The 72,089-nt window shown below is 31.5% G+C and overlaps 1 protein-coding gene across 1 annotated transcript; it reads right to left on the bottom strand.

Moving 5' to 3' along the window:
• Window positions 1-39,766: 39,766 nt before the first annotated feature.
• LOC127714836 (uncharacterized) lies at window positions 39,767-50,403 on the bottom strand. Its single transcript, XM_052220867.1, has 6 exons — window positions 50,289-50,403; window positions 47,850-48,009; window positions 46,431-46,537; window positions 45,185-45,295; window positions 43,232-43,492; window positions 39,767-40,447 (listed from the first exon to the last, which is right to left on the bottom strand). Exons 1-6 carry the CDS (start codon window positions 50,347-50,349, stop codon window positions 40,026-40,028), a joined length of 1,122 nt encoding a protein of 373 aa, XP_052076827.1. The 5' UTR covers window positions 50,350-50,403; the 3' UTR covers window positions 39,767-40,025.
• Between the last annotated feature and the right edge of the window lie 21,686 nt (window positions 50,404-72,089).

Raw genomic sequence — 72,089 nt, 5'->3', positions numbered from 1 at the left:
AAAATAAATTTATTTTATAAATTATCATAAATACAGAAAAGCACCATGCATTTAGAATAAATTTATTCTATGTTGCATCCTTTACAGAGAGTTGACTGAAAATGTACAGCTAAGTGTAGAATTCAGTATAAATTTATTTTGAAATGTAACAAATAAATACTTATATAAAAGAATTGTCTTCGTTTTTCATCTTTTTTACTCAAATACATGGGTTATAGAATAAATTTATTACATTCTGGTCCAAATTTAGCCCCTAATTGCACTTGTCAGAAAATAGAGGGAAAAAAGAGGAAAATTGGTTTTTTCCTTTTTTATTCTGCTCCCAGTTGTATGCTTATAAAAGATATAAAGTACATTTTTACAAAAAGCAATTTATTTTCAATTAAGTTTATTTATATCATTTCGTTCTAATGTAATTGATAATTTAAATAGCTGTGTCGCACCTGTCACGGGAAATGATTTAACCGGATTTTCCGACGGATTAATTTGCAGTATAACGTTGGCGTGTGACCATATATCTTTCCTATCACGATAATTTAAAATATTTTTAACAACTTTTTATCTGTTTTATCTTAGTACACAGTAGACGCTATTTAATAAATCAGTCAATGATTTAAAACAGAGTGATTGTCTCAAAATTGTTTATTTCGTATATACCTGTATTTTTTTTTTTTTTTTTTTTTAAATAATGAAGTGCAAATTTAAAAAAAGAAGTCAAACACTCTCAACGACAATATCAATAGATAACCATGTCAATGAACCCGGTATTACCCCTTTGGAGTTCTTGTAATTCCAGTAATATTTGTTGGCTATCTTGATTTGGACTTTCTTTTTTGTTTAATTTGAAAGGAAACGTCATTTCTTCTGACCTTTGGATGACGATTAGCCAAGTACAGAATAATGGGAACCCCTTTGTGGGAAGACTTCTCAATATTTTAGTTAGATAGGTTTGCTAATAATATACATGCTCTCCGGGACTGCAATGTGCACACAAACAGTAAAAAAAGACAGCAAAACATAAAGGAGGGTAAATTATTAAAAAAATCGGAACCTTCCATCGAAAAATGTTCTTAATGTCCATATTTTCAAATCTGAAAAATGTATCTACATACAGAGAAGTGATGATTTTAAATATTCAATCAAACAGTTAAGTAAATTTGAAGACTGTTATGCAAATATGAGGAGGGGTAGGTAATACATGTTATATAAAGAGATAGATGAACTCCCCGTTATCAACGCCTTTTTTATTCCGCCAATAGTAATATTTACAAAAAATGATCAACACAAAATGATGTACGAATATTAAACGAATACTACTCCCCTAGTATATCATCAGCTTGGAATTACTGACTTTCCCGTTAACAAATTAAGAAATTAAAAATTTCAACCTTTATGCAAACTTGATATTAAGATGATTCTCCTTTTCTGTTTATCTTTTCAAGCATTCAAATATTAATACAGCCATTGATCTCATATCTTTGGGATTGTGAGTCTGAATGAAAGCAAAACAAAACTTTCTTTCAGTAACTGCGAGTATTCTCATTTTGGTGCTTTGTGTCTATTATTTTCATGTTAGTAGTTTTGTGCCACGTACAGATCTTTTCAGCTAAGCCATATTGCAACTGATTTTTACAGTTTGTACTTATGTTGTGTTACAACACCACTGTACCAAGTTAGGGAGATGTTTGAGCTCTCGCAAAGATATTTAACTTCGTCACATTCTTTATGTGCCTGTCCCAAGTCAGTAGCATGATATTTAGTGGTTGTCGTTTTAAATCAGGCTGTTAGTTTTCTCAATTCAATCGTTTCTACTATTTCATCTCGGGGCCTTTTATGGCAGACTATACGGCTTGATCATTGTTGAAGTCCGTACGGTTGTTTATATTTGCTTACATCCACTGCATTTGAACATTGGCGGATAGTTGTCTCCTTGGCAATCAAACAACATCTCCTTATTTTTATATGTGTTACAGGCATTTCTAAATCTAGGCATTTTGCAAAATGACTGAATTTTTAGGCAATTCATCAAATGCCTAACCGTGACAGGCATTATGATCAAATTCATAACAGTGTTGACGAGACCATTCGTTGGCTCGCTCATTTCTCTAATAAACTTGGTCAGATCAGGTAACCGTTTTTCTGTTACGCAAACTTAATTCGTTGTTTTTACAAGGGACATTTAAACGTACGGGGTCGCCAAAGGGTTCTCAACGCCTGAAAACAAGTAACTCGAAGAAAAAAAATACTACAGGCGTATTAATTAACATTGAATATTTTGACATTCTTCACCGATAATCGATAATCAAATTATTTATCATATCGCACGTTCTTCAAACATTAAAATACATTTTCACTAGCTTCAAAAGTAGAAACGAATGTGTTAGCAATAACCTTTTTCGGACTTCAAAGCGATTTTACAATTGTCGTTTTCTAAAATTTGTATTCATTTTTAGCTCTTCGTAACTTTCAAATTTTATCTTGTCTAAAAGAATTTATTTTTGGAACGAATGCATGGTAAACTTTGAATCTTGGTGCAATTAAATAAAAATTAAAAACAAAAAACAACTTTCGTACGGTCTTTTTCGTTCTTGCAAAATATAGAACAATTGATATAGGACAGTAAAAAGCTACATGTATTTGGACCTAGCTTAATACAATTTGCATTTACTTTATGATATAGGAATCCTTAAATTCAATATCTAATATAATCAATTGTTGAATAAATTCATTTACTGGAAAGCTAAAATTTAAATTAGTTAGTCCAACGTTCTACTGACTGACTCAGCATTCGGACTAGGTCTTGAAAATTATTTAGAACGATACATTATAGTTTGATGAATGGGAAACTGGAATTTTTCTGCTAACCACTTTACTTGATAAAAATCCATGCTTGGTTGCAGAATCATATTCCTGATTTCATGATTACGCACATACCACTCATTTGTTCTGAGTGTACGTTTTATTTTAATTTTATCTAATTTAACTTTTTTTTGGGGGGGGGGGGGGGGGGGGGGACAATATTTTTTAATCTCAGTGTCGTAATTCTTTATGTCCCAAATCCTAAATTGAAATTAATTAGTTTTTTTCACTTTTTTTCTGAATGATTGAGAACCGCTTAAAAAAATATGCATATCCCTTCGAAACATAAATGCATTTAATCAGGTCGGGTACACTATCATTTATTGGCATACTAACGTTCCCGCTATTATAATTTGTTATAATTTGTTATGATTATAATAGTTCCCCCTTTCAAAATCCTGGATCTGCATCTGATTTCCTTATACGGATATGCAATATTTAGCATTCTAATGCTCCCGCCAATGTTTGCATGTATCAATGTTAGTTTACAAATAATGCCTTTTTTTTCTGGGCGATTGAATGAGTTGAAATGCATGACGGACTACTATGAGTTTACAGTTGTTTATAACTGCATGACATACAACACAATTTTAACACATAGCCGAAAAAAATTGATCTGTGTACCTTTTCGTCATTTGTGTATAGATTTATGATACAAAATATGTTATACTATGCTCAAATTCACGAATAAACAATTCATTGCTATATATATGAAAAAAGTTTTTTAAATACTCGAACCATAGCCGCTAATATTATGAATATAAACAAAGAAAGTTCACGAAAAAAAAGCGAAATACCCCAATTACAACCACAAGGATGAATACACAGACTAAATGTATTCGTTCACGAATTAGCAGCCAATTGACAAAGACATAAAAACTCAAAAGACATATAAGTGATGCATCCAGGTTCCAAAAAGGGGAGTCACATGAACCTTTCAGTAATCCAGTAAAATTGGGAAAGCGATTGTAAAATTTCCGTAAAATGGACTGAAAATTGAAAAATAATAGTTTTGTTACTTCTTCTGATTTTTGATTTATTCATTCATTTTTAATTTCTGTTTTACTACCAATAATCTGTACCGGTGTCCCATTTACATAATGCATTATACATTTAGAAAAGTCTTTTTGTTATACAGATATACCTTTAGAAATATACTTAGAGACAATTGAGTGGCGTAATATACTTGAATATCCAAAGCAAACTGACCGTACGAGTCTTCTAAATGACTGAACGATTCAAATGGTGTGCCATACGAAATACTTTTTTTCATTATCCTGAGCTCTTTTCACAAACAAATCTAATCAATTGAATAAACGGTAGGTTATTCGATAATTTTACCAACGTGGTAGTATTTTTTCTTTGTAAGAAATTTTTTTTCTGTGAAAAAAAAAACATAAACTTTGAGTTTTTCTTATAATAAAAATCGAAATGTTTTATATGTTATATCTTTTTCTATTATTTAATGATATTAGCTCTACACTTTTATTGTTATTACAAATGAAACTGTTGGGTGTGATGATAAAAAGAATGTTTAAAACAAATTTCTTTTAAATTTTGTTGAAAGAAAGTTTAATTTTATGAATCGCAATGTGAAACAAGTGATTGTTTACATCCCCACTGGAGGGCCTGTGACAGACTATGTAAGCGTCAATTCATTGTTATCGATAGCCGCCGATGACAAACAAATTAAAGGAAAACAATTCGCTATTATTAAGAACATAAGTATTGGTGTCGTCCACACTGTTACGGGATTGCCTCTATATAAAATGACTGAAAATACCTAGTAATTTTGTAATATGACAAACTTAGAAACAAAATTCAACAAATTGTCAATTCAGTTTCGGGTAATTTGTTAAGGTAACACGATACCGAATGGCATATCTCCCGATTTCTAAAATTTTTGGCACACTTGTACTTTAATATAGGGGTCACCATTCTTGTTTTTTTTGTAATTTTGATAAGTAAATGTCAATTATGGCGCCAAATGTACATAGATATATAGGGAAAATGCCCTTTTTTCGACTTACTTTTCTAGATTTTTCAATGGATGGCTATTTTCTCTTATACGGAGAAAGACTAAAAACTAACATCATATCCAGGATTGTATACCAAATCCATACATGTATAAAAAACGTATGTCACCATCCTTGTTTTTTAGATAAATCGCTTCAAAGATGACCGATACGCTTAGAAATTGACAAAAATATGTGACGTTACGGAATACACAATAACGTTATTTTTTTTTTCAGAGAGATTGAAAAAAAAAAATATGTAACGGGATCTGAATAGTGTTCGTTATTTTATTTTCATCCCCCCTGTCGGAAATTTCCTAATAATTCAATGTAACATTCGACTGAGTTAATTTTTTTTCGTCCTAACTGTGTGCACTTTTAGCTTTCAAAACTGAATCTTCAACTTAACCCTTCCAAACTAGACACTGCTGATTACACCGATGTATCCATGCATGAATGAAATAAAGTGCTTCAAAAATTTGATTTGGTAAACAGTGATGTTGAAGTACAATTTTAATTGATTGATTGATGGTTGCTTAACGTCCAGTGGCAAATATTTCATGGATTTTCAGAACGATACAATACAATTTGAAAAGTTATGTCTAAAAGACACATTTGATGCAGCCGTCAAAAAAGGTTACACATTCTGTTAGTTGTGAAAATTATATAGAAAATCAACATCCTGATAAAATACGTATTCTATAAATATAGTATACTCTGTATGATGTAAACGTTTGGGTTGTGTGCGTAGTTAGTCGGACAAACCTTGCAAACTGTATGTAAAATTTCACTTGAATAGACAAAGTTCAACATTCTGTCATTCGTGGAAAATTATTAAAAAAAGTGATCCTGAGAATATACATGCACCCTCAATATAGGTAAAAAAAAAAAAAGACTTGGTGCAATATATTATCAAAATGTCAAATTCAGCAACCTGTCATAAAAAAATTAAAATCTGACGAGATGCGCTAATTGTATCTGTACTAACACAAAGTACATAATTTAAAAGTTAAAGCTTCAAAACTGTAATCCTAAACAAATCAGCCGTATAAACCCAATATACCAATTAAGGGACGGACTGTCGAAGGACACGGGTAAAACAATATGCTCTCAGCATTTTGTTAAGGGAGCAAAATATATATTAGCATATATGATGATGTTCTATTTTATAAATCATTTGGTGACAAAATATCTTTTTGAATAAGCAGTTCATGGTGGAATGGTAATATGGAGATCTCTAATGTAGCAACGTAAGTAAGCTAACGTCTACGTCATTTGGTCTTTGATGGAAAGTTGTCTTATTGGCAATCATACCACATTTCTTTATTTCATAAGCGATTGGGTTTTCTCCTGAAATACAAGAATTTTAAAGACTAACAAATACGTACTAGGAAACTGAAATATGTTGCTGTTATAGTTAAAATCTGACTTTTGTTGTGAACATGTGATGTTATAATTTGATAGATTTGATACTTGCCATACTAAATATACTTATTAACTTTCCAATTCAAGGGACCAACGAATCTTTACTAAAACTACAAATTAGCAGTAAGAAATACTCGTCCATCCTGCATAAGGCACGTGTTATATAGATGTCTTTGGTTTTGTGTGTCGTTAATTGGCCATTTGCTGTTTTATTGTATATCCCACATTTCCATTTATGCACACAAAGAAAAAACAACCCTTTTAATTTACATTAACACTTGTATACTTGTTGTAAAAAACTCCTTTTAAGACTGCGACTATGTGAGCAATATGTCCATCCCCCAAAAGGCACCTTTGCTAATCGTCTGTGTGTCGTTTTGTCTCCCCACTTTGTGAAAAGGTGCGTTTTTTTATCCGCTGTACCTGAACATCATGTCCAACTCAAAACACCAAAAACACACCCCTCCCCGAAGACAAAGTGAAAATTAAAATGAATTTAAAATAAAATTGATTTTCAGATCTCGTTGGATTTTTGTCCCCCGCACGACGTGTTGTGGTGGACATACGAGTACCGGGCGTCCGTCCTTCCGACCGTCCGTTCGTCTTTCCGATCTTGTTACCTCTCTGACACGTACAATTCTAGCCTGATTTTTATAAAACTTATATATAAGGTTTATATCAGCATTTTCGCTGACAAGTTTGAAAATCAATGCCGATCAATTATTTTTAAAAGAGTCATGCCCCTTGGATATATTAATTAGTATATGGAAAATTGCATTTTTAAGCACTCTCACGTTTACAATTTTTGCCAGATCTTTTAATAATTTATATTAAAGGTTTATATCAGCATTGTCTTGGATAATTTCGAAGGTCAGTGCTGATCAAATATTGTTAAAAGAGTTATGCCCCTTGGAAATAATAATTATATCGAAAATTGCATTGCATTTGCTCTCAAATCTCATTTCTCTATTAACGATATTTATAAAAAAAAATCAAAGAATAAACTTTTTTTTTAAAGTAATAATGCCCATTGACATATACAATATGTACAACGCGGGAGGGGGTTGGGGTTGGGGCATTGGAACTGTTCTTTTAATCAGTTTGTTTTTGCCGTTTGAATGAAATAGGTTAATGAAAATATCTTGTTGTAGCTTGTTTGCGTTCGAAGTGCTTCTCTGGAATTACCTTTATCGAAGCACCGACCATTCATTCATTGTGGGGCCACAGGTTTTTAATTAATCTTTTGATTGTAAATTTCGCGAAAATAATTTATTTCAGAACGGAATTGAAAGAAAAAGATGTAACGGGATCTGCATGATTAAATTTTATTTCGACCTAACCGAGTGCACATTTAGTGTTGACATCCCATATGTTTAAACCTTTGTTAACTCTCTCCTTATTCCGATGTAGCTGTCCTGTTTAGACTGTATTTATAAGATTACAATGCTAGTAGTTTCTTTTAAACAAACTTTCGAAACCATATCGGTTTTTTTCTGTACAGTCCAATTAATTTTAAAGACTGTTTACACTTGAAACATAGGGAAAGTTGTTCGGCCAAATAGCCAATTTCAACTACTCTTCTTTTTTCATTCCATGCCAATAAACCAGTTTCTGTCTGAGTTTGTACGTCTGCTTGCATGGTGCTTTTTTCGCTAAATTCTATCGGTATTCTTTTCCAAATAAATTTCCTTTTTTCTATTTTGCTAGCGACGTTTTCCGGTGACCATTTAAAAATGAAAAAAAAGAATGGGATTCTTAGCGGAATTGCATTACTTGTGGTACATTTCCCCGTATTTTCATACATTATCAAGCGTTTTTATAATGTAGATTTCTACTTTCAAAACAAAATTTCATCGGGAAACGGCGTGCATCCTTAAGAAGAATGTATTGCAAAAAAAAAAAGAAAGAAAAAACCCAACCAAGAATAAAAAGCTCAGTCTGTTATGCATAAGAACATATATAGATTAATCGTACAAATGATTGATATATACTTATCAATAGGAACAGAAATTTAAAAAGTATATATTGAAATTTGAAGAATGAGAAGAAGAATGGGAGGAAGACGCCAAAGCAATCAATGTCAAATATATAACGTATTGCATTGAATCCCTCGACATTCTGCATCTATGCAAAGTTACTATTACAAATGTTAATAAAAATAAAAGGTTAATATACTTTTTAAATTTCATCCAAGTGTGATTTTTTTCTCTCATTTTTGTTCTTTTATTTGAATCGTAAATATGGAAAGTTTTGTGTTTTGTGATTGAATATGATACGTATAGAAAGCGACGCTAAAATGAAGGTATTTTTAATATATAATCATATATACTTGCAAATTTGAAAAAAAGAAACATTTATCTTTCAACTATTTTATACCAGACTGAGGCAAATTGTTTGTTTGATTCGTTCTAAGTTATTATAAAACATCAGGAGTCGGTTTCACAAAAAAATTTACGACTAAGATTGATCGTAAGTCATGACCAATTCAGTATACTTACGATCAATCTTAGTCGTAAGTTTTTTTGTGAAACCGACTCCAGGTTTTACGTTTGACGTCAATTTCAAAGATGTCGACAACAGCAGGAACGATAACTCGTGGCGTAACGTCATTCGGTATCGTGTAACCTTAAATCAAAAGGATAATTACCATTCCGATACATTTGACCAAAAACACAATATCTTGCAAAGAAAAATAACTAATTATATGGTAAAATAGAGTTTATCTTCCAAAACGAGCTTGGAAAGTTTGTATACGTTTTACTGAAACTACGTTTAGTATGTACTCACTCTGTGTTGTAATTTTATGATCATTTTGTCATAATGGCAGATGGACAAATTGTTCTTAGAATAGTATAAATTAGAAACAAATGTTTAGAAAATCTAGATTTAAAACAGAAGTTTGTTATATGAAGCAGAGAAAAAAAGTATGTTTTTATTGACTGATTGTTGTTTGCATCCAGTGGCAAACATTTCACACATATTTAAGACGAGAAGAATTTTATAATAAATCAAAGATGTATGTTCTGCTATAGATTAACTGGCCGAATAAAGGAGATGAATTTTGACTGTTGCTTGAAATGAAGGTATGTTAAATTGAGACAGAAAGGTTGTTTCGAATTTATGCGTTCTGTACAGCCAAACAGATTCCCTCTATATAGCATGAGTTTCGCCAGGCAAATTCGTGTCTAGTTGTGATGCAATGGTATATGTGTATCTTTATCTTCACTGTCCAAAAGAATCATTGGGTCTTTACAATCAGATGAATTAATGCATCAGCAGTTAACCGTTGTAAAATCTTGAAAATCAACCACGATAAGACAAATAAATAATGGTGCCTCAGCATGATAAGTGTTCCCTGCTATGGATGCATCACCCGACATGCGTATAGCTGCTTCAGCGTTTTTAAATACTCTCATGAATGATGTCAGTCAATCTAATCATGGTAATGTGACTTTGAATCTGTTGGGAACACATGAAAAAGAAGATAATCATGTTTCTGCTTTTTACGAAACCAAATATTGGTCGAAAGTTAAGTGTTTTAACGGAAAATGTACTGACAAAGCTGCATGAGTAATGGTCCAATTTTAAACTGATGTGGTTGTAGTGCTAAAACCAGGTTTTACTTCAGACGATGTAATTAAAAAAAACAAAACAAAACAAGGACAAATGTGTAACATATCTTGCTATCTAAAGATTATATAAAATAACAAATAATTGTCGAATTCGGTGCTTTTGGGAATTAAAATAATTCAGGAAAATTTATTTTTAATTATTAAATCTCTTAGAATGCAAGCTTTAAAACTACCATAGATAAAACTGCTCTGTTGTTAGATACTTTCAATTGCTCTGTTTTTGTTAATAATTCATGGTCCGAGTACACAGTTATTTCGTAGTGCATTTCTTTTAGACAATAAATGAAAATTAAAAAAATCCCACCTGCGCTTTCTCAATAATATTTTTACAGTGTGTTGTACTACTTTTGGGACAAATTATATCAAAATTATAGAAAACTTCATCGGCTCTAACTCAAAATATGGACAATTTTATGTTAAGGGGGTCTTCAAATCTTTTGACAGCTTCCGAAGTGCTAATTTTAAACATTTTTCAGCTGGACCAAATCACTACTTTACTTTAAAATTCATGACCCAAATTTTTTTACAGTGTCATTTCACCCCCCTACTTGCTATTTGGGTCATAAAACATGGAGAAATAAATTTTGAAGGGGTATAAAAAAAAATGGCAAGTAACACACTGTCCACACTAGGGACTACATTTATGGACAACGAAAATCAAAGGACGATAACTGTGTACTCGGACCTAATAGGGTAGAAAAAGTTGACCAATCTTAATGAAACTTGGTATGACCAAAGCTTAATAAATTATAAGACTGCCTACAAAGTTTCATGGCAATAGGATATATATTATAGACAATATGACTAATTCTATATTCAACTTTGCGTGTTAAATGTAGACGTTAAAATTGAAAAATTTCAACTATCAACATTTGGGGCTTAAAAAATTTAAATATTGCAAAAAAATACTTTTGAAATGCCTTAATATATAAAATATTATGTATTAAAAGCAATTGAGTACTCATTTGATTTATCAGACTTATCATAATTATTAAAAAGTCAAATTTATATGAGCCTGTGCCTAAAAATGGAGGTTTTCCAATGAAGGGGGGCCTTACATGAAGATGTAATATTTTCCAGCAATTTTAAATTTGTAAAGCTTTTTGGTTATAAATAATCCTAACATATATATTTAATGTACTTTAATTGGAAAGAAAACTCACAAATAACATATCATATTAGTTTAAAAGGGTCTTAGGCCAAGTAAGACTGAAAATAATTTAGGGTCAATTTAGGCCGTAGCACATATTTACATTTAAAAATGCATATTGAAGCTATAGGAAATAAAAATTTGTGTCTTTTCTATCATTTCTATACTCAGGTGACATGATACAATAAATCTGAGCACAAAAAGACTCTTGCATTCAACTTTTTTTGCTGACAGTATGGTCTGATACAAAGATTTTTCACTTTTTAGTGAAAAACATGCATGCAATTTTAGTCGCAACAAGCTTATATTTGAACCACTTGCTATCCTACAGAAGAAAAGAAAGATATTATGTGACATGAAACAGGTACAAAAGACATTGTTAAGTGCTTTTTATACAAATTTAGTGAGGTCTTTATTATGGACTTCAACTTTTATGTTCCAAGCTCATCACATTTAACTTGATCTAAACAGGGCGTTAGACGAGGGTCATATATACAACACATTTTGTACATATTTTCTGAGATAATCTTCTTTTCTGTAGATTCAGAGTTCACAAATGAGTAATACAACTGGATTGAAGCATAGAAACACAAATATTGACACATAAAAACCTGTCAGATAGAAAGTCAGAATGCCACTTATGCATCAAAATTGAAAAAGCTATGAAATGCTTATTTTGACCATAATATGCCCAAATTGGTCATTTTTGCAGAAATTCTATCAAATAAAAGTTTAAATACTTTAGTTTTATGCTATTTGACAAATTGACACCATCAAATCATTCAGGGAAGTTGCCAAAGTACAGATTCTATATTTCCTGATTTCACCTCTTAGGTCCGAGTACACAGTTATTTCGTAGTGCATTTCTTTTAGACAATAAATGAAAATTAAAAAAATCCCACCTGCGCTTTCTCAATAATATTTTTACAGTGTGTTGTACTACTTTTGGGACAAATTATATCAAAATTATAGAAAACTTCATCGGCTCTAACTCAAAATATGGACAATTTTATGTTAAGGGGGTCTTCAAATCTTTTGACAGCTTCCGAAGTGCTAATTTTAAACATTTCTCAGCTGGACCAAATCACTACTTTACTTTAAAATTCATGACCCAAATTTTTTTACAGTGTCATTTCACCCCCCTACTTGCTATTTGAGTCATAAAACATGGAGAAATAAATTTTGAAGGGATATAAAAAAAAATGGCAAGTAACACACTGTCCACACTAGGGACTACATTTGTGGACAACGAAAATCAAAGGACGATAACTGTGTACTCGGACCGAATAGGGTAGAAAAAGTTGACCAATCTTAATGAAACTTGGTATGACCAAAGCTTAATAAATTATAAGACTGCCTACAAAGTTTCATGGCAATAGGATATATATTATAGACAATATGACTAATTCTATATTCAACTTTGCGTGTTAAATGTAGACGTTAAAATTGAAAAATTTCAACTATCAACATTTGGGGCTTAAAAAATTTAAATATTGCAAAAAAATACTTTTGAAATGCCTTAATATATAAAATATTATGTATTAAAAGCAATTGAGTACTCATTTGATTTATCAGACTTATCATAATTATTAAAAAGTCAAATTTATATGAGCCTGTGCCTAAAAATGGAGGTTTTCCAATGAAGGGGGGCCTTACATGAAGATGTAATATTTTCCAGCAATTTTAAATTTGTAAAGCTTTTTGGTTATAAATAATCCTAACATATATATTTAATGTACTTTAATTGGAAAGAAAACTCACAAATAACATATCATATTAGTTTAAAAGGGTCTTAGGCCAAGTAAGACTGAAAATAATTTAGGGTCAATTTAGGCCGTAGCACATATTTACATTTAAAAATGCATATTGAAGCTATAGGAAATAAAAATTTGTGTCTTTTCTATCATTTCTATACTCAGGTGACATGATACAATAAATCTGAGCACAAAAAGACTCTTGCATTCAACTTTTTTTGCTGACAGTATGGTCTGATACAAAGATTTTTCACTTTTTAGTGAAAAACATGCATGCAATTTTAGTCGCAACAAGCTTATATTTGAACCACTTGCTATCCTACAGAAGAAAAGAAAGATATTATGTGACATGAAACAGGTACAAAAGACATTGTTAAGTGCTTTTTATACAAATTTAGTGAGGTCTTTATTATGGACTTCAACTTTTATGTTCCAAGCTCATCACATTTAACTTGATCTAAACAGGGCGTTAGACGAGGGTCATATATACAACACATTTTGTACATATTTTCTGAGATAATCTTCTTTTCTGTAGATTCAGAGTTCACAAATGAGTAATACAACTGGATTGAAGCATAGAAACACAAATATTGACACATAAAAACCTGTCAGATAGAAAGTCAGAATGCCACTTATGCATCAAAATTGAAAAAGCTATGAAATGCTTATTTTGACCATAATATGCCCAAATTGGTCATTTTTGCAGAAATTCTATCAAATAAAAGTTTAAATACTTTAGTTTTATGCTATTTGACAAATTGACACCATCAAATCATTCAGGGAAGTTGCCAAAGTACAGATTCTATATTTCCTGATTTCACCTCTTAGGTCCGAGTACACAGTTATTTCGTAGTGCATTTCTTTTAGACAATAAATGAAAATTAAAAAAATCCCACCTGCGCTTTCTCAATAATATTTTTACAGTGTGTTGTACTACTTTTGGGACAAATTATATCAAAATTATAGAAAACTTCATCGGCTCTAACTCAAAATATGGACAATTTTATGTTAAGGGGGTCTTCAAATCTTTTGACAGCTTCCGAAGTGCTAATTTTAAACATTTCTCAGCTGGACCAAATCACTACTTTACTTTAAAATTCATGACCCAAATTTTTTTACAGTGTCATTTCACCCCCCTACTTGCTATTTGAGTCATAAAACATGGAGAAATAAATTTTGAAGGGATATAAAAAAAAATGGCAAGTAACACACTGTCCACACTAGGGACTACATTTGTGGACAACGAAAATCAAAGGACGATAACTGTGTACTCGGACCTAATAGGGTAGAAAAAGTTGACCAATCTTAATGAAACTTGGTATGACCAAAGCTTAATAAATTATAAGACTGCCTACAAAGTTTCATGGCAATAGGATATATATTATAGACAATATGACTAATTCTATATTCAACTTTGCGTGTTAAATGTAGACGTTAAAATTGAAAAATTTCAACTATCAACATTTGGGGCTTAAAAAATTTAAATATTGCAAAAAAATACTTTTGAAATGCCTTAATATATAAAATATTATGTATTAAAAGCAATTGAGTACTCATTTGATTTATCAGAATTATCATAATTATTAAAAAGTCAAATTTATATGAGCCTGTGCCTAAAAATGGAGGTTTTCCAATGAAGGGGGGCCTTACATGAAGATGTAATATTTTCCAGCAATTTTAAATTTGTAAAGCTTTTTGGTTATAAATAATCCTAACATATATATTTAATGTACTTTAATTGGAAAGAAAACTCACAAATAACATATCATATTAGTTTAAAAGGGTCTTAGGCCAAGTAAGACTGAAAATAATTTAGGGTCAATTTAGGCCGTAGCACATATTTACATTTAAAAATGCATATTGAAGCTATAGGAAATAAAAATTTGTGTCTTTTCTATCATTTCTATACTCAGGTGACATGATACAATAAATCTGAGCACAAAAAGACTCTTGCATTCAACTTTTTTTGCTGACAGTATGGTCTGATACAAAGATTTTTCACTTTTTAGTGAAAAACATGCATGCAATTTTAGTCGCAACAAGCTTATATTTGAACCACTTGCTATCCTACAGAAGAAAAGAAAGATATTATGTGACATGAAACAGGTACAAAAGACATTGTTAAGTGCTTTTTATACAAATTTAGTGAGGTCTTTATTATGGACTTCAACTTTTATGTTCCAAGCTCATCACATTTAACTTGATCTAAACAGGGCGTTAGACGAGGGTCATATATACAACACATTTTGTACATATTGTCTGAGATAATCTTCTTTTCTGTAGATTCAGAGTTCACAAATGAGTAATACAACTGGATTGAAGCATAGAAACACAAATATTGACACATAAAAACCTGTCAGATAGAAAGTCAGAATGCCACTTATGCATCAAAATTGAAAAAGCTATGAAATGCTTATTTTGACCATAATATGCCCAAATTGGTCATTTTTGCAGAAATTCTATCAAATAAAAGTTTAAATACTTTAGTTTTATGCTATTTGACAAATTGACACCATCAAATCATTCAGGGAAGTTGCCAAAGTACAGATTCTATATTTCCTGATTTCACCTCTTAGGTCCGAGTACACAGTTATTTCGTAGTGCATTTCTTTTAGACAATAAATGAAAATTAAAAAAATCCCACCTGCGCTTTCTCAATAATATTTTTACAGTGTGTTGTACTACTTTTGGGACAAATTATATCAAAATTATAGAAAACTTCATCGGCTCTAACTCAAAATATGGACAATTTTATGTTAAGGGGGTCTTCAAATCTTTTGACAGCTTCCGAAGTGCTAATTTTAAACATTTTTCAGCTGGACCAAATCACTACTTTACTTTAAAATTCATGACCCAAATTTTTTTACAGTGTCATTTCACCCCCCTACTTGCTATTTGGGTCATAAAACATGGAGAAATAAATTTTGAAGGGGTATAAAAAAAAATGGCAAGTAACACACTGTCCACACTAGGGACTACATTTATGGACAACGAAAATCAAAGGACGATAACTGTGTACTCGGACCTAATAGGGTAGAAAAAGTTGACCAATCTTAATGAAACTTGGTATGACCAAAGCTTAATAAATTATAAGACTGCCTACAAAGTTTCATGGCAATAGGATATATATTATAGACAATATGACTAATTCTATATTCAACTTTGCGTGTTAAATGTAGACGTTAAAATTGAAAAATTTCAACTATCAACATTTGGGGCTTAAAAAATTTAAATATTGCAAAAAAATACTTTTGAAATGCCTTAATATATAAAATATTATGTATTAAAAGCAATTGAGTACTCATTTGATTTATCAGACTTATCATAATTATTAAAAAGTCAAATTTATATGAGCCTGTGCCTAAAAATGGAGGTTTTCCAATGAAGGGGGGCCTTACATGAAGATGTAATATTTTTCAGCAATTTTAAATTTGTAAAGCTTTTTGGTTATAAATAATCCTAACATATATATTTAATGTACTTTAATTGGAAAGAAAACTCACAAATAACATATCATATTAGTTTAAAAGGGTCTTAGGCCAAGTAAGACTGAAAATAATTTAGGGTCAATTTAGGCCGTAGCACATATTTACATTTAAAAATGCATATTGAAGCTATAGGAAATAAAAATTTGTGTCTTTTCTATCATTTCTATACTCAGGTGACATGATACAATAAATCTGAGCACAAAAAGACTCTTGCATTCAACTTTTTTTGCTGACAGTATGGTCTGATACAAAGATTTTTCACTTTTTAGTGAAAAACATGCATGCAATTTTAGTCGCAACAAGCTTATATTTGAACCACTTGCTATCCTACAGAAGAAAAGAAAGATATTATGTGACATGAAACAGGTACAAAAGACATTGTTAAGTGCTTTTTATACAAATTTAGTGAGGTCTTTATTATGGACTTCAACTTTTATGTTCCAAGCTCATCACATTTAACTTGATCTAAACAGGGCGTTAGACGAGGGTCATATATACAACACATTTTGTACATATTGTCTGAGATAATCTTCTTTTCTGTAGATTCAGAGTTCACAAATGAGTAATACAACTGGATTGAAGCATAGAAACACAAATATTGACACATAAAAACCTGTCAGATAGAAAGTCAGAATGCCACTTATGCATCAAAATTGAAAAAGCTATGAAATGCTTATTTTGACCATAATATGCCCAAATTGGTCATTTTTGCAGAAATTCTATCAAATAAAAGTTTAAATACTTTAGTTTTATGCTATTTGACAAATTGACACCATCAAATCATTCAGGGAAGTTGCCAAAGTACAGATTCTATATTTCCTGATTTCACCTCTTAGGTCCGAGTACACAGTTATTTCGTAGTGCATTTCTTTTAGACAATAAATGAAAATTAAAAAAATCCCACCTGCGCTTTCTCAATAATATTTTTACAGTGTGTTGTACTACTTTTGGGACAAATTATATCAAAATTATAGAAAACTTCATCGGCTCTAACTCAAAATATGGACAATTTTATGTTAAGGGGGTCTTCAAATCTTTTGACAGCTTCCGAAGTGCTAATTTTAAACATTTTTCAGCTGGACCAAATCACTACTTTACTTTAAAATTCATGACCCAAATTTTTTTACAGTGTCATTTCACCCCCCTACTTGCTATTTGGGTCATAAAACATGGAGAAATAAATTTTGAAGGGGTATAAAAAAAAATGGCAAGTAACACACTGTCCACACTAGGGACTACATTTATGGACAACGAAAATCAAAGGACGATAACTGTGTACTCGGACCTAATAGGGTAGAAAAAGTTGACCAATCTTAATGAAACTTGGTATGACCAAAGCTTAATAAATTATAAGACTGCCTACAAAGTTTCATGGCAATAGGATATATATTATAGACAATATGACTAATTCTATATTCAACTTTGCGTGTTAAATGTAGACGTTAAAACTGAAAAATTTCAACTATCAACATTTGGGGCTTAAAAAATTTAAATATTGCAAAAAAATACTTTTGAAATGCCTTAATATATAAAATATTATGTATTAAAAGCAATTGAGTACTCATTTGATTTATCAGACTTATCATAATTATTAAAAAGTCAAATTTATATGAGCCTGTGCCTAAAAATGGAGGTTTTCCAATGAAGGGGGGCCTTACATGAAGATGTAATATTTTCCAGCAATTTTAAATTTGTAAAGCTTTTTGGTTATAAATAATCCTAACATATATATTTAATGTACTTTAATTGGAAAGAAAACTCACAAATAACATATCATATTAGTTTAAAAGGGTCTTAGGCCAAGTAAGACTGAAAATAATTTAGGGTCAATTTAGGCCGTAGCACATATTTACATTTAAAAATGCATATTGAAGCTATAGGAAATAAAAATTTGTGTCTTTTCTATCATTTCTATACTCAGGTGACATGATACAATAAATCTGAGCACAAAAAGACTCTTGCATTCAACTTTTTTTGCTGACAGTATGGTCTGATACAAAGATTTTTCACTTTTTAGTGAAAAACATGCATGCAATTTTAGTCGCAACAAGCTTATATTTGAACCACTTGCTATCCTACAGAAGAAAAGAAAGATATTATGTGACATGAAACAGGTACAAAAGACATTGTTAAGTGCTTTTTATACAAATTTAGTGAGGTCTTTATTATGGACTTCAACTTTTATGTTCCAAGCTCATCACATTTAACTTGATCTAAACAGGGCGTTAGACGAGGGTCATATATACAACACATTTTGTACATATTGTCTGAGATAATCTTCTTTTCTGTAGATTCAGAGTTCACAAATGAGTAATACAACTGGATTGAAGCATAGAAACACAAATATTGACACATAAAAACCTGTCAGATAGAAAGTCAGAATGCCACTTATGCATCAAAATTGAAAAAGCTATGAAATGCTTATTTTGACCATAATATGCCCAAATTGGTCATTTTTGCAGAAATTCTATCAAATAAAAGTTTAAATACTTTAGTTTTATGCTATTTGACAAATTGACACCATCAAATCATTCAGGGAAGTTGCCAAAGTACAGATTCTATATTTCCTGATTTCACCTCTTAGGTCCGAGTACACAGTTATTTCGTAGTGCATTTCTTTTAGACAATAAATGAAAATTAAAAAAATCCCACCTGCGCTTTCTCAATAATATTTTTACAGTGTGTTGTACTACTTTTGGGACAAATTATATCAAAATTATAGAAAACTTCATCGGCTCTAACTCAAAATATGGACAATTTTATGTTAAGGGGGTCTTCAAATCTTTTGACAGCTTCCGAAGTGCTAATTTTAAACATTTTTCAGCTGGACCAAATCACTACTTTACTTTAAAATTCATGACCCAAATTTTTTTACAGTGTCATTTCACCCCCCTACTTGCTATTTGGGTCATAAAACATGGAGAAATAAATTTTGAAGGGGTATAAAAAAAAAATGGCAAGTAACACACTGTCCACACTAGGGACTACATTTATGGACAACGAAAATCAAAGGACGATAACTGTGTACTCGGACCTAATAGGGTAGAAAAAGTTGACCAATCTTAATGAAACTTGGTATGACCAAAGCTTAATAAATTATAAGACTGCCTACAAAGTTTCATGGCAATAGGATATATATTATAGACAATATGACTAATTCTATATTCAACTTTGCGTGTTAAATGTAGACGTTAAAATTGAAAAATTTCAACTATCAACATTTGGGGCTTAAAAAATTTAAATATTGCAAAAAAATACTTTTGAAATGCCTTAATATATAAAATATTATGTATTAAAAGCAATTGAGTACTCATTTGATTTATCAGACTTATCATAATTATTAAAAAGTCAAATTTATATGAGCCTGTGCCTAAAAATGGAGGTTTTCCAATGAAGGGGGGCCTTACATGAAGATGTAATATTTTCCAGCAATTTTAAATTTGTAAAGCTTTTTGGTTATAAATAATCCTAACATATATATTTAATGTACTTTAATTGGAAAGAAAACTCACAAATAACATATCATATTAGTTTAAAAGGGTCTTAGGCCAAGTAAGACTGAAAATAATTTAGGGTCAATTTAGGCCGTAGCACATATTTACATTTAAAAATGCATATTGAAGCTATAGGAAATAAAAATTTGTGTCTTTTCTATCATTTCTATACTCAGGTGACATGATACAATAAATCTGAGCACAAAAAGACTCTTGCATTCAACTTTTTTTGCTGACAGTATGGTCTGATACAAAGATTTTTCACTTTTTAGTGAAAAACATGCATGCAATTTTAGTCGCAACAAGCTTATATTTGAACCACTTGCTATCCTACAGAAGAAAAGAAAGATATTATGTGACATGAAACAGGTACAAAAGACATTGTTAAGTGCTTTTTATACAAATTTAGTGAGGTCTTTATTATGGACTTCAACTTTTATGTTCCAAGCTCATCACATTTAACTTGATCTAAACAGGGCGTTAGACGAGGGTCATATATACAACACATTTTGTACATATTGTCTGAGATAATCTTCTTTTCTGTAGATTCAGAGTTCACAAATGAGTAATACAACTGGATTGAAGCATAGAAACACAAATATTGACACATAAAAACCTGTCAGATAGAAAGTCAGAATGCCACTTATGCATCAAAATTGAAAAAGCTATGAAATGCTTATTTTGACCATAATATGCCCAAATTGGTCATTTTTGCAGAAATTCTATCAAATAAAAGTTTAAATACTTTAGTTTTATGCTATTTGACAAATTGACACCATCAAATCATTCAGGGAAGTTGCCAAAGTACAGATTCTATATTTCCTGATTTCACCTCTTAGGTCCGAGTACACAGTTATTTCGTAGTGCATTTCTTTTAGACAATAAATGAAAATTAAAAAAATCCCACCTGCGCTTTCTCAATAATATTTTTACAGTGTGTTGTACTACTTTTGGGACAAATTATATCAAAATTATAGAAAACTTCATCGGCTCTAACTCAAAATATGGACAATTTTATGTTAAGGGGGTCTTCAAATCTTTTGACAGCTTCCGAAGTGCTAATTTTAAACATTTTTCAGCTGGACCAAATCACTACTTTACTTTAAAATTCATGACCCAAATTTTTTTACAGTGTCATTTCACCCCCCTACTTGCTATTTGGGTCATAAAACATGGAGAAATAAATTTTGAAGGGGTATAAAAAAAAAATGGCAAGTAACACACTGTCCACACTAGGGACTACATTTATGGACAACGAAAATCAAAGGACGATAACTGTGTACTCGGACCTAATAGGGTAGAAAAAGTTGACCAATCTTAATGAAACTTGGTATGACCAAAGCTTAATAAATTATAAGACTGCCTACAAAGTTTCATGGCAATAGGATATATATTATAGACAATATGACTAATTCTATATTCAACTTTGCGTGTTAAATGTAGACGTTAAAATTGAAAAATTTCAACTATCAACATTTGGGGCTTAAAAAATTTAAATATTGCAAAAAAATACTTTTGAAATGCCTTAATATATAAAATATTATGTATTAAAAGCAATTGAGTACTCATTTGATTTATCAGACTTATCATAATTATTAAAAAGTCAAATTTATATGAGCCTGTGCCTAAAAATGGAGGTTTTCCAATGAAGGGGGGCCTTACATGAAGATGTAATATTTTCCAGCAATTTTAAATTTGTAAAGCTTTTTGGTTATAAATAATCCTAACATATATATTTAATGTACTTTAATTGGAAAGAAAACTCACAAATAACATATCATATTAGTTTAAAAGGGTCTTAGGCCAAGTAAGACTGAAAATAATTTAGGGTCAATTTAGGCCGTAGCACATATTTACATTTAAAAATGCATATTGAAGCTATAGGAAATAAAAATTTGTGTCTTTTCTATCATTTCTATACTCAGGTGACATGATACAATAAATCTGAGCACAAAAAGACTCTTGCATTCAATTTTTTTTGCTGACAGTATGGTCTGATACAAAGATTTTTCACTTTTTAGTGAAAAACATGCATGCAATTTTAGTCGCAACAAGCTTATATTTGAACCACTTGCTATCCTACAGAAGAAAAGAAAGATATTATGTGACATGAAACAGGTACAAAAGACATTGTTAAGTGCTTTTTATACAAATTTAGTGAGGTCTTTATTATGGACTTCAACTTTTATGTTCCAAGCTCATCACATTTAACTTGATCTAAACAGGGCGTTAGACGAGGGTCATATATACAACACATTTTGTACATATTTTCTGAGATAATCTTCTTTTCTGTAGATTCAGAGTTCACAAATGAGTAATACAACTGGATTGAAGCATAGAAACACAAATATTGACACATAAAAACCTGTCAGATAGAAAGTCAGAATGCCACTTATGCATCAAAATTGAAAAAGCTATGAAATGCTTATTTTGACCATAATATGCCCAAATTGGTCATTTTTGCAGAAATTCTATCAAATAAAAGTTTAAATACTTTAGTTTTATGCTATTTGACAAATTGACACCATCAAATCATTCAGGGAAGTTGCCAAAGTACAGATTCTATATTTCCTGATTTCACCTCTTAGGTCCGAGTACACAGTTATTTCGTAGTGCATTTCTTTTAGACAATAAATGAAAATTAAAAAAATCCCACCTGCGCTTTCTCAATAATATTTTTACAGTGTGTTGTACTACTTTTGGGACAAATTATATCAAAATTATAGAAAACTTCATCGGCTCTAACTCAAAATATGGACAATTTTATGTTAAGGGTGTCTTCAAATCTTTTGACAGCTTCCGAAGTGCTAATTTTAAACATTTTTCAGCTGGACCAAATCACTACTTTACTTTAAAATTCATGACCCAAATTTTTTTACAGTGTCATTTCACCCCCCTACTTGCTATTTGGGTCATAAAACATGGAGAAATAAATTTTGAAGGGGTATAAAAAAAAAATGGCAAGTAACACACTGTCCACACTAGGGACTACATTTATGGACAACGAAAATCAAAGGACGATAACTGTGTACTCGGACCTAATAGGGTAGAAAAAGTTGACCAATCTTAATGAAACTTGGTATGACCAAAGCTTAATAAATTATAAGACTGCCTACAAAGTTTCATGGCAATAGGATATATATTATAGACAATATGACTAATTCTATATTCAACTTTGCGTGTTAAATGTAGACGTTAAAATTGAAAAATTTCAACTATCAACATTTGGGGCTTAAAAAATTTAAATATTGCAAAAAAATACTTTTGAAATGCCTTAATATATAAAATATTATGTATTAAAAGCAATTGAGTACTCATTTGATTTATCAGACTTATCATAATTATTAAAAAGTCAAATTTATATGAGCCTGTGCCTAAAAATGGAGGTTTTCCAATGAAGGGGGGCCTTACATGAAGATGTAATATTTTCCAGCAATTTTAAATTTGTAAAGCTTTTTGGTTATAAATAATCCTAACATATATATTTAATGTACTTTAATTGGAAAGAAAACTCACAAATAACATATCATATTAGTTTAAAAGGGTCTTAGGCCAAGTAAGACTGAAAATAATTTAGGGTCAATTTAGGCCGTAGCACATATTTACATTTAAAAATGCATATTGAAGCTATAGGAAATAAAAATTTGTGTCTTTTCTATCATTTCTATACTCAGGTGACATGATACAATAAATCTGAGCACAAAAAGACTCTTGCATTCAACTTTTTTTGCTGACAGTATGGTCTGATACAAAGATTTTTCACTTTTTAGTGAAAAACATGCATGCAATTTTAGTCGCAACAAGCTTATATTTGAACCACTTGCTATCCTACAGAAGAAAAGAAAGATATTATGTGACATGAAACAGGTACAAAAGACATTGTTAAGTGCTTTTTATACAAATTTAGTGAGGTCTTTATTATGGACTTCAACTTTTATGTTCCAAGCTCATCACATTTAACTTGATCTAAACAGGGCGTTAGACGAGGGTCATATATACAACACATTTTGTACATATTTTCTGAGATAATCTTCTTTTCTGTAGATTCAGAGTTCACAAATGAGTAATACAACTGGATTGAAGCATAGAAACACAAATATTGACACATAAAAACCTGTCAGATAGAAAGTCAGAATGCCACTTATGCATCAAAATTGAAAAAGCTATGAAATGCTTATTTTGACCATAATATGCCCAAATTGGTCATTTTTGCAGAAATTCTATCAAATAAAAGTTTAAATACTTTAGTTTTATGCTATTTGACAAATTGACACCATCAAATCATTCAGGGAAGTTGCCAAAGTACAGATTCTATATTTCCTGATTTCACCTCTTAGGTCCGAGTACACAGTTATTTCGTAGTGCATTTCTTTTAGACAATAAATGAAAATTAAAAAAATCCCACCTGCGCTTTCTCAATAATATTTTTACAGTGTGTTGTACTACTTTTGGGACAAATTATATCAAAATTATAGAAAACTTCATCGGCTCTAACTCAAAATATGGACAATTTTATGTTAAGGGGGTCTTCAAATCTTTTGACAGCTTCCGAAGTGCTAATTTTAAACATTTTTCAGCTGGACCAAATCACTACTTTACTTTAAAATTCATGACCCAAATTTTTTTACAGTGTCATTTCACCCCCCTACTTGCTATTTGGGTCATAAAACATGGAGAAATAAATTTTGAAGGGGTATAAAAAAAAATGGCAAGTAACACACTGTCCACACTAGGGACTACATTTATGGACAACGAAAATCAAAGGACGATAACTGTGTACTCGGACCTAATAGGGTAGAAAAAGTTGACCAATCTTAATGAAACTTGGTATGACCAAAGCTTAATAAATTATAAGACTGCCTACAAAGTTTCATGGCAATAGGATATATATTATAGACAATATGACTAATTCTATATTCAACTTTGCGTGTTAAATGTAGACGTTAAAATTGAAAAATTTCAACTATCAACATTTGGGGCTTAAAAAATTTAAATATTGCAAAAAAATACTTTTGAAATGCCTTAATATATAAAATATTATGTATTAAAAGCAATTGAGTACTCATTTGATTTATCAGACTTATCATAATTATTAAAAAGTCAAATTTATATGAGCCTGTGCCTAAAAATGGAGGTTTTCCAATGAAGGGGGGCCTTACATGAAGATGTAATATTTTTCAGCAATTTTAAATTTGTAAAGCTTTTTGGTTATAAATAATCCTAACATATATATTTAATGTACTTTAATTGGAAAGAAAACTCACAAATAACATATCATATTAGTTTAAAAGGGTCTTAGGCCAAGTAAGACTGAAAATAATTTAGGGTCAATTTAGGCCGTAGCACATATTTACATTTAAAAATGCATATTGAAGCTATAGGAAATAAAAATTTGTGTCTTTTCTATCATTTCTATACTCAGGTGACATGATACAATAAATCTGAGCACAAAAAGACTCTTGCATTCAACTTTTTTTGCTGACAGTATGGTCTGATACAAAGATTTTTCACTTTTTAGTGAAAAACATGCATGCAATTTTAGTCGCAACAAGCTTATATTTGAACCACTTGCTATCCTACAGAAGAAAAGAAAGATATTATGTGACATGAAACAGGTACAAAAGACATTGTTAAGTGCTTTTTATACAAATTTAGTGAGGTCTTTATTATGGACTTCAACTTTTATGTTCCAAGCTCATCACATTTAACTTGATCTAAACAGGGCGTTAGACGAGGGTCATATATACAACACATTTTGTACATATTGTCTGAGATAATCTTCTTTTCTGTAGATTCAGAGTTCACAAATGAGTAATACAACTGGATTGAAGCATAGAAACACAAATATTGACACATAAAAACCTGTCAGATAGAAAGTCAGAATGCCACTTATGCATCAAAATTGAAAAAGCTATGAAATGCTTATTTTGACCATAATATGCCCAAATTGGTCATTTTTGCAGAAATTCTATCAAATAAAAGTTTAAATACTTTAGTTTTATGCTATTTGACAAATTGACACCATCAAATCATTCAGGGAAGTTGCCAAAGTACAGATTCTATATTTCCTGATTTCACCTCTTAGGTCCGAGTACACAGTTATTTCGTAGTGCATTTCTTTTAGACAATAAATGAAAATTAAAAAAATCCCACCTGCGCTTTCTCAATAATATTTTTACAGTGTGTTGTACTACTTTTGGGACAAATTATATCAAAATTATAGAAAACTTCATCGGCTCTAACTCAAAATATGGACAATTTTATGTTAAGGGGGTCTTCAAATCTTTTGACAGCTTCCGAAGTGCTAATTTTAAACATTTTTCAGCTGGACCAAATCACTACTTTACTTTAAAATTCATGACCCAAATTTTTTTACAGTGTCATTTCACCCCCCTACTTGCTATTTGGGTCATAAAACATGGAGAAATAAATTTTGAAGGGGTATAAAAAAAAATGGCAAGTAACACACTGTCCACACTAGGGACTACATTTATGGACAACGAAAATCAAAGGACGATAACTGTGTACTCGGACCTAATAGGGTAGAAAAAGTTGACCAATCTTAATGAAACTTGGTATGACCAAAGCTTAATAAATTATAAGACTGCCTACAAAGTTTCATGGCAATAGGATATATATTATAGACAATATGACTAATTCTATATTCAACTTTGCGTGTTAAATGTAGACGTTAAAACTGAAAAATTTCAACTATCAACATTTGGGGCTTAAAAAATTTAAATATTGCAAAAAAATACTTTTGAAATGCCTTAATATATAAAATATTATGTATTAAAAGCAATTGAGTACTCATTTGATTTATCAGACTTATCATAATTATTAAAAAGTCAAATTTATATGAGCCTGTGCCTAAAAATGGAGGTTTTCCAATGAAGGGGGGCCTTACATGAAGATGTAATATTTTCCAGCAATTTTAAATTTGTAAAGCTTTTTGGTTATAAATAATCCTAACATATATATTTAATGTACTTTAATTGGAAAGAAAACTCACAAATAACATATCATATTAGTTTAAAAGGGTCTTAGGCCAAGTAAGACTGAAAATAATTTAGGGTCAATTTAGGCCGTAGCACATATTTACATTTAAAAATGCATATTGAAGCTATAGGAAATAAAAATTTGTGTCTTTTCTATCATTTCTATACTCAGGTGACATGATACAATAAATCTGAGCACAAAAAGACTCTTGCATTCAACTTTTTTTGCTGACAGTATGGTCTGATACAAAGATTTTTCACTTTTTAGTGAAAAACATGCATGCAATTTTAGTCGCAACAAGCTTATATTTGAACCACTTGCTATCCTACAGAAGAAAAGAAAGATATTATGTGACATGAAACAGGTACAAAAGACATTGTTAAGTGCTTTTTATACAAATTTAGTGAGGTCTTTATTATGGACTTCAACTTTTATGTTCCAAGCTCATCACATTTAACTTGATCTAAACAGGGCGTTAGACGAGGGTCATATATACAACACATTTTGTACATATTGTCTGAGATAATCTTCTTTTCTGTAGATTCAGAGTTCACAAATGAGTAATACAACTGGATTGAAGCATAGAAACACAAATATTGACACATAAAAACCTGTCAGATAGAAAGTCAGAATGCCACTTATGCATCAAAATTGAAAAAGCTATGAAATGCTTATTTTGACCATAATATGCCCAAATTGGTCATTTTTGCAGAAATTCTATCAAATAAAAGTTTAAATACTTTAGTTTTATGCTATTTGACAAATTGACACCATCAAATCATTCAGGGAAGTTGCCAAAGTACAGATTCTATATTTCCTGATTTCACCTCTTAGGTCCGAGTACACAGTTATTTCGTAGTGCATTTCTTTTAGACAATAAATGAAAATTAAAAAAATCCCACCTGCGCTTTCTCAATAATATTTTTACAGTGTGTTGTACTACTTTTGGGACAAATTATATCAAAATTATAGAAAACTTCATCGGCTCTAACTCAAAATATGGACAATTTTATGTTAAGGGGGTCTTCAAATCTTTTGACAGCTTCCGAAGTGCTAATTTTAAACATTTTTCAGCTGGACCAAATCACTACTTTACTTTAAAATTCATGACCCAAATTTTTTTACAGTGTCATTTCACCCCCCTACTTGCTATTTGGGTCATAAAACATGGAGAAATAAATTTTGAAGGGGTATAAAAAAAAAATGGCAAGTAACACACTGTCCACACTAGGGACTACATTTATGGACAACGAAAATCAAAGGACGATAACTGTGTACTCGGACCTAATAGGGTAGAAAAAGTTGACCAATCTTAATGAAACTTGGTATGACCAAAGCTTAATAAATTATAAGACTGCCTACAAAGTTTCATGGCAATAGGATATATATTATAGACAATATGACTAATTCTATATTCAACTTTGCGTGTTAAATGTAGACGTTAAAATTGAAAAATTTCAACTATCAACATTTGGGGCTTAAAAAATTTAAATATTGCAAAAAAATACTTTTGAAATGCCTTAATATATAAAATATTATGTATTAAAAGCAATTGAGTACTCATTTGATTTATCAGACTTATCATAATTATTAAAAAGTCAAATTTATATGAGCCTGTGCCTAAAAATGGAGGTTTTCCAATGAAGGGGGGCCTTACATGAAGATGTAATATTTTCCAGCAATTTTAAATTTGTAAAGCTTTTTGGTTATAAATAATCCTAACATATATATTTAATGTACTTTAATTGGAAAGAAAACTCACAAATAACATATCATATTAGTTTAAAAGGGTCTTAGGCCAAGTAAGACTGAAAATAATTTAGGGTCAATTTAGGCCGTAGCACATATTTACATTTAAAAATGCATATTGAAGCTATAGGAAATAAAAATTTGTGTCTTTTCTATCATTTCTATACTCAGGTGACATGATACAATAAATCTGAGCACAAAAAGACTCTTGCATTCAACTTTTTTTGCTGACAGTATGGTCTGATACAAAGATTTTTCACTTTTTAGTGAAAAACATGCATGCAATTTTAGTCGCAACAAGCTTATATTTGAACCACTTGCTATCCTACAGAAGAAAAGAAAGATATTATGTGACATGAAACAGGTACAAAAGACATTGTTAAGTGCTTTTTATACAAATTTAGTGAGGTCTTTATTATGGACTTCAACTTTTATGTTCCAAGCTCATCACATTTAACTTGATCTAAACAGGGCGTTAGACGAGGGTCATATATACAACACATTTTGTACATATTTTCTGAGATAATCTTCTTTTCTGTAGATTCAGAGTTCACAAATGAGTAATACAACTGGATTGAAGCATAGAAACACAAATATTGACACATAAAAACCTGTCAGATAGAAAGTCAGAATGCCACTTATGCATCAAAATTGAAAAAGCTATGAAATGCTTATTTTGACCATAATATGCCCAAATTGGTCATTTTTGCAGAAATTCTATCAAATAAAAGTTTAAATACTTTAGTTTTATGCTATTTGACAAATTGACACCATCAAATCATTCAGGGAAGTTGCCAAAGTACAGATTCTATATTTCCTGATTTCACCTCTTAGGTCCGAGTACACAGTTATTTCGTAGTGCATTTCTTTTAGACAATAAATGAAAATTAAAAAAATCCCACCTGCGCTTTCTCAATAATATTTTTACAGTGTGTTGTACTACTTTTGGGACAAATTATATCAAAATTATAGAAAACTTCATCGGCTCTAACTCAAAATATGGACAATTTTATGTTAAGGGGGTCTTCAAATCTTTTGACAGCTTCCGAAGTGCTAATTTTAAACATTTTTCAGCTGGACCAAATCACTACTTTACTTTAAAATTCATGACCCAAATTTTTTTACAGTGTCATTTCACCCCCCTACTTGCTATTTGGGTCATAAAACATGGAGAAATAAATTTTGAAGGGGTATAAAAAAAAAATGGCAAGTAACACACTGTCCACACTAGGGACTACATTTATGGACAACGAAAATCAAAGGACGATAACTGTGTACTCGGACCTAATAGGGTAGAAAAAGTTGACCAATCTTAATGAAACTTGGTATGACCAAAGCTTAATAAATTATAAGACTGCCTACAAAGTTTCATGGCAATAGGATATATATTATAGACAATATGACTAATTCTATATTCAACTTTGCGTGTTAAATGTAGACGTTAAAATTGAAAAATTTCAACTATCAACATTTGGGGCTTAAAAAATTTAAATATTGCAAAAAAATACTTTTGAAATGCCTTAATATATAAAATATTATGTATTAAAAGCAATTGAGTACTCATTTGATTTATCAGACTTATCATAATTATTAAAAAGTCAAATTTATATGAGCCTGTGCCTAAAAATGGAGGTTTTCCAATGAAGGGGGGCCTTACATGAAGATGTAATATTTTCCAGCAATTTTAAATTTGTAAAGCTTTTTGGTTATAAATAATCCTAACATATATATTTAATGTACTTTAATTGGAAAGAAAACTCACAAATAACATATCATATTAGTTTAAAAGGGTCTTAGGCCAAGTAAGACTGAAAATAATTTAGGGTCAATTTAGGCCGTAGCACATATTTACATTTAAAAATGCATATTGAAGCTATAGGAAATAAAAATTTGTGTCTTTTCTATCATTTCTATACTCAGGTGACATGATACAATAAATCTGAGCACAAAAAGACTCTTGCATTCAACTTTTTTTGCTGACAGTATGGTCTGATACAAAGATTTTTCACTTTTTAGTGAAAAACATGCATGCAATTTTAGTCGCAACAAGCTTATATTTGAACCACTTGCTATCCTACAGAAGAAAAGAAAGATATTATGTGACATGAAACAGGTACAAAAGACATTGTTAAGTGCTTTTTATACAAATTTAGTGAGGTCTTTATTATGGACTTCAACTTTTATGTTCCAAGCTCATCACATTTAACTTGATCTAAACAGGGCGTTAGACGAGGGTCATATATACAACACATTTTGTACATATTTTCTGAGATAATCTTCTTTTCTGTAGATTCAGAGTTCACAAATGAGTAATACAACTGGATTGAAGCATAGAAACACAAATATTGACACATAAAAACCTGTCAGATAGAAAGTCAGAATGCCACTTATGCATCAAAATTGAAAAAGCTATGAAATGCTTATTTTGACCATAATATGCCCAAATTGGTCATTTTTGCAGAAATTCTATCAAATAAAAGTTTAAATACTTTAGTTTTATGCTATTTGACAAATTGACACCATCAAATCATTCAGGGAAGTTGCCAAAGTACAGATTCTATATTTCCTGATTTCACCTCTTAGGTCCGAGTACACAGTTATTTCGTAGTGCATTTCTTTTAGACAATAAATGAAAATTAAAAAAATCCCACCTGCGCTTTCTCAATAATATTTTTACAGTGTGTTGTACTACTTTTGGGACAAATTATATCAAAATTATAGAAAACTTCATCGGCTCTAACTCAAAATATGGACAATTTTATGTTAAGGGGGTCTTCAAATCTTTTGACAGCTTCCGAAGTGCTAATTTTAAACATTTTTCAGCTGGACCAAATCACTACTTTACTTTAAAATTCATGACCCAAATTTTTTTACAGTGTCATTTCACCCCCCTACTTGCTATTTGGGTCATAAAACATGGAGAAATAAATTTTGAAGGGGTATAAAAAAAAATGGCAAGTAACACACTGTCCACACTAGGGACTACATTTATGGACAACGAAAATCAAAGGACGATAACTGTGTACTCGGACCTAATAGGGTAGAAAAAGTTGACCAATCTTAATGAAACTTGGTATGACCAAAGCTTAATAAATTATAAGACTGCCTACAAAGTTTCATGGCAATAGGATATATATTATAGACAATATGACTAATTCTATATTCAACTTTGCGTGTTAAATGTAGACGTTAAAATTGAAAAATTTCAACTATCAACATTTGGGGCTTAAAAAATTTAAATATTGCAAAAAAATACTTTTGAAATGCCTTAATATATAAAATATTATGTATTAAAAGCAATTGAGTACTCATTTGATTTATCAGACTTATCATAATTATTAAAAAGTCAAATTTATATGAGCCTGTGCCTAAAAATGGAGGTTTTCCAATGAAGGGGGGCCTTACATGAAGATGTAATATTTTCCAGCAATTTTAAATTTGTAAAGCTTTTTGGTTATAAATAATCCTAACATATATATTTAATGTACTTTAATTGGAAAGAAAACTCACAAATAACATATCATATTAGTTTAAAAGGGTCTTAGGCCAAGTAAGACTGAAAATAATTTAGGGTCAATTTAGGCCGTAGCACATATTTACATTTAAAAATGCATATTGAAGCTATAGGAAATAAAAATTTGTGTCTTTTCTATCATTTCTATACTCAGGTGACATGATACAATAAATCTGAGCACAAAAAGACTCTTGCATTCAACTTTTTTTGCTGACAGTATGGTCTGATACAAAGATTTTTCACTTTTTAGTGAAAAACATGCATGCAATTTTAGTCGCAACAAGCTTATATTTGAACCACTTGCTATCCTACAGAAGAAAAGAAAGATATTATGTGACATGAAACAGGTACAAAAGACATTGTTAAGTGCTTTTTATACAAATTTAGTGAGGTCTTTATTATGGACTTCAACTTTTATGTTCCAAGCTCATCACATTTAACTTGATCTAAACAGGGCGTTAGACGAGGGTCATATATACAACACATTTTGTACATATTTTCTGAGATAATCTTCTTTTCTGTAGATTCAGAGTTCACAAATGAGTAATACAACTGGATTGAAGCATAGAAACACAAATATTGACACATAAAAACCTGTCAGATAGAAAGTCAGAATGCCACTTATGCATCAAAATTGAAAAAGCTATGAAATGCTTATTTTGACCATAATATGCCCAAATTGGTCATTTTTGCAGAAATTCTATCAAATAAAAGTTTAAATACTTTAGTTTTATGCTATTTGACAAATTGACACCATCAAATCATTCAGGGAAGTTGCCAAAGTACAGATTCTATATTTCCTGATTTCACCTCTTAGGTCCGAGTACACAGTTATTTCGTAGTGCATTTCTTTTAGACAATAAATGAAAATTAAAAAAATCCCACCTGCGCTTTCTCAATAATATTTTTACAGTGTGTTGTACTACTTTTGGGACAAATTATATCAAAATTATAGAAAACTTCATCGGCTCTAACTCAAAATATGGACAATTTTATGTTAAGGGGGTCTTCAAATCTTTTGACAGCTTCCGAAGTGCTAATTTTAAACATTTTTCAGCTGGACCAAATCACTACTTTACTTTAAAATTCATGACCCAAATTTTTTTACAGTGTCATTTCACCCCCCTACTTGCTATTTGAGTCATAAAACATGGAGAAATAAATTTTGAAGGGGTATAAAAAAAAATGGCAAGTAACACACTGTCCACACTAGGGACTACATTTGTGGACAACGAAAATCAAAGGACGATAACTGTGTACTCGGACCTCATGCTATAAAATCGTTTTAGGCATTTTGTAAAATGCCTTTCAATTTCTCAAGGCATTTTGTAAAACGTATAAACAGATTTGTAAATATACAAAATGCCTGAATCTTACAGACATTTTAGAAAATACATACTTAAAGTTTTCAGGCATTTTAGAAAATGTCTGACTTTAGAACATGCCTGTAACATATACAAACGTCATGTTTACAAACAATCTACCCGGAAATATGTGTTTACAGCGAAGTGTGTAAAGATGTTAATATCAGTGACAATACACCTACCTCATGAAATTGCAGTAAATCCGAATACATTTTAGCCCCAGTTCTCATGTTATAACAGGAGACCTTAACATCGTTCGTGACCGAGAGTTGAAATCATTCCTCAGTAAAGGACCTAAATATCGTCCCCCGTCAATTATTAATTGGAATGAGTGTCTAAACATCATCCACGACTCATTCCGTACCTACTGCTCTAACTGGATAAAACGAGAAAAAGCTGACAAGAAATCATTATATTCATTTTTTAATTCGGTAATGAACATAGTTGATATACGTATTCAACATTTTAAAGATCATTTTACTCCTAACAACAACCATAATAGCCCAATTTCCCGTATCAAACATAAGCTAAAAGAATTCGCCAAGGAATATATTTTTGTCCCGGCTGATAAGGCTGCTAACAATATCATTATTGTTTGACGTAAATTTTACATTGATGTTCTACAAAAGGAAATCACGAATTCACCAACATTCCAACTGACTCCCTTTTCGGAAAATGACATCTATAACAAACATAAACTTTTAGCTACCTCTTTACAAGCAGAACCAAATACAATGAAAGTTCCGACTATGTACTGGCTTCCGAAGCTGCATAAAACTCCATTCAAATATAGATTTATTTCGTCTTCAAGCCAATGTTCCACTACTAAACTATCTATTCTACTTACTAGTACACTTGGTACAATCAAAAACCTGGTAATAAATTGTTCAAAGAAGACTTTGATAATAGTGGAATTAATTACTTTTGGAGTGTCAAAAATTCGTTGGAAGTACTTGATAAATTGCATGCTTATATTGGTGATTTCGAATCTGTTCAAAGTTTTGATTTTTCTACCCTATATACCACGTTGCCTCATAATCTTATTAAAAAAAAATTCACACACCTGATTAAATGGGCATTTAAAAATCGGAATGCGAATATATATGTTCAAACTCTTTTAGGTCATTTTTTAGTAACAACAAACAAAAGAACTATGTCAATTGCATCTGCTTTGATACTATAACTTTCCTTGAATTTTTACTAGATAACATTTTTGTTCGCTATGGAGATTCCGTATATCGTCAGGTTATCGGAATTCCCATAGGGACTAACTGTGCACCACTTATTGCGGACCTGTTTCTGGATTGTTATGAGTTACAATTTATGACTAAAATGAGCAAAGACCCATCAAAACAATACCTGATTCAAAAATTTAATATCACTTTAAGATATTTAGATGATATATTGGCTCTCAATAATGACGACTTCAGAATGTAGACTAAAGAGATTTCTCCTGCCGAACTGACTTTAAATAAAGCTAATACTAACAATGAACACTGCCCTTTCCTGGATCTTGATATCTTTATCTTAGACGGGAAGCTTAATACCAGAATTTATGATAAAAGAGATGATTTTTCATTTCCTATTGTTAATTATCCATTTTTAGATGGTGACGTTCCCTTGTCGCCATCTTATGGTGTTTATATATCTCAACTTGTTCGATTCGTTCGTGTATGTAACAACGTATTTGGTTTCAACGAAAGCAATCTCTGTATTACTGAAAAATTATTACACCAGGGTTTTCGATATCACAAACTAGTCAAAACATTTACTAAATTTTATCATCGCTACAAGGACATCATTCGTAAATATAAATCAACATGCAGACATCTTATACGTTCAGGTATTTCACATCCAATAATTTATGGTAATATTCTTACAAAGCACAAAAATGTCGGCATTCACCTCAAAAGCTAACCAAACCTTAAAACAGACTTATTCGGAAAGGATATAGTTACGATACTGTTGTCAAGTCATTAAGGATTGCATATTTTGGTATTAATATGGATTCACTCATAGGGTCTTTGCATCGGAAATAAACACATTTATTCTAAAACCAGTTGTTGGCATGATACGGGTTATGTTCTTCTCATATATTTTATGATGGTATGATACTAAACCCCTAACGGGAGGGATTGTACTTGATTTTCATATGATGAATTAAGACATAATATTTCAATCAGTTTGATTGAGGTCTGGAGAACTGATAGTAGTCCATTGTTCATTTATGTATCATTGTCATTTTGCTTAGTTTCTTTTGTTACCTATTCTGACATCGGACTCGGACTTCTTTTAAACTGAGTTTTACTGTGTGTATTGCTATGTGTTTCTTTTTTCTACATTGGCTAGAGGTATAGGGGGAGGGTTGAGATCTCACAAGACATGTTTAACCCCGCCGTATTTTTGCGCCTATCCCAAGTCAGGAGCTTCTGGCCTTTGTTAGTCTAGTATGTTTTTTAATTTTAGTTCATTTATATGTTTTGGAGTTTAGTGTGACGTCCATTTTCACTGAACTAGTACACAATTTTAGTTAGGGGCCAGCTGAGGACCACCTCCGGGTGCGGGATTTTCTCGCTGCATTGAAGACCCATTGGTGGCCTTCGGCTGTTGTCTGCTTATTGGTCGGGTTGTTGTCTCTTTGACATATTTCCCATTTCCATTCTCAATTTTATGTCATAGATAGTTTAAGGTTTGAATGTTTGGGTTTAAAACTGTGGTAGATGAAAATAACACTTTATTCATTAAAAGTCTACCCGCAGCACTTTTCTGGGTTTACTTTCATCAGGAACATTCATACCAACACATTTTACATAGGTCCAATAGAGCTTACAAAAATACCCAAATTCATCTAAGGTTAATTTTGCCTGAAGTAATTCGTACTTTAGTTTTTTGATAATTTATTACTGTGACTTGACTGTGTTGCTGTTTACCTTTACCTATTGTTCAACCAGATTGTAAAATTGATAATACAAAATGGACATTTAAATTTACCAGTTGGTATTGTTAGATCTGACGAATAGGTAAGCACTCATGCATGTAGAGTCTACCTTGATGCTGTCACTTTACCTGTTCAATTGTCACTGTTTTTCAAAACTTATCCATGTGGAATTCAGGCTTCAAGTTTATCTTTGTTAAAAAACATAACATGCCTACAGTTTAAATTAGTATATATGGTATGGTATGTTTTTTTAACTTCATTTTCCCATGTTTTTCTTTAGAGAATCCTAAAACAAGTAAAGGAAATACACATTGTAATAACAGTATTTTTTCATTGAAATGAAGTATTCCTTGAAGTAACTGACCATACAATTGCCAAAGAAACACAACATTTAGAAGAAAAAGGAGAGATCTTTTATTTTACTGTCATTTCAAATTTTAGGAGTGATCAAGCCAAAACAAGAATATATATGTTTTTTTTCTTGCAGGGTATTTAATTAGATGTCATCTAATGCACTACATTTCCTCTTACTGTTTTCATATCCAAATACGATGAGTGCTTGGATTTCTTTTATATTGTTGAAAAGACCTCTGTTATCTCATTGGTTTTTTCTAATGGGAGCAAACTCAAAATATCTATTTTTCACTCTCGTGGAAATATTAATTATTTAATAACTCTCATGATTTTTCAGGATTAACAAACACCAGAACAAATGTGTGCATTCCTTCTTTTAGACAATTGGCATGAGCCTTGTAAAAAGGGTTCAAACATAATGAAATATCAAAAATAATAGTTATGAATTAACTGTTTTATCTATTTATTTATTGACACTGATATATGATATCTCATCCAGTATTCCAGCTTCACTATTTGAAGTAAAACTATTTGAAGTATTTTTTAAATATTTTCCTAATTCTATTAATTTTTTGGAATATTTTCTAACATTTTTCACTAGATCACTAGATTTGTTTCTATATCCACAGTATTCTGTTTAATTTCCCATGATATATATCCCAATTAAACAGGTGCAGAGTTTTTATATTAGATCCAAAATTTTGTATTTTTTTATCATTTCTAATACCACATTCAAAACAATTATCCTCACTTTACAATTTTGTTTGATACATTCATGGGAATCCATTCAAAGTCACATTTCATTTTAGAAGCAAAATTAAATTGCATCTAATAAGTGAATCCAAATGAAATAAATCCCAATATGTTATGCACATTGATATCACTAGATTTCAAACACTGCGAATAATAATCCAAAAATGAAAAATTTGAAGGGATATATGAAGATTGATTGATTGATTGTTGGTTGCTTGGGATATATGAAGAAATGCATAACATATCCATTTGAAAACTGAAACTGAAAACACCTGAACAGCTATTTCTTGTTTCACTGACAACTGGACAATACTATGTATAAGGGTTAAAAATTTAAAGATTCATTTATTTTGTTAAAACAGAATTAATTTTCATACATATTAACATGCAGTTACGAAAATATTTTACTGATTTAGATTTTTGGGTCAAAATTAGATTATTCTTCTATATTGGGGACTTAAAACAATGAAAACCAATGATATTTTCTTCCCTATCAATTTTGTAATAGAATAACCCTAGATGAAGAACAACTTCAGGAAAAAGCATGCTGTAAGATTGGGTTAGGTGAATAAAAAACAGTACAGGAAGCATCAAGATAGACTCAACTCTAACAATACCAACTGGTCAATTTAAATGTTCCAATTGTATTGTCAATTTTACAATCTGGTTGTTACAATATATGTATCGACCAAGTAGGAGCTGATTACGTTGTACCTTGTCTGTTCGAAATGACTAAAATCTATTTAGGCTTTTTAACTTTTTTGATTCGAGCGTCACTGATGAGTCTTTTGAAGACAAAACGCGTGTCTGGCGTACACAAATTAAATCCTGATATCTACGACGAGCTTATTTACAACCACTTGGTCGATGCCACTGCTGACGGAGTTTTCTCCCCGTGGGTATCACAGCCCAGTAGTGAGCACTTCTGTGTTGACATGAATATGGTCATAACTACAAATTTACTATTTAAAAAACTTTGAATTTTTCAAAATACTAAGGATTTTCTACCCCAGAAACAGATTACCGTATCTGTATTTGGAAAAACGGTTATGAATTTTGGGTCCTCAATACTCATCATCTTCGTACTTTATTTGGCCTTCTTAACTTTTTTGATTCGAGCGTCACTGATGAGTCTTTTGAAGACAAAACGCGCGTCTGACGTACAAAATTTTAATCCTGGTATCTATGATGAGTTTATCTATCCACATCCCTAGTGCTACATTAATAATTATTTACACGTTATACTTGGTAAAACGTCGGAATCCTATCGCAGATCTGGTCCCAAACCATTTGCAATAAATTTTCTAGTGTGTTTCTGTAATTTTTACCTTTAACCTAGAATTATTGAACTTAAATGATATTGGAAAGTACCTGTACATTTATTGACAGTCACACATCAAATACCAATAAATATAGCACTAAACACAACAAAATTGGAAATGGAACAACGTAAAACTTCAGTATAAACTACAGTATGCAACTTAAAAAAACCAAAGGCAATTAAGGCGACATAAGGTATCTGATGTTCAAAAATAGGTTACAAAGAGACATATACAGTTAATAAACAAGAACTGAGGGAATTACAAGAACTCCAAAAGGAACGAGACCGGATGCGTCAAATCATGTACAAGATATGTAGTAAAATATGTAAAGGAAAGGATGTTTTTATGACCAAACAGCATTTGTAAAAGGAGGAGGATATATAATACCCATACTAAGGAATTTTATTAAGATTGACTAGGATAAAGAAATGTTGGTGCCTATATTTCTATCCAGCAGTACAATTAATGACAAAGAGGAAATCCGTTTGGCTGTGAGAGGTTTATGCTTATGCATATGCAGCCACTAGCGATATGAATTATGATTTTAAATACGAATGCCACGCTTCCTGCACTTTTTTAAAACCTTTTTAGCATTTCCTTGTAGGGTCTATTGGAAGCCTTGTCGTTCACATGGCACTATGTTTGCCTGTTTCCAACATACTGTTTCCAGTCTAAAGGTCAAATTTTCAAAATGAACGTTATAAATTTGAGAAGTTGATCTGAATATGCCTGAAATACTTTACACTAGATATTGAGCACTACCGATTAAACATTCAATGATATGTAAAACATTTTAAAAAAGAAATATGTCTCCTGTCGTAATTTAAATTGTTAAACTAATATTTATAGAATTGCATCGAAGCTTTTTGTAAGTTATGCTTTATATGTCCACCATGTCCACGTTATTTCTTTTTATAAATCAACATCAAAATATATTTCTTTATTTTATACCGAAATTTATCAACAATATGAAGTGTTTTGTGCAAAAAGTTCTCATAATCATCGTGACTTAAGAAATCATTCTTTATGTGTTTAGATTTTAATTAATGATTATTGCAAAACTGGCTAATCGATACATTAATATTTAAGATGTCGTCCAATGAAAATTCTGTTTCTGATTCATACTACTCAACTTGATATTAAATCGCAAAGATATTTAGTTTTCTGCATTCGAAATTAAAAGCCATGAAGTCATTTTTAGTTTGAATTTTACTCCTATGCAGCAGATTCTGATGTTTGGGTTTTCCTCTTGTTGATATCGAATATTTTTCCCATCTTGCTCTTTTTGTCTTTTGCTTTTTGTCTTTTTTTCTTTGAATTCCAAAAGGTAATTGTCGACTTTACAAACTTAACTAAACTGAGTAAATCAATGAGTATAACAAGTCCAACGACAATACAAATAAAAGCAGTTCCGGCTAATCCCATGGTCTCAGAAGATTTCCGTCTATCAGAAGCGGATGTTCGCTTGCGGATGCTAGACGACAGTTGCGATTTATTTACTTTCAGTTCCTTTTTAATCTTTTGTAATTCTGATTCCAATTCCTTCAGCAAATCTTCCTCGGTTCTATTCGGAATTATCTTAGAACCCCAAAATTCTAGTTTTCTCCGATATTCACATCTACACGGAATCATATTTGCTGAAAATAATGACAACTTATATTTTAGATTTATCCATTTTCCCCTTTATTTCTTATGCATAAATTCTACCACTGCATTAAGTGTGATTCGATATGTATCCACTGGAGACAGTTAAATTTTCCAAATCAAAAACGCGAGGCTCGCCGAGCGATTTAAATATGTATAATTGAACTGTCGATAGTGGATAAATATCTTATTGTAAGAGATTTAGTGGTGGAATTTGTTTCTCTAATGATTTTTAGACGATAAACAGACAATCTTATTCTTTCTTTTCGTATGATCTACAAAAAAGTTGTGGTCTTTCTATGTGACGTTGCGTTGTGTGGACTTGTTTGTCTTTTCGTCGTCTTTCGTTTTTGTTTTGCATGGCATTGTCAGTTTCCTCTGCGCATATTCGTTTGGAATATTCCCTTGGTATGATCTACCTATTTTACAAGTTGTCAAAATAAGGTCTATAAAGTGTCAATGCTATATGCACGTGCCATTTGGTTATATTTTATCATAGGCATAAAGTTTTTTCCATTTATACCTTTAAATTTCGACATTACTCATCATTCTTGTAGCATATTTATGAAGTGTAGTTAAGAAAACACAAACCAGTTATTCGGTTCATCGAGACTTGTCTATTCCATGTCACAACTTGATTTTTCCGTTGACAGAGCTAAATGCGGTATATAAATTAACACTGAAAATTTGCATTTAGATATGTGCAAACCTTATTGATAATCTCCAGTGTTGTATGTAAGACGTGACAATAATGTGTATAGCAGTCACTGGGTCGTAAAAAAAATCATTATAAAAACGTATGATTACAACATGTACAACGAGTCTAAGATACAAATTACAAAAAAAGATAATCATTACAAAAAGATAATATTTAAATATTTTCGATAACAAAATAACAATAATCCTTCATTTAGTATTAGTTGTCTTAGATGAAACAACGAAAAAGCATGCTATTCATCGTTAAACATTTCTGATGTTTTACAATGTTTACATCGTATGGACAAAAACACAAAGGAAATATTGTTGCGCGTCATATAGTGTTAAGAGCCGTCTCAATGTAAATTAAAGTTGGAAGGAAAAGCTTACATCCTTATGGTGAAAACAGAATGTATATACATGTTTCACTTGACTATAGAATGCTGCATCTAGTCAAGCTTGCAGATCTAACATCGTTGCATCGGACAAAAAAAGATGCCTTATTTGGGAATTTGCCCTATTAAACTCTAGGCTATTCAATAGAGAATATCTGCCGTAAAATTGACAATTATTATACATGTATACTACGTCTCAATACACATACATTGATTTGACTTCATGGCAAGAATTTATCAGCCTAAACGACCTACAAAAATCAGCGTATCTGCGAGGTATTCAGTTTTCAATGCATTACCCCCTGATCAAACCGAAGAGGAAACTAAAATAACACTTTATAAATTTGGTTCGTCCGAACTGCTTATATGGATTTACCTTCATTTTGTTATCTTGGGCGACGAACACACTGCATGCGGAGTTGTTATGGCAAAGTATACTTATACAATTTTATGTATACAGTTTAAAAATAAGGAGATGTGGTATGATTGCCAATGAGACAACTATCCACCAAAGTTGAAATAAAGTGGATGTAAGCAATTATAGGCGAAAGTATGGTCTTTAAAAATGAGAAAAACCCATAACGTATGGTCGGCTATAAAAGGCCCGACATAACAAATATGAAACAATTTAATTGAGAAAACTAATGGCCTAATTTATAACAAATCAATTTACGAAAAACAAATATGACAGACATAAACCAAAGACAACCACTAAACTACAGGCTCCTACAGGCTCCTGAATTGGGACAGACACATAACGAATGTTGCGGGGATAAACATGTTTGTGAGCGTTCAACCCTCTTTCTAACCTGGGACAGTTGGTGTTACAGCACAACATATGAACAAACTATAAAAATCAGTTGAAAAAAGGCTTACCTCATCAGATGGATACAAATAGAAATACATCGAACAAAAACACAGAGTGGAAGTAGACGGGTACTTATACATCCCCGCAACAAAAAAGACAAAACAAGAGTCCTCGCAGTTACTGACAGCTAGTTCAAAGCAAATAACAACTAATAAAAAAAAATCATGTATCTAAAACTAAAATATCATCAGTACACATCCAACATCCAATGGATTTAGTGTAAAGACGTCATTAATAGTCAGAGAAAAACATGATCTTGTGCAATGCCAACTATAGGTATCGACAGATTGTAGTACCGTGAAAATACATATGTGTAATATTTAGTATGGTTTAAATGTATTGATAACAAAATCAATATTTATACCAATAAAACAATATTCAAAAATGTAATTACAGTGTTGAATATGTAACCTTTCAGAATAAGTTTATTTAAAGAATTGATAAGTTTACCCGTATCGTATTTAAATTTCGGGCTCGGTTTACAACATCACCGTAAAGATCATGATGTGCTATTCCGTTTAAAAAATGTTTTTACAGGTACAGCCAAACATGTAGCCCTAATATTTGTATCTATGGATGAATTTTGTAAAGGTTTTAAGTAATGTGTGGTAATGAAATCCCTGACTTAAAAATTTATTTGTAATACGGTGTGTTAACCATGAAACTAAAGACTTCAAATATTTGTGTTCTATATCAAACTAATAAAGATGAGTTGTTCCGTTGATGTTATTTTTCTTGAGGTTATTGCATTGTTTCATCGCAATTGATGACTCATTTCAAAATTAATAGATGACCAGTGTAAACTGTATTCTACATACATGCATTTATATAGAGACTCGTTTCATCTGTTTGAGTCAGTCCGGAAATGTATGTCACATGGCATTTATACAATCCCTCGTCTGTCCATTTTACGTGTTCAAAGACCAGACTTGGTGATGTGACGTTCCCTTTTTTTGCGTACTCAGAAACGATTACATTGCTACCATTCGCTGATCTTGTCCAGAATAGTTTTGTGATACCCTGCGTGTATTTGACGTCACAGGTAAGGGTAACACTTTCATCCTCGTCTGCTATAATATCTATTAAGCAGCAAATATACAAAATGTAAGCAATAAAGCACACATCATAAACTGAACAACGTAATTGCAATATTTTGGATTTCAGTGCGCTTTTCATGTGTTTCCGGTACACATTAAATGGGCATAAGCTGTCAAAGAAAGACAAAAGATACAAGATGGACGTTCAAACTCATGTCGAAAATGAACTGAAAAGGCCAAGGCTAAAAAAAGAAAAAGACAAACAGACAAACAATAGTATACAAAACACAACATAGAAAACTAAAGACTGAGCAACACGAACCCCACCAAAAATTGGGGTTGATCTCAGGTGCTCCGGCAGGATAGGCAGATCCTGCTCCACATGTGGCACCCGTCGTGTTGCTCCCGTTAGTACAAACCCTGTAATAAGTCTAATTCGGTAGGTCACATTCGGGAAAAGGGGGACGACATTAGGAACATATCCGCTATCATCTGTAAAACGGATATTCAATAACAGTCAACCAACTCGTGTAGCCTCCGTAAAACATACAAAGGAATGATTGCAATTTCACCACTTGGATCGTTTGGTTTAATAGCTTTCTTCTGAGCAGCAACCCTCTATCAAGGAAATCATGATAGGAAATACAAGCTCTGGAATATCGTATCAACTGGGAGATATATACTGCTGGAATGTTACTTCATAGAAATGGAAAGTTCACAATTGGGAAGGAGAAATCATCTCTTTTGTCGTAAAGTTTTGTTTTCAACCGGCCCTCATTGTCAATTTTTAGATGCAAGTCAGGATATGAGGCAGACTTAACTGTATCTGTTGTATTCTTCATCTCAAGTTAGCTTTCTCAACTTTGGGTCCTCAATGTTCGTCAACTTCTTACTTTGTTTACTTTATTTCTCTTTTGACTGTTTTTTATTAGAGCGTCACTGGTCTTTTGAAGACGAAATGCGATTCTGGTGTAAATGATTTTAATTCTGGTATCTATGATAAATTTATTGCACTATTTAGAAATGTACTCTCAAAAAGATGGATCTTACAAAACATGGTTAATGGATGTTTTATTTAGAGAAAATTTCTGTCATTACAACGTTAATGATTCAATCGAATTGTACAATAAAGGGGTAAATATACTGAATCGTAGTTGGAATATGCATTAATAAATAATGAAGATTTTTATCTTTTTCACTGCAGTTGTAAATTAAACTGTTATGATGAAACCAAGAAAGTAACTTTCAGAAAATTGAATATGTTTTCATTCTCTATATTCACAAGTTATAGGACGATAAACCGCGTTGTGTTGAAGTCTGATATGTTGTGGTATGTCGTATTTTTTAACTGATAAAAGTTCGTTTTCTCGATTGAATAGTTTTATATCTGGTCATTTTGGGACCTTGTTTAGCGAATGGTATGGGTTTTACTCATGGCTACTTGTAGTGGCTTACATTTATTTCAATACGACTCTTTTGAATAATTAATCTATTGGCAATCATACCGCATCTTTTTATTTTTTTAATTTGTAAAAGATTAAGACTGTGTTAACGTCCAAACTTTTTTATATAATATCATTTGTATTGGTACATGTATTGCTTATGCCCTGTATTAGATGCCAGTGTCGACCTATTTTTTCGAAGCATGTTTATGATTTATTCAGCAACGAGAGACCAATTTGTTTTATTTGATCTTAAAGGTGTCATTACAAGGCACAATATTATTTATACTACCTGGTTTCTTCTGACAAGCAGTTGGCCTCTTTCCTGTGCATGGAACATCAGCCCATCCGATCTGACCAGAAATTACACATTCTTCAGGAGATTCTCCATTATTTGGCTCGCCTCAATAAAATAAAAAGTAGTTTTCATTAATTTGTAAGTGTTTACGCATTCTTGAATTTCTTATATGACAATCAAAAAGTAAAATAACAAAAAATACCGAACTCCAAGGAAAATTCAAAACAGAAAGTCCTTTATCCAATGGCAAAATCAAAAGCTCAAACACATCAAACGAATGGAAAACAGCTGCCATATTCCTGGCTTGATACAAGTATTTCTTTATGTAGAGAAATGGTGAATTGCACCTGGTTTTATAGCTAGCTATTTAAAGTAAAATGTAAGTATTCTTCTGGAAACATTTATTCGGTAATTCTGTTGGGTGTTTTTTTTTTTTTTTTCAGAATAAGGCATTGATATAGTGTTTATTTATGTTGAACATACAAGATTATATTATGAAAAAAACTTTTCTTACTTTTTTAAATGATAAAGAAAATTTTGAAATTTACATCATAGCATTTTTCCAACTTTGGTGAGTCCGAAGCGCTTTTCTGGGTTGGCAAACACCAGGTGCGTTTTTTAACATTTATTTGTAAATTATGTATTCCAGCATATTCAGTAAAAATTCCCAAAGAGACGGCAAGATTACATGTGATTCTCACCTACGGAAAGCTCCTAGGCTTAAAGATATACGTTTCGACAATCCTTTAAAACGAATGAAATTGACAATAATTGTGCGAATTGAAAAAACTGCGAATTAACATTATAAGGTAAATCATGTGGAAGATATATAAAAAAAAAATATACGGAAAGCAGAGATCACCTTGATGAAAATTCAATCATCAAAGATTACACTATATTGGAAAACAAGAAAACAATTAAACAATAAAAAATGAAAGTCTGAATAATAGTGTATTACCTTAACACGACACAGTAAAATATGAGTTTAATATACAATAACATGACGGTAAGGTTAAGTTTAACTCATTCAAAAAATAAAAGATTATTTTTAACAAAAAACAGGAAGAGATGTATCTAACTTTCAAAATTTGGATGAGAAGTAAGAAAATTAAGGCGTAGAGAATAGGTAAAATTGTAGTTTTCGGTTACTAAATAGTAGATATAATATCGACATTAAATCTACATTTAAGCAATAGGACATGAAGGACTAGATCTGGTACAGGTAAGACAATAAACATACCTGTGGCCCATATACCGTTTGATTTTAATTTAGTACCATCGTTCCAGGTCCAATCTTCTATAGTTTTATTATGATCTATTATTCCAATCCAAAACCGTAAAGTAGTTCTAAAGAATTGAAAAATTGCAATCATAAAGCTTATTATTAATCTCTGTGCTAGCTGTACATTTTTTTTAGAACTGTCAACAACCTAGTTTAACTTTCTTAATCATTTAAAGCCGTTGTACTGTACGTTATATAAGTTCAAAAGGTACTTGATTCAGTCAGAAAGAAACCATTTGTATGAAGCGCAGATGCGCTTCATACTTAACATGTGCGTACAATCAACGCTCTTACAACTCTATCAAATTACAAAAATTCTTATAATTACATTTGTATGCTACAAAAGTGAAATTATGAGTAATATCAATTTTTTCGTTTGTTTTTTTATGCATTGTTGTGACTTTGTCACGGAAAATACGTGCTGTTATATATGTTGCATTTTATTTGGAAATATAATGTTATTTCGGAATGCCTTTCAATTGTTGTCAGTCAATCAAAAGTACGGGTTCATCTGGAGCATACTGTATGTAATGTAATTATTATTTAGAAAAAATATGATGGCAACAGTAAAAAAACGTATAAAGTTTTAAAAACGACAAGACAGCAAATAACTTTTTATAAATTTAGTGCGTTGGGGACTTTCTGGATTTACCTTAAACAGTAACACTCCAGCTCAAAAAAGTGTAAGCCAAGGGTCTATAAGTGGTTGAATACGTGAAGAGCTATATGACCGCAAGGGACCTAAGGAGAATAACGAAATCCATCTAAAGTCAATCTTGCCAGAGGGATTTGCAATTAAGAGGTTAACAGTAGGTAGAAGATGTCAAAATCAATTAAGTTAAAGGGGAGTCCAATTCAGAAGCCACAAATTAATTAAAATCAACATCAGATGTGTATGTTTTTGACTCCAGCAGAATCAAATACACCTTTTAAAGAGGAGAAACGTGTTATGAAGGGTGAAATTAAAAAAGCAAGAAATACAATCAACAATAGTCGAAAGATCAAAAACACAAACATGAAAAAGAATCCCTCAGTTCGGTTATAAGAAAGAAAGACGGAAATCGACACTGTACGGATTGTTCATTCACCATCAAAACTATAACTGATTTATAGATACATCGTGTCAACGCAGGAAATCTCTCCACTTATTTGGATTTTGGGACATAAGGACGAACCAACTATACGGAAAATATTGTCCGTTTCTGTACAAGTTTTGTTTAATACATTCGTTCAGATTTCATTTGGAAAAGTAATACCCTAACATTATGTAATGATAAGCAATGACGTTTAAATATAGATACGGGTATTACGTTTTTATTGTACAAAACGGTTCCGTGACTTCTTATAGATTAAACATATAAGTATAAGACAACTTACTCGGATAATACACTGTTTTCGTCAGCAGTTTTAGGCATAACCATTTCAGCATTAAGATTCTCACAAAATGTCTTTGAATTTGTAATATTCATCTTTTCTCGTTCCAGCTTATAGCATTTAGAACCATGGAGATTCCAGTCTTTGGAACAGGTTAATATGCCTGATTAATACAACACACTAATATGTATTATGCTTCCGAATGCTTCTCTGTTGTTTGTGTTTGACGTAGAATTGACTGCCCATTGAATTAAGACTTGAGAGCAATACGGTAAAAAGATATATAATAGTAAACTTCGAAATGAGATTTTTGGTTTCATAGAAATGTATATATAATATTAATATTAAAATCAAAATGGCAGATAAAAAAAAGTGACAATGCACAAAAACTCTTTAACAGCTTGCAATTTAATTAATCGTGTTCTACTTGATTAAATACAACTGCACATTCATTTTTCAGGCTAACAAATAAATCCAGAACGGTTTATTTTTTACAATACATAATCATTTGCCTTATGATTTGATAACAACTCATGTTATCTTTTTAATTACTCGTATTAAAATCTTTTTTAATCCAAAAATATACCGAACATGAAAGCTTGAGAAAAAAATACTGTTTTTAGGATTTTTAATTTGTCCTAACAACACTTAGCGGTAGAAACAACACATACATTTAAAAAAAAAAGATTCAAATAAAAACTTATCATGCTGAAGAAATGGCGAAACGAATCCTTTTAAGTAAAACTAGGCGAATTCTAGTGTTCCGGTAGGATAGGCAGTACACAATGTACCTGTTCAACCAGATTTAGCCTTCGTGGTGCTTGTGGCAAGTTAACATCTTTGTAATGGCACATTCAGTAATGTAACAATCGATATAATTGGCGATGAGAGGAATAAGTGTGATACCGACTAATCAAAAAATATCCTTGGTGATCTGGGTCAAAGATAAAGATATACCATAATATACATCAAATTATAATTACGTCCGTAAAACTATCAGAGCTAGGGCAAATCTTGAGTGTTGGATACAAAAGGTCCGCTTCCGACATGATTATAATTAGATTCTTAACTTTAACTTTAACATATTAAGCATTCCCGTCATGATGGAAATTTCATAACAGTTCTACAATAGGTCAAATGTCTCCATTTGCATATATGCTTATATATAAATTAAGTTAAACTTGTATGGTCCTGATGTTTTTCCTTTCCATTAAGTCACCATCAAAATGCTAGAAGTCGAATATCATAACGATCATTTTGAAGCAAAATGGTGTCCACGGTTTTACCGTTTATGCCACAACCAATCCAATCACAACAAATGACGTCAAAGTAGTCGGCAATCATTATTAACAATTCAAGTGGTCTTAAGTTAAATTATGAATCGATCTAAATGTATTGTCTCGTATAAAGGAAAAGGGTTTACGAATTGTCATTAGATCTTTCTTTTCGAATGGATTAAAACTTGGAGCTTAATATAAATAAGGAGATATGGAAGGATTGCAAAGGAAACATAATATACCCAACAGAGTTCAAAAGGAAGCAGATTTAAGCAATTATAGGTCACTGTATGGTCTTTAACAATGAGCACAACGCATACCGTTTTGTCAGCCATAAAAAAGTTCCGACTTGACAAATTGTGAAACAATTCAAAGGCTTCTATTCCAGTGTTGCACAACCAATACGACTTTCCTTGGGTTTGGGTGATTAATCTATTTAATTTGAAATAATGCAATACTGTCCCTTTTATTTAAATTTCGTAAAAAGATGATTTTGTATTATCCAAAAGTCTGGCTGCGCTGCAAACAATGTGTCGTAGAAAAAAACAGCCGATTGCAGTTAAGTGTCTTTTATATAAGTGTTTATTCTTTTTTTATTTCTTTTTGTTTTATTCCAATGCAAAAAAACACCAATATAATAATAATGAATCTAAATTGTCTATCAAAATGAAGAAAGTGCACCATTTTTTTTAAAAATAAATATGTATCTTTCTTCTTTATTATTCCATCTCTTGGATTTAATAAAAATAAATATATATGTGGTGCTTGAGTTGATCATGGTTCCGATGCATCATATTTTACTCCCGTTCCTGTATTGCTTAATGTTTAGTGCTCTAAGTAATTTTAAAGTCCATAAATGCATAGCATCATGGACTACATTGTACATGTATTTCAGAACACGTTGAGTCTTCGATAAAAGTAAAATTAATAATCTAAAACGGTTTAATTTTACAAATGTACAGTGCAAAAGGCTCTCTTTGTCTTTTTGTTTAATGTATTGTTGCGTTGTTGTCTCATCGATCGACATATAACCAGCATATAATCCTATTATAAACATCAATGCTAAAATATTTTCACAGTAATTATTTTCATGTGTAAGTTTTCCAAAATATAACTACATTTGCTCGTTGGAAATTTATAAATTGTCTGCAGAAAATTTACTTACTTGAAAACGATTTACTAAAAGTTCCTAATAAAATAATTCCTAAAAGTTTATAGTTAAACATTGTATCTCCAGATTTCCATCACACACGCAAAATGCTGTACACCTAGACGCATGAAGAACTTAATTAATGAATAAACCATATATATATATAACAAAATTATATTAATTATTTATGATTGTTTTACTGCTTCTCTTTTCAATGCAATTGCAATGTAGGTGTTATAATCGTTAACTAGATACATTACACAAAAGAATTATTGTAATGAAACATTTTTATAAATGTGTCAATCAAATGTGATGACGAAGATTCATGAACAAAAAACTCCCGGAACACTCGTAGTCATATTCATAACTGATGATCTAAAATAGGATGCTACACGCATAGCCTTAAACGCGGACAGCAATGAGGACCCCAAATTGAATTGTTATGTAAACAGTAATTTGAACATAACCGTTTGCTTGCAACAGAAGCAGGATACCAGGAGACTCATGGTATCGGTGGCAATGGCATGTCGATACATTGTATAAGCGTGGATCATTTTTTACCTTTTTTAATATTTTTTAGTTATTTAAGAAATAATTCATGGAAGCCATATATTTGTTGGAAATTTACACATGGCCTGGGCCGTGCTATTCAAATTTTATCCTGAGCGTTAGCGAGGGATAAATTAACGAATATCACGGCCCAGGCTATGTGTAAATTTACAACAAATCTATGGCTTCCATGAATTATTTTGATTCTAATAGGACAAATACAGTCATTTAGAAACTGAAGCAAGGGTGGGAATGCCGTGTGTGCTGCTGTTCTTTTTTACTCCCTGTTAGATAAAGCTTAAACTTTCTAATAAATCTGTAGCTTGCATGAATTATTTCGTAAATAACCGCTAGAAAAAAATGAACTTTATTCTTTTAATTCTCAAACTGAACATTTGCCATATTTAATCTACATGTTTTTTCTCGTAAGCTACGGTCAAATCCAAAGATCTCATTTCGTTACTAAGGAGCCGCCATGTTGACTTGCTGAAATCAGTAAATATGCGAATATTGCATTAGAATAGAAAATAACACAACACCTACTTCAAAGAATCAGTTTAATGTAATAGTATACGAATTTCAATGGTTAACGTAACGGAAAAACCTTCAGCTTTAGCGTTTTCATTTGTATGACGTCATGTTTTGAAATAACTTAAATGCGCCAAAAGCATTCATGAACTTTTGCGGAATTTTATTTTATTTTGATTTGTAGATTTCTCCGATCTCTTGTTCATTAATTATGTTTGTTGTGCATTCGAATAAGGATTAAAGTTCTGTAGTCTTATTTCAATTTCAGTTTTTAAAACAAGATATCGGCATAGCGTTTGTAAATAGGTTCTGATACGTGTGGATTTACATGGGAGGTATATTGTAACATCCATTATTATGTATCTCTCTGAGTTTGCGCTAAGTATAGATATACAAAGGTAATGTTATGTTCCTTTTAAATTTAAGGGAAAAGGATACAAGTAAGACTTATATTAAAGATTTAAAAAAATAGTATTTAAAATAATTCCTGAATTCAGGATACGTTCTGTGGGTGAACGTATTGTTTTAAAATACTGCGCAATTTTTTCTTCACTAGTAGTAACATCATTTTGGTTATTTCAAATGCTGGTGAAGCTTTATAAATTTATTGCCGTTTTTTATTTTTTTATTATATATTTAGATAGATAGAAAATGGAATCAGTAACCGAATTATGTCCATGTAGTAAAAAACATTTTCTTTAAAAAATTCAAAAAGCAAGATTCAACTAAATGATTTGATAATACGCTAAAGAACTAATGTTTGCTGGATAATGCAAATAAACTCTTATACATGTACGTGTACATTAATCTTCTGTAGCCTTTTTCCCATCAATTCCTTTGCAATACTTAAGTTGAAAATAAGATTTCGAAATAGAATGTCCATACCAGTCACTCGCACTGAATAGAGTCTGCCGATAGAGAAATCCAAGTCATATAACGTTCGATTTTGGGATTTCGAATTAATTAATAAGGGGACAACAGAAAGGCCAAAGATACAAAAGGGACATTCAAACTCATAAGTCGAAAATAAAGTGACAACGTCATGGCAAAAAGGCCAAAAGACAAACAAGAATATACAAAAACACAACAAAGAAAACAGACTGAACAACACGAACCCTACCAAAAACTGGGAGTACAAACGTGAAACGCATCACATGTATGTAAAAAAATAGTTTGTTCTCCCTCAATTGACATTCTAATGGATTTTTCTGGTCTTATTATATTTTTTTTAAACCTTGAAATGAATGAAACGGACAGCAACAAAAGTATCAATGTATAGAAAGTTTTTTTAAATTGTTTCAATTTGACACCGTAATAAGATTTCTGAATATTGTGTTAAATGATATTTTCCTTATTTTTTTATTAATAATAATAAATTAAAACTAAATATCTATTGTTATACATTGATGAAAACTTATGGCCTTACATCCTATCGATATCAAGTTCTTATATTTTGGCATTGCACAAGGTTATGATTTTCTCAGACTGATATGGCATATTTACAATGAATTCGTTTGATGTGTACTGATTAATACTTCAATATGGGAGAACATGGTTTATTCATGAGCTTTGGTCTAGCTTTCAAAATTTATGTTTATGAAAACTTATGGCCTTACATCTTGTCGATATCAAGTTCTAATAGTTTGGCAGTGCCGGATTATGCTTCTCTCAGACTGATATGACATATTTACACCGAATTCGTTTGATGTGTACTGATTTAGCTTTAAGTAACTGCAAGTACTCTAAGATCGACATTTTTTGTCTTTTATCTTAATGTAAGTTTTTTTTTTGGCTTTATTTTTGTTTGCTTCGTGTCGATCTAATTTGTCAAAAGTTTGTTCTTATGTTGTGATGTTACACCACTTTCCTGTGCTATAGGGGGTTAAACGCTTACTAACATGTTTCATCCCGCCACATTCTTTAAGTGCATGTTCTGGGTCAGCATCCTAAAATAGTTTGAACAATCTTTTTTTACTAGGTAAAGTGCATTTAAAGCGCGATTTGATGATGAAACGTTTAATTGATCATCAAGTACATTTATGCGTCACTCTATTGAGTGTATAACAATTCATAAATATATTATCATACTTAATTAGAGTTTATGAAAAAGCAAAAACTAAGTAATTGATTTCCTCAAATACAACATTCTATAACAAGATGAAATTGAAACATTTAACTCCAAACATCTATTATTTAGAGATGTGTTAAACAAAAATAATATGAAACTGCATGAGGGTGTGGATGGAGGTTTACTGAATAGAGAATAATGGGAAAAATTATAGAGGACAGAGAAAAAAAGACCAAAAAAATAAGGAATAGAGAATAATGAGGTGCTTAAATATAAAGAATAGAGAAAAATGGATAAGGAAGAGAGAAAATTGGCCAAAGAAAAGGACCCTATCCAGACCCTCCTGCATCATCGATACATACTGCTATCGGTGAAAATATACAGTTTCAACTATTTGCTAATTGCATACATGTGTCCCCAATCCTTTAGATACATGTATCTGTTGAAAGGGGATATCGGCTTCGTTGAGAGCTATACATATACTTTAGATAAAATTATAATTTATATTAGCAATGACATAACATAGCCTTTTCCCAGAGGACTTCATTACCAAATATGCTATAACGTTCGTGCATAATATTAATATTTTTCAAATAGTTTAATTGCTCTCTTTCAATTGTCATTCCATGAAATATATTAATTAACATAAAAAGTTTTTAATAACGTGGAATAACTGCTGGGGCAAGAACAAATAAAACGTAATTGGTTTTTATGGTTAATGGTGCAGAATCAGTACATTGACTATAGATTTCAACACGGTCACATGTATGTCTTCTCTGTTAAGAATGCGTTCTGGATATGAAATTTTGTAAATATGCATTTAAAACTCGCCCAGCTTCTGAATATAAACCAAAACGATAAACGTAGTATTTGAAATCAATGTTAATTTAATGAAATCGATCTATAAATGTATAGAATGTACGTAAAAAGTGGCGAAATATTGATTTTATTCACTTGTAATTACGATTTTTCAAAACTCATTTCATAGAAATTGTTTAAAAATAGTATTAAAGTAGTGATGATATTTCAATTTTAATGATATGAAAACATAAAAGGGTAGGTTTTTGCTGCCTAAATAATTGAAGCGATGAATGGATATAAAAAGAAACACTAACATACGATTTTATGTTGTTTTTTTTATTATTATTCCTTTTACGCATAACCGGTATACTGCATCGAAATTTGTGTAAAGCCGTTTGGATTTTTAGAACGTCAATTGGCAATTATTTCGTGCATATTCTAGCAAGAACAAATGAGCTGCTTCGGATAGAAATCAGTCCTATGCAAGTGAACGTATACATGTACATTAATTGATTTTGGAACATTCGAATACGAAATAAAAGATGAATGTTTTGTTTATGTTGTATGGTTTTTGAAACAGTTTTCAAACAATTACAGACTTTGCATTGAGATTATTTAAACACGTACTAGATTGACAGATGTATTGATATTCATTTTTATATGTCGATTTCTATCCGACGCAGATCATTGATTTATGAAGAGCTGCGCCATGAGCGCATGATACGCCCGTCGCTTTTTCAAAGAATACAGTTCCATAACTCCTCAATGTCATATCAGAAATTTATAAAAAAAACTAAAGGGAGGTTATTTCAATAGATATAAACCAGTCACCAAAATTTCATGAAAACTGCTCAAAGCATTTTTGAGTTATTGTCCAAAAACTGGAAAATCCCCCTTTTTTATGAATAACAACATAAAAAACCTTAGCAACCATATATTTTTGAACTTAGAAGGCGATGCATAATGTAAATAAGACATTTTTAATACTGTAAATAACTTTTTTGTCCCTAGCAACGACATATAAGTTCTTAGCAACCACTTATTTTTTTAACTTTAAAGGCTATGAATAGTAGATATGACATTTTTAATACTGGAAGTAATATGTTTGTCCTTTGCAATGACATAAAGATATTTTTGTCCTTAGCAACCACTTGTTATGAACATAAAAGTCCTTAGCAACCATATATTTTTGAACTAAAAATGCTATCAATAAAAGGAAAAAGGAAAGACCTTTCAATTGTTCATGAACACTTGACTTCTAATATCATTATTATTATTATTATTATTATTATAATTATTATTATTATTCTTATTATTATTATTATTATTAATAATAATAATATCTAGGAAAGATACATTACAAAGTTTACATTGCGAACTAACATTTTTTTATTCTTGGGATCTTTAACTCGACTACATATACATGTACATGTACATGTATAAAAAAAATTGCCAATGACACAACTCTCCAGCAAAGATTTTATGACATATAAGGTTATCAGCTGTAATAGGCCACCGTTCGGTCTAAAACGATGTCTGAATGAGCAAAATCACATAGCATGCTATAAAAGGTCCCAAAAAAACAAATGTAAAACAATTCAGACGAGAAAACTAACGCTGATTTCTATAAAGAATAATTAACGAAAAAATGTGCTTGTTATTGCTTATTTAATCTTAGTATAGTTTTAAAATGTTTAAAAAGCAAATGATGTTATTAAATAAAAAGAAATGTAAATGTGTGTTTTTTTTTAATTTTATTTTAGGTTTTGAACCCACGTCAAGATGATCCAGCAAAGAAACAAGTCAGCAAAGTGGATATATTGTCATTTATCTGGTATGTACTTTTAATTTAGAATCGTTAAGTATGACTGCGTATACTACCGCTTTTGTATTTTCTTTTTCATTTGAAACAATGTTAACCTTTTAGCTCATTTTAATGGGAATTTCGTGATGTAATATATAACTATAGATGTATGGGTTTGTATTACATTGTATTTGTTAAAGAATTAAAATTAGTAACAGTATTTTAAACACGTTAACATCGAGGTTCAGGTGATAGGTTGGGTGTATGCATTCTCGTCAATTTGAAAATAATACAAATTTTCATTTTCGCTAAAACGATGGTATCATTTGGTGAAAAAGACTCTGCCTCCCCCACCGATAAAACCCGATCGCCATGATTAAACCAAGGTTATTAAAAGTGGTGTTAAACAAAAACAAATAAATAAACAAACCCAAAAGTAAATATTTCATTTGTTCTATTTTATAATGGTGAGTTGAGATCAAATTCATTTTAGATAACCAACCGTTGCAGCTTCATGCTTGTATTGACAAATTGATTTATATACATTATGGTGAGAAAGGATCGATCGTTTAAACACTCAAACAAATCGAATACGTTAATTAATGTTATTCGATTGATATAATTATCGGCAATATGAAAGAACTTTGTTCTTGAAATGTAATAGATCTACGTTAGATGTACAATATAAATAAGATGAGGTATGAGTGCCAATGAGTCAACTCTCCATCCAAGTTTACACTCGTCTGGATAGGAAATTACACGATCACAGTACAATCAGAGTTAGTTAACATGTGGAAAAGACTTCGATGCTGTGTTTGCTGTTATATCGCAATAAAGAAAGTGCTGTTTTATGAGATTGCCAAAACCAGATAACATAAAAATAACAATTTCATATAAAAACGTTCGATTAAAATATTTAATAGTAGAACATTTAAAACGTGCATGTTCAGATAAACTTTAAAACGGACAGTTTTGTTTGTCTCAATGACAGGCCTAGAAAGCTATCATTAAGAGTACTTTTGTATTTTGGTATCCTTAGCATTGTTGTACTATACACAAATTTCTTTAGTTTGTCATTTGTTGTGCCTTCGATTCTGCAGCTTACATGTAATAGTATCAGTAATATACTACCTTCAAAAATAAAATATGATTAGGACTTATTTATTTCTGCATTCGTCTTTGTCTTAAGAGAAACAAACAGTCTGTCATCTGTTTATCTATTTTTGATAATTCATTACAACTTATTTAACAATGTTCGTTTGAAATTAACTTTGAAATTCATTAGCTTGTCTTGAATGCAGAATAGAATCCTTAACAGCGTGGATATAGACACCTCGTATTTAAAGGCGATCGTATGTGTCACTGAAAGTCGACATCAAAGATTTTAAGTAATTATAGTATGTAAAAGAGGGACGAAAGATACCAGAGGGACAGTCAGACTCATAGATCGAAAACAAACTGACAACGCCATGGCCAAAAATAAAAAGACAAAAAAACAAATAATTGTACAGATGACACAACATAGAAAACTAAAGACTAAGCAACACGAACCCCACCAAAAACTGGGGGTGATCTCAGGTGCTCCGGAAGGGTAAGCAGATCCTGCTCCACATGTGGCACCCGTCGTGTTGCTTATGTTATTACAAATTCAGTAAATAGTCTAATTCGGTAGGTCACATTCTTGAAAAGGGAAGGGTATTGTAGTTACGACATAAGGAACATATCCGATATCATCTGTGAAACGGTTATTCCATAACGGTCAACCAACTCGTGATGGCGTCCGTAAAATTTACGAAGGGATGATTTCAACTTCACCATTTGGAACTCTTGGTTAAAGACCAAACAGCCTATTCAGTTCTACCAGTGATTTTTCCTTAAAATTTTGTGTGAAGGTATTTCATGATTTGAAGAACAAAATATGATAAAAAAAATTGGGGGTCACCGACTTAGTTTTGTCACTATAGCAACCTCAGTTTCGTGTTTTCACGAATATTAACATGATATTTGCTTGTTATTTAAACTCTCAAAATATCCCATTATATCAAACCTACAAGCATAATTCTTGTTTCATGTTAAACAGTAGATTTGTGTCTATCAAATACAGGTTCAAGAGTTTAAGACTCTTATTGTTTTGATCTTAAAAAATATGATTTATTTCATTCCAGCCAAAAACAAAACGCAAGATTGAAAAACGTTTCAAGTATTAAAAAATATCTACCAGTGATTTTTTCATAAAAATTTCAAGAAGGAAAGTGCCATGAGTACTCTTCAAAATAAAGCAAAAAAATGTATATGTCACCGACCTTTCAAAAAAGTTATGATTAATTTTCATGTTTTTTTCTCGTTCGTTTTGAAGAAAAGAGTTGTCTTTCTTCAGAACATTGAATCTGACGTCATGGTACAAGTTTTCCTTGCTGGCGCACTATTTGAAAAAAAATTGCAAATTGGACGTTTGAAACCTACATTTAAATTTTCAAGAATCAAAAATAACAACTATATTAACCTACTTTATTATCCGGTAATACAAGAGATCACATGTATGTATCAGTATCAGATCTCATGATGTTGTTGCCGCACAAAATTAACCTTCAGAAACACCATCTGTCGGAATGAAAAATTGTTCGAAATAACCTTTTACGACGCTTTAGAAAGGAAAGTCTGTTTTTGTCCTCTCCCTCTCATTAGCAAAATCATTGAAAACAAAAAGAGAAATGAAAGTTGACACTGGTTAACTTACAAACTATTTGACTATATTAAACTAGATGTGTGGGGTTTTTTGTCGCGTCAATTTCAGAACTTTGCCCTAGTGCACTCTTTCGCTACTGTTGACAGACGGACACACATTAGCACGGACGGACTTTTTATGCCATTATGTGTCCCGACTAAGACGGACGTATACAAATTATTCCATCTAGTTTGTGGATTCATTATTTTTGAATATTTAAAATATAAGAAAATCAAAATTATAGGTATAATATATGAATTAAAAGTTTTTGATCCTAAAACGTTTTACATCCGTTTAACCTATCATAAAATACGATCCCCGTTATTACTACCTCACGTGTTTTGAATAAAAGAGACAGTAAATACAAAATACAAATAAGTTTTTAATGCAAAAATTGATTTAGAATCTAAGAAATAATTTTCCGTTGAAAACTATAAAGTATTTCTCAAAACAGGATGAAATATTATGAATCTAATTATAAATAGCTCATTTTGGAAATTAAAACAAAGGCAAGGTATGTATAGATTGCCGGCATTGAAAATCGAAATTTGTATTCAATCTTTCCGGTCATTGTAGCTTTTTGAAAGTGAGAAATGTTATGTTGGATCTTATTCTTGAAGCAATTGTTTTTGTCATAAGTTAAATTTACAACAACTTTAGTTTTAAAAACCGTAAATTTTGATTTTGATTCACATTCACTGAGTATATTAATTTCTTTTTTTGCCTTAGACTTCTGTGAGATCAGGCGAAATCTTTATCATTTCTCCTTGAGACAATTTGAAATGAAACAAATGACAAATGACAATGAACCTTTATCATTTTTATTTTTACTATAAGATTTTGTCAATTAAGCAGTATAGATAAAATTTAACTTCATTGCAAGATCACCATTATTTTACGAGACTCTTAAAGAAATAAGTTAATCTCAACATGCATACGTTGCCAGTATATCGAAACTTCTAGAAATTTTGTTTATCGGCCTAACCTTCTGAAAACTCAATTTTGAAAATCACATATTAAGTTAAAGTTCTAAGCGTAAGTCTTATAAATTTACCAGTGTAAAGTTACACGGGCGTACGAGACTTGTGCCGATTTAAAAAAAAATCGATCTTTAATTTGCTCCGATTTGATTCTTTCATTAGCGCCTATTTTATTTTTTTTATCACTAGCCCCGATACTATATTTGCTATACGAGTAAATACATGTAAATATAGTAAACCTAGAATGTATATTGCATGGTAATATATGGATATAAACAGTGTTCCCTTATGTTTAAGATAATTTTGGTCATATTGTTCGAGAACTTCGTTTTGACACGAGAAAGAAAAGATGGACTTCGTTGTTGGAAAGTACAACAAGCATAGAAAAGATGAAATGACAAGAAAGGAATATATCAGATGTGTGGCATAAAAATTCTCGACAAGATAATAATTCATTGTACTAGTATTACATTTTTATGGATTTTATTGTGGTGCTTTGAAATGCTGTAAATAGAATTTTACTCCGTGATTTTAGTAGATGTATACAGAGTGCACAAATATCTTTTAAATTGACTTATCCTGCTCGAAATTCTACTCCCAACTCCCCTTTGTGAGCAGGGGACAACAGTTATATACATGTTGTAATTGACAATTCATAACATATGTACAACTGGCTAACGGAAGAGGTTTATATGATAAATAAAACAACAACTTTCACCTATAATTTACCTGTACACAATCGGCGCAAATGAAAGAAAAAATCGGCGCAAGTGAAAGAAAAAAAGTGAAATGCAGATCGGCGCAAATGCAAAAAGCCGAGCTAAAAATTTATATTTTTATTATTATTTTTATTAGAACGGAGGTTACAGATAGTGTAGTATCTTTTGTGTCCATTTGTGTTTAATTTCCACTAGGTATCAGCGCGACGCTTAATTCCACTTTTCTTGGAAGACGTAGTTTTAAGCGTACACCATGTTGGAATCCGTGCAAAACGCGAAATAGGACGTTATAATTTGACGTTTTTTTTTCATGGCTAGAAAAACGTCATAGAGCTTTTATGTCACTACCAAGTTGCGTTAGTTGATGCGCATCAACAATAGGCTGTTTGGTCTTTAAATAGCTTCCTTGTGAGCAGTAATCCTCTCTATCAAGGAAATCATGATAGAAAATACAAGCCCGGGAATATCGTATCCATTTGGAGATATATACTCCGTATGCAGGCGCTGCTGGAATGTTGCTACATAGAAATGGAAAGTTCATAATTGGGAAGCTGAAATCATCTCTTTTGTGTAAGGTGGCTCTCGGTGGCCGAATGATCTAAATAGTCGAACTACTGTATCACTAGACTGTCAACACTAAGGTTGGGAGTTCTATTCCCGCACGTGGCAGGTGCGTTCGACTCTTCTTAAATTGACTATAGGATTGTCAGTTTTCCTACCGAAGGTCGGTTGTTCTCTCCAGGCACTCCGGTTTCCTCCACCAATAAAAACTATCCGCCACGAAATATCGCAATAGTGTTGAAAGTGGCTTTAAACACCAATCAAACAGTATGACTTATGATATTGTTCGACGATGTTCTTTACATATGACAGGAGTATCAACGTATGGCAGGGTTATTTCTGGCCCCTCTTTTCCCCCGTACTCATCCACACTCAATTTTTCTTGACATTGTGGATTATAAAATTGAGAATGGAAATAGGAAATGTGTAAAAGGGACAACAACCCGTCCAAAAAGCAGAAAACAGCCCAAGGCCACCAATGGGTCTTCAACACAGCGAGAAAATCCCGCACCCGGAGGCGGGCTTCAGCTGGCCCCTAAACAAAAATGTGTACTAGTTCAGTGAAAATGGAAGTCACACTAGACTCCGAACCATATAAATGAACTAAAATTAAAAAAAAAACTTACAAGACTAACTAAGGCAAGAGGCTCCTGCCCTCCCCTATACCTCTAGCCAATGTAGAATAAAAAAAACACAAAGCAATACGCACAGTAAAACTCAGTTTAAAAGTCCGAGTCCGATGTCAGAATAGGTAACAGAAGAAACTAAGCAAAATGAAAATGACACATAAAATAAAAAAAAAAGGACTACTAGCAGTTACTAACATGCCAGCTCCAGACCTCAATTAAACTGATTGAAAGATTATGTCTTCATCATATGAAAATCAAGCACAATCCCTCCCGTTAGGGGTTTAGTATCATACCATCATAAAATATATGAGAAGAACGTAACCAGTATCATGCCAACAACTGGTTAGTGAATCAATATTAATTCCAAAATATGCCATCTTTAATGACCTGGCAACAGTATCGTAACTATATCCCTTCTGAATAAGTCTGTTCAAAGGTTTGGTTAGCTTTTGAGGTGAATGACGACATTTGTGTCTGTTGAATAGAATATTACCATAAAAGATTGGATGTGAAATACCTGAACGTATAATATGTATGATGTTGATTTATACTTACGAATGATGTCCTTGTACCAATGATAAAAATTCAGTAAATGTTTTGACTAGTTCGTGATATCGAAAACCCAGGTGTAATAATAGTTCAGTAATACAGCGATTTCTTTCGTTAAAATCAAATACGTTGTAACATACATGAGCGAATCGAACAAATTTCAACATTTATCGGTGCATGTACTTCCATGCAGATTTAATCTAGCAAACAGAAAAAAAAACAAAAAAAAACAAAAAATAAACAATCCTCTACATAATGTTAATGCAGGGTTATTTAAGAGGTACAATATGTAATTGAAGTCGTCTTTAAGCACTTGAATGCATGGTTCATTATTCAGTCGTATAAAGCATTTTTATATCGAAATGTATGCAATAGATACAAATCACAGAAACTAGAAGTCGGGAATAGTTTATCAAAGAAAGTTCAAATATGAATTTAAAGTTGAACATAATATAAAATACAAAATATAAATGAGGCAAATTAATCACGGTAACTGCTAGTAAGAGAGAAAACTCTTGTATATGGTATTGTTTTGTTTTAAAACGGAGAGCAAGTATGAATACATTTTTACAATTCCTGTACACTGTTTACTCCAGTAATTTTAGTAACTGATTTTCACCGCTAATTTGCAAGATACAATTATTGCCAATTAATTTACCATGGCTTTAGAGAGGAGAACATATTTCTAAAAGAAATAAAGGACTACAACGACAGAAGACAGACGCCAGATGAAAGCAATCGCTCACATAGGGTCTATGGAACATTTGAGGCCCAGTCACTGCGCAGTTACCTTTAGACCACTGGGTTCGGAGTCATTTGAAGAACGCATATGTATGTTCATATGCAATTTTACAGTTTTCTTGGAAACTGCGGCTACTTGATTATAAAAAAGCCAAATAACTGTAAGGAAAAACGACGATTATACAGTATCAATTAATAATATTTTTTGTAAATTCTATAGAAATGGATAGATGTAAAACGGACGGAAACGTGTTAATGTGATATAGATATAAAAATGAAAAAATAAATCATGTCTAGTACCAGACGGACACTCAGGGCTGGAATTTTACCATATCCGGACACATTAATCCGACTCTGATCCAACCAGCAAAATTTTTCAAAATTGAATAACAGTAGTCGAACAATAACATTTAAATCAGTTACGCCACCAAGTATGATTTAAAGAACAATTCCTAAGTATGCTTGTTTTCTAATGACATTAACAAAGCAAAATATGTCTTGCATATCGCTTTAGTGATGTAGTTCACCCCTTTGCATTCGCGAATTCGATTCTTCTATCCCAATATGTCCTCTGTTTCCGTCGAGTTTTTATCTTATCGTGCTCATTTTGTCTTTGACTCTTTTCTTAGAATTCCAAAAGGTAATTGTAGATCTTACAAACTTAACAAAAGTGAGTACATCAATCAGTATAACAAGACCACCGACAATACACATAAAAGTAGTACCGGCTAATCCCATCGTCTCAGAAAATTTCCGTTCATCAGGAGTGGATGTTCGCCTGCGAATGCTAGACGCTAGTTGTTTTTTTTTATTTACTGCTAGTTCATTTTCCAATCTTCTGTAGTTCTGGTGCCAGTTCTTTTACCAATTATTCCCGAGTCAAATTTGAAATTATTTTAGAACCCCAATGTTTAAGTTTTCTCCGATATTCACATCTACATGGACACAGATTTGCTGAAAATGTTGAAAAATTGTCCCACACATTTTATAATTATCTATCGTACATCATCAAAATTTTTAGGTACGGATTTTTTACTAACTTGTTATAAATGACAATCCTAGTCAATAAAGATTGGAGTAGAACACTCCCACCACGTGCTGGATTCGAACTCACAATATCAGAGTGACAGGCAAGTGATACAGTAATTCGACTACCTAGACCACTCGGTCACCGAGGCCTTCCATTGTTGTAAATTATTTTTATATCATTGTTATGAAATATATTTAATCGAAAAAGTTCAATCAGTATATATGCTGCTGTTTTCTGCTGTTTGGTCGGGTTGTTGTCTCTTTGTTACATTCCCCATTTCCATTCTCAGTTTTATTCTTGATTGTTGAATTAATTTACAGAATATAACTATTCATCAAAGCGTTTACATGTTAGTTACGACATGTGTTATTACATGTTGTTTCGAATATTTACAAGTTTGTACAAATGTATAGAGTTTTAACGAGTCCTTATGTTATCGAAGTTGTAAATCGTAAACAATACGTAAAAATACACACATATCTCTAAGTAATGGTACAAATGAGATTTGTCAAAAAAGTTATTAATTTCCCTTACGAGTCCTTACGAATTGCCAATTCGTGGTCAGTCGCAAGCATCCGTAAATGATTAATGGTATCTGTATATAACTCGTTACAACTCCCAACAATTCGCAGACACTCTTAATAATCTGTGAAAGGAGAGGCAATTTGTTTTACATGTCTTTTTACGATTGTCCATGGATTGAGTTTTCCGTAAATAATCGTAACAATCCGTACGTATCGTAAACAGTTCGTTGACCGCTCGCAACAAAACGTAATTATCCGTAAACGTCTCACCGGAATCTGCAAAGAACTCGTTGCAATTTTTTTTACGATTTGTTACGGTTAGTATACGAATGTGGCAGCACTCCGTAAAAAGCACTTAAAATACCCATACGTTGCTTGTAGTTATCCGCCACAACTGTTAAAAAATCGTGGAATTTTGCCGTAAAAATATCGTAATAACTCGTGATAATCCGTAAACAAACGCAAAATAGCTTGTAATAACTCGTAACAAGTATTAAATCGGTCGTAAAACTGGCTAAATCGTAAGAATCCGTGGACAGTGTGCGTTCCGTAAGGATTCTTAGGAAAAGTCCGTCTATATGAATGGTGCACAAATTATCTTTATATATCTCATTAATGTAATAATTCATTTGAATGTAGATGAACTCATCACACAATAAAACGAATAACACTGAAAAATCAATATAGATGTTTTCTAAATACATGCATTTACAAAAAGACTCGTTTCATCTGTTTGCGTCAGTCCAGAAATGTTAGTCACGTGACATTTATACAATCCCTCGTCTGTCCATTTAACATGTTCAAAGACCAGACTAGGCGATGTAACGTTCCTACCTTTCGAATACTGAGAAACAAGAACACTGGTACCATTTACTGACCTTTTCCAGAATAGTGATGTGATGGCTTGCATGTCTTTAACACCACATGTAAGGTTAACACTTTCATTTTCTTTGGCTGTGACAAGTTCATGTTATACTTTTAGTATATTGAAGAAAGTAAATTTGATAATTTTTCTTCTAACATGTTTGACTGGACTTGTTTTTCTTTGTGCACCTCTTAAGGTATTTTTTAACAAATAATTGGTTTCGTTATTATCAATTGCGGCGTTTATGAGGAGTTGTACATGTACACGGTCAGACGACATACAACAGACGACAAGACGGACACGGTTATTCCTATTATACATGCCATTCAATTCTTTGTGTGTGGGGTTATAATAAAAGAGTTAGAGTTAAAATAGGCTGTTAAAATAAATAATGTTTATTTTACAATATTCAAATAATAATTTGCAACTCAGCTAGTTGATGATTAACTGTTATCTATTTAACACTCAGTGGATACTATTTCATGGATGCTTTTAAGAACAAATTAACAATACATAAAGAAGTAAGACTGTAGAGAAATTTGGACGGACACTAGAAAAAGGGGGTACGTATATTAAATATAGACAGCCATTTTGAGTTGCAACAAGCCACCACAAAGAGTTGTTGCAAGGATTCTTAACGTGCAAACAGCGTGGCATTCTCTCTACACGAGACATATAATGTAATGTCCACATGCTCTACGGACATGGTTGTGTATTTGTATACTAGTTTCCCGCAGAGCTAAATGAAGACACGTCTTTGGAAAGGTTTTACTGCAGGTCAGAAGCAGACCAAAGTGACCATAAATCTGTTCCGCAGTCACCCTTGAAAACTAGTGGGCGTACCAGAATTTATAAACTGAGATAAAAAAACAATAACATTTTTAAGACCGAACAAATACGAAAAATAGACAATTTGAAACAAAAGTCTTCCAAGCTGAGGAATGTTTATAATTTCAAAATTTTCAAATTTTTTTATTATAGATTATGATACTCATGATACTGAGATGACCGCTGTTGTCTTATTCGAGGTAAAATTCTAGAAATGTGGAGGAAGATGTATCTGCAGTTTCTTTATTCTCTAGTTCAGGAGGATATATTAATGGGACCTAATGAGAAAAGTTTAGATTGTTAATGGAAACAACATCATCAGTTTACCTGTATGTGAAATTAAATTATCTAGCTTCTTTGATTTTCTTGTTTTTAGAAGTGTCTGAATGAACTCCGATTCATTTGAAAATAGGTCAGTCAGGAGAAGGGTACAGTTAGTTCCCATCGGAAAACCGACAACCGTCTAGAAAGTTCTACTTCAAAATTCTACGAATATGTTGTCATTGACAAACTCCAGCATATAGATCACTTGTTCTTCGGTGTAGTATGTTTTATTTTCGGGTTCATTTCTAACAAGATTTGTAGAATTACGACGATGGGTTTGTATCACCATTTAGGACCCTTTTAAAAACAAAGTAAAACATATTGAGCTCAGCCGACCAGCAGATATAATTTTCAAATTATAGTATTAAACATATATACGGTTATTAACAATGATATTTAGTGCTAGTCGTTCTATTCTTGCTTATTTGGACGAAAGAAAGCATGCATTTTCAAATGTAACAAAATGTTTCGGAAAAAACAGTTAAACAGACTACATAGTGCATTACAATCAATTCGAAAACACCGTACTAGAATATGCTAGCACATCCTGACGATCTCTATCATTCTACATTATTCCTTAGAAATAACTAAACTATTAGAAATTTATGCAAATATATCTGTACTTGTGCAAGAAACAAAATCTTGTTTTACTCGGAAATATTGCGTTTTCAGTCGTTAGTCTAAGCTATTTTCGTCGACGCACATAGTTTTCTAACCAATGCCGATTTATGATATATACAAAATAAGTTTATTTTCAAAATTATAAAAGTAATTCATCAATAATCTTACTGGTTTGACAGCGAGATTCTGCATAACCAGGAACACAGGAACAATTGTATTCATGTATTCCATTATAACAGGAACCGCCATTTTGATATGGGTTTGAAGCACATTCATTAACGTCTACAACTACAAGCATCATAAAAGTTGTCAAAGATTAAAATCAAACATTTTACATAGTTAGTAAACCGAAAAAGCAGAAGATAAATAATGAATTCACAAGAAAAAAATAATTGCAGAATTTCATCTAACATCCTTTTCTTTTCATGATAGTCCTGAATTAAACCTCAAAATATGAAAGACAAAGTAAAGTGCGAGAAACATGTTTTTTTTTATCTTTACTTTTAATTCTTTACTTGATTTATAGTGATTCAGCGTTCCAGTTGAAGTTGAATACAGAAGATCACTTCGGATGCACCACATATATATATTTTTTTCATTTCTCTATATATTGGAAAGATTCTGCAAAACTGCTAGTATCAGATCTGATAATCGTATGAGAAATTATTTATATGAAAATAACAGTTTGTTCAAAAAATTGCCGTAAAATTGAAATGTAATTGACATACACAGGGAGATATCATTTTATTTTTAATGAGGCAGTTATCAATCCGTACCAAAGAACGAGGCTGTAAACAATAACTGATCAACCAGAACCTTATAATAAGTTATTAAACACTCCGGTAATAAACCACAACCACTTTATTTATAATACAACAATGAACAAAATCAGTAAAGAATGCACATAAAAAAATATTGTCATGTTTGTAATTACTGTTCTCCAATAACAGTTTCTTTAATTATATGTGTAAATCTAACCTAAAGTTTTGTTATCAATAGTTTTTATAAAAAAAATAAAATATATATTATATATTAGACCTAAATAAGAATATATCGTGTTCGTCAGGAAATTGAGGTTTTCTATTTTTCAACACGAAATCGGGTAATACAGTATTGAATTTAAGGTACCAAAGGAACACTCAAAAGTCGAAAACAAAATGTCAACCCCATAGCAAAAAAGACAAAACACCAAAAGACAATCAACAGTATACAAAGCACAACATTGAATTCCTAAGACTTAGCGACGCGAACCCCACTAAAACATATTAAGTGTCGGTTTGGCATTAATGTCTAATGGTTTATTAAATAGTTTTTATAAGAAAATAAAAGTCTATATTATACGTAAGACATACATATGAATATATCATGTACGTCAGAAAATTGAGGTTTTCTATTTTCCAACACGAAATCGGGTAATACAGTATTGAATTTAACGTCTAACGTATACACAAAAGAGAGGCGTAAGGTACCAAAGGAACACTCATAAGTCGAAAACAAACTGTCAACCCCATAGCAAAATAGAAAAAACACCAAAAGAAAAAACTACAGTATACAAAGCACAACATTGAATACCTAAGACTTAGCGACACAAACCCCACTAAAACATATTTAGTGTCGGTTTGGCATTAATGTCTAATGGTTTATTCAATTGGGGATTGAGATTAACCTCTACATACAAACTATTATTAAGGGTCTTATATGGTAAATGCAAATGATATGAATACATATGAGTATTTCTAATACAAAAAGGAGATATGGTATAAATACCCATGCTAAACAATCTACTAGTTAAATGAGTTGAATTGAAAAAAAACAGGTGCATTTTCTTCTTTCACATTTGCCCACAACCATTTTAAAATATTTCACCTGTCATTGATCACATATTATTAGACACGGTAAGATACTTAACATAAATTTATCTATTGATTTTAAACATTATTTCATCGTTAACTTAAGTGACACAAATATACCATATACACGCTTATTTTTAAAGTTAAGTGTTTTTAGGCTGACCTTTTAACCTTTTAAAACTTAAACAAATATTTGCCTAAAATGATTTTGCTGTCCTGTCCTTCTTTTTCTTGATATTTTTAAAAATACTGTGATGATATATCTTCAATTAGTAGTGTGAATCAGATGGATGAGGATTTTTTATATTTCAAAATCAGCAAAAAAAAAAAACAATCATAACAATTTGTCAATAATATGTAAACTTTAACTTTTAACTACGCTGCAGTTCACATTCGATTTAGGCATTTATTGCGATGCTCATTACAGGGTAGTGTTTTGTGAAAAGTAATCAGCGAGACAATGACAATGGCAAACATTGTTTCAATATCACTCGCGGTCATTGACAACACAATAAAAATGAAAAATAGTGAATAAAATTTAAAGGACGATTATTGATACCCAAATCGATTAATTTATTTTAGACATTTACCTGATATAAATATTAAATTACAGAACCCTTGAGGCAGGCATACCAAATTTGCTTACTGGTGTCGTACATCTTTTATATGGATCGCTTACATTATTTTATTTCATAGTACTGTTCTATTTATGATATTTCGCATACTCTACTCATTTCTAACTGACTGGCGTTTTTCTGGCAAACAACTGTATAATATGTGTCACACTTGTCATCATTCCATCCTGTGAGATGAAATTCCACACACATTGGAACAACACCATTTGGTTCGCCTATTATTTGAATGAAAAACAGTTCACCTTTTATGACACGAGGGAGTGCAATACCCCATGTCCCTCAAGCAAACAGATCTGTTTTGGAAAGTCCTGTGTAGTCTCATTTTTGGTTGTGTTTATTGTTATTTTATCTCTGACTAAATAGTACAGAAACTGATTTGGATATGAATATAAAGTAGATGAGCATAATTGTATACATATCAATGTTTTTGAAAAGACAAAAAAAAAGGATCTTTTGTAATGATGTTGACGTACTCTCAAATCATATAAATAAGAGATAAGAGTGTTAATGCTATTCCTAAAAGTAAAGATGATTCTAATCTGTAAGTTAAAAAAAAACCGACAGGTGGAGAGGGGGGAAAGGAGTAGACAATTCTGTCCCTGAGGATTAAGGCATTTACAATGAAAATACTTATATATTCCTGCTTTATGCTCAAACCATATGTTTCCATTCTTTTCAATGGATTATGTTATTGTGCTAATCCATTCATTTTTTTAAATATTTTTTTTCTCATCTGCCTCTTTCTACTGTTGATTTTGTCTCTTTCCATTTTCTTGTGAATGCAAAATATAATCGTAGGCGTTAAGAATTTAACTATAGTGAGTATATCAATCAGTATAACGAGGCCAACGACTATACAAATAAAAGTAGTTCCGGCTAATCCAATCGTCTCAGAAGATTTCCTTTTATCAGGAGCAGATGTGCGCTTCCGGATACTAGAAGATAGTTGTGTTTTATTTACTTCCAGGTCTTTTTTCATCTTCTGTAATTCTGATTTGAGTTCTTTTAGCAATTTTCTTCTGGTTCTGTTTTGAATTAATTTAGAACCCCAATGTTCTAGCTTTCTCCTGTATGCACATCTGCATGGATGCATATTTGCTGAAAATAATGGAAATATATCTATAATACAGTGTGTATCGATAGCTTTTATTTCGTTTACATTTACATAACAACATTTGTGCATGATATTCATTATTTGAATTAAAAACAAGTCGTATATCGTCAAATTAGCCTCAAGCATTAGATATGTTGCGCTGTGACACACCTTATTTCAAAATATGATGTCAGCGATCATTCTTTCGAAGACAAGCGTGTCCTTTTTGTTGTTAAGGATGAGGGATGGATAAATACCCTGCCACGTCCGGTCTGTGTTTATGTTTGATGATTTTTTCTGCTTTGTTTCAATCCGACGAGTTAAGCCTTTTTGAACTGATTTTATTGTTTGTTATTATGATGTGCTGTTACACCACTGTCCCAGGTTAGGGGAGGGTTGAGCGCTCACAAACATGCTTAACCCCGCCACGTTCTTTATGTGCCTGCCCCAAGTCAGGAGCCTGTAGTTCAGTGGTTGTCGCTGGTTCATGTTTGTAGTTTTGTTATAAATTAGGCCGTTATTTTTCTCAATAGAATTGTTTCATATTTTTCATATCGGGTCCTTTTCTAGCCGACTACGGTATTGGTTTTCCTCATTGTTGAAGGTCGTACGGTTGCCTATAATTGCTTACATCCACATTATTTGAATTTTGCTGGATAGTTATCATATTGGCAATCTTACTACATCTTCTTAAGTTTATATTGATTGTAAATTTTAAAAATGCATACAGTGGATTCATTTATTTTCGTGGAAACCAATTTTCGTGTATAAAAGAGATATTGTAGTATCGTGGATATTTTATTTCGTGATGTTTCCAAAATCTGCATACAAACCTTTAATAAATTTGTACTTCGTTGAACATTTAAATTCGTGGTTTACTTTTACCCACAAAAATCGTTGAAAATTGGTATCCCACGAATAATATTGTCCACGGTAATACAACATGAACAACAACAATTGCCAAAGAACATTAAACAAAATCACATTTGTATTTGTCAAAAAAAAATAATAACGATTCATGATAAATCCCCTATCGGCATTGTAGGAAAAATATCGACCAAAACGATGTTTTTAATTGTTAGAAACATTTTACGTGACACATAATGGATACAGTATGGACAAACCATATCTGATTCCTCGGTGTCATACCAATTTAGTATAAGTAAATCTTAACTCCCTACGGTTAAAAATTGACACATTGCAGTCCACTGACTATTATGTTCAAAAATAGGAAACAAAATATCAAACTTTTTGGCAGATATATTTTTCTCGTTCAATATTTTCTTGCCAATTTCCTGGTTATCTTTTTTTGCATTTTCGTTTTGAATGTTCTTAGGCTTTCAGACATTTAGATACATTTTGTACATGATGCAATCTTGTTTGACTTATGTT

Source organism: Mytilus californianus, unplaced genomic scaffold, assembly GCF_021869535.1.
Source record: "Mytilus californianus isolate M0D057914Y unplaced genomic scaffold, xbMytCali1.0.p SCAF_9, whole genome shotgun sequence".
NCBI classification, from domain to species: Eukaryota; Metazoa; Mollusca; class Bivalvia; order Mytilida; family Mytilidae; genus Mytilus; species Mytilus californianus.
The sequence above is the reverse complement of the archived record's forward strand: the minus strand, read 5'-3'. Positions and strand labels throughout refer to the sequence as shown.

Bases quoted from the DNA above. Each gene is read 5' to 3' on its own strand.
- LOC127714836 (XM_052220867.1), bottom strand. From the start codon at position 50,349: ATGTTTAACTATAAACTTTTAGGAATTATTTTATTAGGAACTTTTAGT. The intron at 46,538-47,849 runs GTAAGTTGTCTT...TCAATTCTTTAG, and splicing joins GAAAACAGTGTATTATCCGA to AACTACTTTACGGTTTTGGA. The intron at 40,448-43,231 runs GTATGTAGAATA...CATTATTTTCAG, and splicing joins GAGTCTCTATATAAATGCAT to CAAATATGATTCCGTGTAGA.